The 72,089-nt window shown below is 36.3% G+C and overlaps 2 protein-coding genes and 2 long non-coding RNA genes across 5 annotated transcripts in view; 3 read left to right on the top strand and 1 right to left on the bottom strand.

The window, feature by feature from the left end:
- The window catches only part of LOC141658866 (uncharacterized), a 2,900-nt gene extending 749 nt beyond the window's left edge, over positions 1-2,151 (top strand). The window contains exons 2-4 of the long non-coding RNA XR_012549486.1: positions 69-641; positions 745-1,476; positions 1,560-2,151. This is a non-coding gene — a long non-coding RNA (uncharacterized LOC141658866). The remainder of the gene's footprint in view (positions 1-68; positions 642-744; positions 1,477-1,559) is intronic.
- A 26,190-nt stretch (positions 2,152-28,341) lies between these two features.
- On the top strand, positions 28,342-32,165 carry LOC141588376 (uncharacterized). The gene is made up of 4 exons (XM_074409822.1): positions 28,342-28,400; positions 28,490-28,655; positions 29,860-30,384; positions 31,509-32,165. Exons 1-4 carry the CDS (start codon positions 28,342-28,344, stop codon positions 31,521-31,523), a joined length of 765 nt encoding a protein of 254 aa, XP_074265923.1. The 3' UTR covers positions 31,524-32,165.
- Positions 32,166-35,741: 3,576 nt separating this feature from the next.
- Positions 35,742-39,978, top strand: LOC141587016 (superoxide dismutase [Fe], chloroplastic-like). Of its 2 annotated transcripts, XR_012519685.1 has the most exons (10): positions 35,749-35,954; positions 36,051-36,103; positions 37,219-37,287; positions 38,066-38,254; positions 38,335-38,506; positions 38,915-39,033; positions 39,146-39,196; positions 39,371-39,487; positions 39,597-39,628; positions 39,749-39,978. XR_012519685.1 is itself a non-coding variant. In XM_074408428.1 (9 exons), the coding sequence occupies exons 1-8, from the start codon at positions 35,894-35,896 to the stop codon at positions 39,467-39,469; spliced, it is 813 nt and encodes a 270-aa protein (XP_074264529.1). In that variant the 5' UTR covers positions 35,742-35,893; the 3' UTR covers positions 39,470-39,487; positions 39,749-39,978. The 2 variants fall into 2 exon arrangements, 1 of the variants encoding a protein (XP_074264529.1); XM_074408428.1 differs by lacking the exon at positions 39,597-39,628 and having other exon boundaries at positions 35,742-35,954.
- Positions 39,979-42,962: 2,984 nt separating this feature from the next.
- LOC141587015 (uncharacterized) lies at positions 42,963-50,820 on the bottom strand. The gene is made up of 3 exons (XR_012519684.1): positions 50,475-50,820; positions 45,306-48,366; positions 42,963-43,199 (listed from the first exon to the last, which is right to left on the bottom strand). It is a non-coding gene; the product is annotated as an uncharacterized LOC141587015 (long non-coding RNA).
- Positions 50,821-72,089: the final 21,269 nt, after the last annotated feature.

Here is a 72,089-nt window from a genome sequence, read left to right as displayed (position 1 = left end):
TGGGACTCGACAACTGTTATCTTTGAAACTTGACTTTGGCTTATAGAGCGGCATTCTCTCTGTTGCAGGAACATGATTCTGGCTATATTTCAGCTCTATCTGAAGAGGAGTGGGAATGGGTGAATTTTGTGACTGGCTATCTCAAGCTTTTCAATGAAGTTTCAGATGGCATCAGAGAGCTTTTCAATGAATACTTGATCGGGTCATCCTCAGTCTCTGTTGACCATGGTGTTGGAAGTAGTGTCAACGGTGGTAGTAGTAATGAATATCGGGATAATTTAAAAGACTTTGACAAATTTCTCCATGAGAGTTCACATGGTCAGACTTCAGTCTCTCAGATTTGGACAAATATCTGGAGGAACCCGTTTTTCCTCGGAATCATGACTTCAACATCTTTGATTGGTGGAAAGTTCATACCCCAAGATATCCTATATTATCCATGATGGTGCAATATGTACTTGGGGTCCCAATGTCAACAGTCAACCCAGAGTTGGGTTATAGGACCGAAGATAGAGTTCTCGACCAGTATCGAAGCTCTCAGTTCAGAAACTGTGCAGGCTTTGATTTGCGCACAAAAATACAAAATTGGTTGCACTCAGAAATGGTAGATGGAAAACCACATGATAACATATCTTTGAAAGGTAGTACTTCGTATCACACTAGTTTAATTTACAGTCATCTTTATTTAAGTTCCTTTTTTTGTAGAACATCGCCAAATTCTAACTGTGACTATTTCCCATGCAGAATCCATCCCCTCGTCAAGTTATTCTCCTATGCCGTTGTCTATTGATGCTAGTTAATGCCCTTACCATGGTTTCCTTTTCAATATAAGCTAATTTATGTTCTAGATTCTATAACCACAAATCTTGGGTAGACGATCCTACGGTAAGACAGTTGATGATTTAATCAGGTCACACTGTAAGACTGGCCTACCCATGTCTCATTGATGAAGTACCCTTGTTTGATCCATGATTCAATTTCCGTTTGCAGGTAACCTGGAATCCCCTGGCCCTCTAAGGACGCGGATTTCTAAGCCTATGCTCTAAAAGTTCAACTCTCGTCATGTCACACTCCAAGACCAACCTATGCAAGACTCGTGGTCATTATTTGGAGTATTGGTGTGCTAAGCAATTTTCATCGTTGGGATCACTCGTATACATCCTATTTGTTCTGTAATACCCTTATGAATAGTTGTTTTCATTAGATGTTGGGGGAATGAGGATAGTTAATCTCTTCCTAATTTGTTTAGGATTGAAATATTTGGGTTTGGCTATGCAAGCTGTATATTAGAGGTTACCTCCCAACCCCCTTTTCTCATTATTTGGTGATTTAAGTTTTGTGACCCTATTTCTTTTTCTTGTATCAGCTGTGTCTTTTTGTGGTAATCGAAAGCAATCCTGATTTCTTAATTCTTACTCACAAGTCAACTGTATGAAGCTTGCTCCGACATCCAACCAGACATTTATTTTAACAGAGGTATGACAACATCTTATTATTGAGTTTAGATTTTAAACTTGTTTATATTCTGAGAAAGGAGTACTGTTCTGGTAACTTTGCAGGAATTGTGGTAGGGAGATAAAACTCCTCGGATGCAATGAATGAAGCTAAATCAGGCGAACGGAATGCAGGACTTTCTCCTGGAATTACTTCAAACATATGGGTAAGTATGTCTTTGCATATAAATTCGTCTTGTCGATTAATTAATCTGTCTTTCTTGTAGAATCGTTCTTCATTTCGTTCGTACTGTACGTAATTTATAAAATGGTTTCATGTTATGTTAGTCAAACTACTGCCGTCGTACAATCATACTCATAACATCCGAAACTACTAATTGCTGAATGTTGAATGCTGATATATTGTATTAGTCAACTTTATATCAAGTCATCATCATTTGTTATAAAAAATATAGAACTAAGTTACCCAGAAAAGTGCAAAGAATTGACCAAATAACAAAGCTAAATAAAACAAGCGGTAGTCTCCCTTAAGACGGAGGTATCCGTCTTAGTTGTTTATTGCTGTTTCGCTGCGGTTTTTATCGCTCTTTAGCTTCTCTTTCTTCTTTTTAAAAGTTTATTTTCGGTTTTTATATAGCTGCGGTTTTTATATAGGTATCCATCTTAGTTGTTTATCGCTGTTTAGTGCAAAGAATATAGGTGCTAGTAGTTGTGATACTTAAAATACAGTAATGTATGTGTCTCGTTAGTTATATAGGATCTTCTATGTTGATATTTTGTTTCCTCGTTAACTTTGTTGTGTTGAACCAGATTCTCTTGTTAATATGCCCAATGGGAGATGAGCAAATCTGAGCCTGCCAAGTAGTCTTGTCTCTTCGGCCTTTTTTTTAAAACAATTAGTCAGTTTACATATCGGTTTATATTTTTGTATAGGTTAGTCGTCTAAGTAAATTTGACACATTATGTAGATGAAATTTTTTTGTAATTGGCTTTGGATAACCGATTGATTGTATACAATATTTTTGTTGATTATGGAATCATTTTGCATTGTCATCATGTGTACGACTAATATGGGCAACAGCGTAATAATTTTTTTTTATAAAAAATAATAATTATAGACATCGGATTTTTGCAAAAAACTGATGTCCATTGATCAAATAGACATCGGTTTTCCTAAAAATCTGATGTCCATTGATCAAATAGACATCGGTTTTCCTAAAAATCCGATGTGCAAATTTTAATGGACATCGGTTTAAAATCCGATGTCCATTAATCCGCAATGGACATGACCAAACTCTACATCGGTTGTGTATCTGATGTCTATATAGCAAAAAGTCCGATGTCCATCACAAGTTTTGTAGTAGTGGAATATGGTTCAAAGGGTTTTCATGCCCCTTGAATTTAGGGATATCCGTCATGTTGAAGCTGGTTGGCAACTTGGAACTCACAGCCTCATACTTGCGATTATTCTCCCTATAAATGTCATCCCCTTTAAGATACATCAATTTCTCCTCTAAGTATTGGAGTCGTTTCTCAGCTGCAGTCATACCCATGGGAGGGTTTTCGTCCCCGAAGCCATTCACGAAGTCATCAACGATTTCACTTTCTCGAGGAGGCAACCTCGTTTCTACGGTATAGATCCGGCCCTCGATGGTGTCAAGGCGATCATACACTTGGTCTTGAGTAACTTGGAGCTGAGCTAACGAGGTTAGAATTCGATCATTACCATCTTGGAGTTGATTGAAGTTCACGTCGCTTGTTTCAGGCATCTTGGAAACTGGATAAGAGATCGACAACGAATCAAAACGCGATCGACCATTCTAACACACTTACTAAGAAAGAAATGTTTTGACTTGTGAAGTGGGTGTGTGCCACTCGTGTCATTGAGCTTTTGAAGAAATGACAAGATTTGAAAAATGTTGGTCCTAGTCAACTTTAGTGTAGTTGTAGGAGTGGACTTGAAGTGAGGTTTTGAAATGGGCTTGGGCCCGAATTTTGACTCGACAAATGGACAGAGTTTTGACTCGGTTTTGCACTAATCATTGGCCTTTTCGAAATTTACACTTTAAAAGGATTTTGATTTTACAAAAATTGTCATGGTTTCGTTTAGAAATGGTGATCACGTAAGGTACAAACATTTATACAAGCATTATAACGGGATGCTGAGTGCATTTAAAAGGGTTTTGGTTTAAAGGGTGGGTTGCCATACCGAACGATCAAACCCGAAGTCTGTAGAGAGGCTCGTACCAAACAAGAGTAAGGCCGATTCCTAGTCCATTTCCTCAAGTAGTGAAGGTCCTTGATACAAACAAGAGTAAGTACCATGGTATGAATGACGTCAATCGCTATCCATCCTTAGGCCCAAATAAGAATTAGGACCGTTTAGACGAGACGATTGGTCGAATGAGTTGGGTTGGGCCTAGGAAGGCCGAATAAACGATCTAGGAAGATCGAGTTATGAAAACCGGCAATTATCTTGTACAAACTATTCCCTAACCTTGTTCAAGTTTCACCCTTGGCTACACGTAAGTGTATTAATCCCCAGCGGAGTCGTCAAACTGTGGACGCGGGCCCACGAGGGCGCTTGGGAGAGAGAACAAGCGTTTGCATTTGTGGAGTCGCCACCAATTTATTGTGGAAAATTGGAAACCGTTCGAATACCTCGTGCCATGTCAAGACACAAAGTAATGACATGAATACTAAGCACTCGTTACCCTTAGCATTCTATGTCTAGAATGACTCTCGTGGATGCCAATGAACACGGATGTTCACAGAGATCTGGAGTAAGGGGTGAGGGTACGTATTAGGAAGCTCTTTTGATCGAACACCTAATCCCACCCGCCTCGATAGCGGCCTCTACTAATGATTAGGGAAATTGTCTATACTCGATATATTGTCGATTATATGCATGCAATGCAACATCCAATAAATTAATCCTAGCATGTGAGAATTAGACTAAGTCGGTGAACACGTAATTTAATCATACAATTCGGTCGAAGTAGGAGTTTAAGTTCAATTACATGTGAAGGCATACAAATGGTACAATAAAAGAAATACAATAATGCAATAAAGAAAATAATACAATAACGAAAATTACAATAATTACATCAGATTCATTGATTTATGTCGAGAATACATCTAAAACAGATGATTTGAGAAAGAATAAACAAACGAATAGGAATAAGAATCAGGCGATAATACGAATAATAGTTAATTACATACGTAAACTAATTAAACTAGGTCAAGGCAGAACGGAAGTTCAGAAACAGAAGTCAACCTGGAACAGGCGCAGCAGATCGCGCCCTCTCGGAAGAGGCGCAGATTCTTTGCGTCTGTTCCAAGGCTGAGTTCTGGCTGTGAAGCCGGAACTGCAAATCGTTAATATTCGTGGGTGAATTTAATGATTGATTATGATATTCGACTCGGATGAAAGTAATTTAATACATTAATTACATGAATGAAAGATTGATTAGTGACATGGGTGAACTAATTAGGTTAAACATGACGAACCAATGAAGAACTAATGACAAATATGACAATAGACAGATGGAAATATACCAAAGATCGAATTCCAGAGATTCAATATGAATGAATCGAATCTCTACAACCCGGATTGATTTTAATGACAAAAACCCGCAAATATTGGTTATAAGGGATTTAAGTCGGGATTTAACGATGAATTAAATAATAATGAATTGCATACATGTTAAAACTATTATAATTAAAATTATTGTGTTAAGGAAACAACGAACAATTAATAACGAAACAAAACAATCGAATTATCAAAAGACGAAAGAAGAAGAAAGGAAGCATGAACTGCGGCAGCCTCACGAAGAGGCGCAGTAGGTGCTGCGTCCCTTCGAAGAGGCGCAGCAGTTGCTGCGTCCTTCCTCGACGGTCATCTTCTGGTAATTCGCAAAAAAGGATTTTAAACATGGTTTTACAAATCGGTTTTAAGCATATTTTCGACATAAATCTTACATGATGATTGCAAAAAGTAAATAACAATAAATAAAGAAGGATTTACACCCTCAGACTTACATGTTTGACGAAACGAGATGAACTAAGTTTATGATTTAGTGATGCTCGACTCGAATGTAACGAAAGTGCCCTCGTAAGAGGAAAACGATTAAGATTGATTAAGTTGATTGTGTGGAGTTGGTCAAATTGGTCGGTCATGCAAACGAGGCTGGTACTCAGAAAGATCCGAGCTTACGTGGTCAAAAGTTCAAGCACGTAGACGCCAAAAAGTAAGAACGTGGTCTAGAATGCAAAGGGAGAAGAGAAGGGCGGACACTCGCGTGAGAAATATGAGGAGCGAAGGCTCCTATTTATACTAATCACGTGAAGGAATTAGGGTTTTCGGAGAAACTTTGGAAGTGAATCTCGAAAAGATGTGAAAAGATACGAAAAATATGCAGAAAAGGACCTGGGAAGAGGCGCGGCGATCCATCGCGCGTCCCTTGGAAGAGGCGCAAGACTGCTTTGCGTCTTTCCCAGTGGTTTTTCCTCTGCGGAAGAAAGATTTCCGTGTTTAATTTATGGAATAACGGATTAATCTTATTTTCCTTAATATTTTGTATGAATATTATGGGAAATTCTTTACCAAATATTAAAAGATTGTGAAATATGGCATAGAAATATCCGGAACATTCCAGAACATTCTGACTCGGGATTTAGCGGTTATCAGAAAATGAAGACGGTTTTAGGCCCGGACTCCAAATGTACTCTAATTACTGTCAAAACGACCGTATTGGCGCGTAGATGACAACTAAGAGGTAAACATCAGTGTTCGAGCAATCACATGACGATAAACTTACGAACTGTCACAAATCGTTCCGCGTACCAAACATGCGGCCCAATCATCACCGGGTGGTTTGCGAGAGGTGCAGAAATGAGGTATCTACAAAGTGGCTATTCTTTTGTAGATGCATCCATTACTTGCTTTTGTCTGCTTAATGCTTGGATGTATCGCCATTTTGGCAAGCCCCACCTTGCCTTGCAAGAAGGCATCCTACCTCATGGTTGTCTTGTTGTGAGTTGAAGGGACGGAGTGAGACCCGCTAATTGTCTCATATCGGGTATATTAGTAGGTTAGTTTAAATAAAGGTCTTCGTTTTAGCCGCCTCTTTACTCGGGACGAGCAAAGGTTTGGTTTGGGGATGTTTGATGTGACCAATATTTGAGCACATTTAGGCCCCGAATTAACCTCGTTCCTATGCTTTTTAGCACATATTTGGGTCATTTATTATCTTTAGTTTGCCATTTTGCATATACTTTGAGGTTTTGTGTCCTTGGTAGGAAAGGATTGCTAACCTTGCATTTATGAGGCGAAATGGAGCTAAATGGATCGCATGTAATGACCAAGCATCAAAGAGAAGACCGACACTAGAGGCTTAAGTAGATAAATAAAGTGAAATGGGCAATGATGAAAAGATCCTTGCATCCCCAACATGATCCTTGCGGATTGTTAAGGAGCTAAAGAAGAAAACGACTCTGCCCAAGGACCCGAGCGGCCCGAGAACGATCCGAGCATGCCACACTGCAAGGATCCGAGCGGCTTGATCACAAGACGAGCGGGCTGGAGTGTCAGGATCTGAGCGTCCCCTTCCTGATCCGAGCGGATCCCAAGATAGAACAGCCCGTGCCACAGCACGGGACGAGTGGATCATGGCAGGACTAGCAACGAGGATCCGCGCATTTCCCTCGGGAGTAACATTTCCTCAAGTTTTCTTAGGGTCTTAATAGTCATTTAAGCCCTTAGTAACCCTATCCTTGTACCTAATCTTTATATAAATACCCCTTTGTACTACCTAGATTAGCATGAACTCTTAATCAATTCTTAATCCCATCTTATGCTCTCTTAAATTAGTCTTAATTTAGTTGTAATACAATTCTCAATATTAATCACATCTTAATCTTTCCTTAATTTCTCTATTGTTCTTCCTTTTATTTGGGTAATTAGAAGATTATTTGGGTTTATTTGGAGGATTAACAACCTTCCATCAATCATCAAGTACTTCTATTATTCTTTGCTTTATTATTTGGATCATCTTCATAGGTATAATTCCTTCTTTACCCTTGCTTAATTATTGTTAATCACTTTTATTTATTCTTCATATTTTGCTTTGTTAGTATGATTGACAACCTTATTAACATGCTAAACTTGATCATGAGTGAGTAGTTTCTTTACCTAGGGTTAGTGGGGAATTAGGGGAAACAAACATGGGGATTGATCTACGCTTAATCTAATATGTTCTCATAATTAATTTGCTTGCTTGTTGTGATTTCAACTTATGCACATGTTATGTTTGATGAAATGCGAGCCTATGAATCCTTGCATTTTTTTATCCAACTCGAGCATCATTACACCATGCATAGAGTTGAATAGAAAGGATTAAGTCGACTTGTAGGTGTTGTACAGTCTAGACGACTCGGCTCCGGGACCCAAACCTTCTTAGGGATTGTAAGATATACACTAACTCGGTCCCATCACAACAATAAGTGCTTGCATCTAATTAAGAACATGTTTGTATGATCTACTCCCATGAATCCCCGATGAACCCATGACACCCTAGTGCCTTTAATCATTTGTTTACAACCCCTCTATTTACTTTGCTTTGTTTTCATTAATTTACTTTCATCTTGTTGATTAGTTTAGATTATACATCACCTCAACCCAAATTGTGACACCCTAAGACATAGCTATTTACAATTGAGAATCCTACATCAATACCCGTCCCTTGGGATCCGACCTTTACTTACCTCTTTACTAAGAGTAGTTTGTGAAGTTATAAATATTGTTTTGGTTGGTAGCTTTTGACGACGAGTTTCGATACCGCACCAAATATCGTGAAAATAGGCCATACAAAGACAGACACATTCGCCCGACACTACCCTCCATACCCGAAACATACATGGAGACACAAGTTGTGAAATTACACCGAGTAAGCATGTAAAGCGATTACTTAATCTACAGATTCAGCCACACATACGAGGGAAGCGTAAAGAACCAAACATTAAGACGAATAAGGGTATAAAACCGAGTTAAGGGACGAAATTTCGACACTTTTTCGAGTAACCTATCACCGTTACCTCAAAAGCTCTTTAATCTTCAAATAAACGGTCCACAAAGCACGAGTCTTCCTCCAGACCTTCAAATCCTTCGCCTAGGAGCAAGAAAACGAGTTGTCTAAGCTAAAAATCGAAGCTTTAGTAAGTTGGCCGAAAAATGAACTTCCACAAGGGTGGGACTTTCTTACCTAGAAAGTTGAAGGACGGAAAGGGGAAGCTAATGGCACAAAAATCAAAGGACATGGATGAGAAATGAGGGAGAAATCTGGGATTGGAGATGGATGATTAATGGTGTTTTATTGTTTGTGTGAGTTGAAGGTGTCGTACAAAAAGCAAGGGTGAAGAAGAATGAAAAACAGGCGGGTGAAAAGGCAACAACAAAAATAGATTATATGAGTGTGTGAGAGGGAGTGTGAAATAAAATAATGAGAGTAGGTGGGTGTGTTGTCGACATGAGATTGGTCCGGAATAATCTAGTCTCACAAGAGAAATGTGACGGTCTTTTGCTATAAGGAAATTACGTCTCAAGTCCACTATAACTTAAGACGGAAATTATTATTATTATTATTATTATTATTATTATTATTACTATCTGACTAAAAATATTTGTTTTTATATAAGCTAAGCTTTAAAAATATAATATTTATAAAAATCATGCTTAAAAATGAAATTAATTAGACGGAAAATTCACGTGGTACCCTCGAACTTTGTCATTTTGTACGTGGTACCCAATTTTTTAAGTTTGTTTACATGATACCCTCCATGTTTGATTTTCATGCATAACATGCCCTTTTGTCGCTATAAAAAAACTCAATTGCGTATAACTCCTAGACCGAAATTCAGAATCCATCAATTTTTTTTTTCTTAAAATGATTATCTCTTTTTTTTTGGGAAATGTAAGTGATATATTAATGCCCAACAAACAATTACAACCAGAGATAACCTCTCTAGCGCATTACATGTCTCGTTCCAACTTTGTTATCCACGATTGGACTCTCCTATTACTGGATCCTACACAGCTATTTTTTAGTTGCAGAATGAAAAGTCCCTTCACCTGCTTTATAACAACAGCAGGTAAAGGTAGTACATGATCAATTCGACATCTATTTCTAGCATACCAGATGTTATACATGACATGAGCCATAGAAGCCGTGATTATGTGCTTCCTTAAAAGGGACCGGTTTCTGTACCCTATCCACCAAGAGATCACAGACTGGTTATGGATAGGAAAATCTAACCATTCTGCCATCTGATGATTGCAATGTTGACTGAAAGGGCATAAAAAAAACAGATGATCAAGGGATTCCTCAGCTCCACCACATAGAAAACAGCAATTTCCCTGAGTGATATTCATTTTCATCACTATATCTTGGGTTAGCAATCTATTCTGAGCAACCAACCATATAAAAAATGCATGCTTGGGGAGCATTATCCTATTTTGAATCCAAGGGTACCAGTGGACATCGAGAACTTCCTCTCGCAAAACAAGAAAACCCACCTGAACAGAATACTCCTGATCAGGCCCCCTCCAGTTCTCATTAAAAATTACTTGCTTGAATCTATTTTTAACCTCACATATACGTTTCCAGTCCCAAATAGAGCACATAGAAGGCTCATAGTCCTTCCAAATGATTATCTCTTTGTATTCTACAATTTGAGGAAAAAAATTGTCGGCTGACATTTGATAGAGTTTTTTTCAACGAAAAACTCAAATCAACCATATTATCGATCTTAAATTTTAGAATGACCATTTTGTTTTATCAATTTATAGATATCGAAGAGGTAATCAATTTGAAAAAAAAAATTATTCAATTCCGATTTCTGGTCTATGATTTATGCTCAATTGAAAATTTTAAAAACAATAAAAATGGCACATTGTGCTTGAAAATCAAATCTTAAGGATATCATGTGCAGAAACTTTAAAAGTTGGGTACCACGTGCAAAATGGCAATGTTCGAGGGTACCACGTGAATTTTCCGTTAACTAAATTAAATAACTTAAAATATAAATAAAACAATAGAATGGTTAATTAAATTATAAATGCTAAAAATGGGAAATTCGCGGGTGTTACAACAACCTATATTAATTCCAACCCAATCGGTGAAAGTATTAATATGCTACACTAATTATCAATTCAGGCCTAAATCATATAACTAGAATAAGAATAATAATCAAACGATAATTCATACAATATTAATAACAATTTAATCATTAACCCCCTTCTAATCAACGTAGATCCCCGTTTACCCTAGATAATGGATTTAGCTATTCATAGTAATAAGATTAACAACAACAATGATAATTGAAGACATAATTAAAGACATGCACTAAGAATAAGAGAAATTGAAAATTAACTAATTTGAATAACAATTAATGAAGAAAGATTAAGTACCGTGAACAAAGGATGAAGAACAAATTAACGATCCAAAGTATGCTAGCCGACTAATTGCTAAGAATTTTTAGGAGTTCTGAAGGTAATAAAAAGCGTAACCTAATAATTACTACGAGTTTAGAATATATATAATACAAATAACTTGTGTTTTAGGAAATATCGGAAATGACTCTAACAATAAGGATCCTCGATCGAGCCTGCACATACTCGATCGAGTACACACCACTCGATCGAGTACAAGCTAACTCGATCGAGTACACAACACTTCTCAGCTTTTCTTCGTGTAATCTTCATCTCTTATCTTCAATCCTTCTAGTTTCCCGTGCCATGCTTCATGTATTCTGCTATGCCAATTCCGCAGTGCTCAACTTCACTTGTTTTACCTCATAAATGCGTTAGTTCTGCATTTTAACACAAAGTAGCGGCAATATCGACATTCTAATGTAAAAGACATATAAATGACATATTTAGCACGGAAACCGTATCAAAACCAACTGAAAAGGAGTTATAAATTAAAAGTATATATAAAAGTGATACATCAATGAACTTTGTAAAATGATGCAAATTCGAAAATCAAATCTAGCAACTTTACCAACTTTGTAAAATGCCCTTCCTTATTATGCAACTTTACTCAAACTTAACTCAAATGTGAATTACTATATTAAAACTCTAACATAACGATGATTTGTCTCAATTTCTTGAAAACTTTAATGCGGAATAAGTCGATATACGATGGCACATGTCACTATAAACCAAGTTCAAAGTATTAAGGATCAATTAGGATAAGAACCTAACTTTGTGAAAATCAAAATCCGGCTAGGTATACTATCCATTTCCGAAAAATTTAAGACGGATAATTTCTCTTGAACAACTTCACAAGACATTATTATCAAAAATTAGGACAATAAGGAGTAAAAGAAGTACGTCACGAGCGTACAATCAAAACTTATGTACACTTGTCACAACATTTTCGGGACATTTGTCAACTTTTAAGACGGGAAAATTTTGATTCACACCATTTTATACCAATTCCCAAATAACACTATAGTCTTGCAATACTATTAAAAAGTGTTTAAGATAAAATCAAAAATTGTTTTATATTTCTCACTTGGTTCGAAAATGTTAGGCAAAAGCGATGATGAAATCTTTATTTTTATGACAACGTAAAACACTACTACTGAAGATAGTAATCTTATAAAACAACTAAACCAAGTTTCGCTTATGAAAAATCAAAATCTTGGGCATGAACACCCTAAAATCAAAAAATTAAGGTAAACTTTTAAGATGAGATTTTCACATACAAGATAAGATCCAACATTAACAACAAAGGTTAAGCCCTTGTTGTTCAATTAAACCCAACAACAAGCACTAAAAATCAATTTGTACACCATAAGAACGCCTTTTTCTTGTTCTTCCATTTATGAGACAAAATTGACTTAAAATTGGATTTCTAGCAACATCAATGATATAGAAAAATATTTACTACTATGAATTAAATAAAAACATGAAATTAATTGACAAACCTTGAGCACATTAGTGTAGATCTAACTAATTAAGATAGAGAAAACAAGAGGAAAGATGGTCTACATACATTATTAATTAGAAGAGATTTGAGACAAAAAATTCGAGTAGAGAGCTTAATCCAAGTAACACATTACAACCATGGAGTTTTGGAATGATTTTTGTAGGATTTTTGTAGGAAGTGTTTTTAGGAATTTTGGTGTCCAAGTAATACATTACAACCCGTGTAAATCCCAGCCCAGCTCCACTTAGACGAGTGGCGAGTTCACTCGGTCGAGTGAAATTTTCACTCGGTCGAGTGGTCTAGTTCACTCGGTCGAGTGCCCTATTTTCCATAATGTTTCCAGCTTCTGGAAAATGGTCCGCTCGGTCAAGTGTCAGGGTCCACTCGGTCGAGTGCACTGTACTCGGCTGAGTGTGGAGTCGTACTCGGTACAATGGTTGCTTATGGTTGAGATTTTCGAGTCGAATTAGAATGATGTAGTCCCTGTAACACAAAGAGAGAAGGTCCGGGAGTCCACTGGCTATCGGTAACTCACCCAAGTTAGTTCATACGTCATCCTACTTACCATCTTTAGTACACTACCGTAGGACTAGTAACTACTCTACCAACATATTTCACCAATCATACACTATAGATACACTAACACGTACTTAATTAGCACACGGGTCAAAACTTAAAGAGTAATATCATCATTCGTATACCAATACATACTAACCATTTCCAAGCATACTACTCATATCAATATAGTATCCAACTTCCACACACATTCGTACATCATGGAAAATAACTACATCGCACAAGAACTTAATGTAAATCACATTGTCATGCAACTATAAACCTTTCTATATAGCGTTTACCAATACTTTTAACCACCCACGTAGTGACCAACCGAGACAATAGGCACTAGTTTTGAGATGAGGGCGCCTACTCATCCAAAACCGATCTACCATTGTACTCATGCTGGTTTCATTTTATTAGACACACCTAGGTTCATTTTGTTTCATTGGTTTGGGTTCCAAAATCGTAACTCTGATACCACTTTGTAACACCCCTTCTTACCCTGTCAAGGTAATTTGGAGATGTTACCATCTCGGTTTCCCAAGGCGGTAAATCGGAGATACAATCAAGTAACATTTAATATAAATAAAGTATTAATGGATTACATAACCATAAATGAATAAATGAAAGAATAAAACTCATGACTACTATCTAGGTTATCTACCAACTATATCCAAGTACTCGACTCCAAGTCCAAAGTGCGTCATGTTGATGCGTGTCATTTATATGATGTTTTACACCTCATTTTACACGCATTTCAAAGCTCATTTATGTACTTTATGCTACTATTCTCCCTATTTCCGTCTACTTTCGTGTTTTTGTACATTATTGCAGAAATGTGAAGAATCCAGCGGAAAATCAAGCTAAATCCGTCCCCGAGTACCCTGCATTGCATTTGACGTGAAGTATTTACTCAAGGAACGAGCTTGGTGCGCATTTCGAGGCTTGAAAGATAATTCTATGAAGAATTAGAAGCGGACTATCAGCTAAAGCAGTCGATCGACTGGCCTGTGTGGTCAATCGACCAACGCACGACAAACAGAAGCTACTGTTCAGCATAGTTCAGTCGATCGACCGGTCACAGTGGTCGATCGACCATACCGCTAATAAGCGTGAATTAAAAGATCGAGAAATTAGAAGCCCATAGTACATTAGGTTTTGGAATAAGAACTACGTTGTATTCCTATATAACGTAGCTTTAGTTTTCAGAATAATCATCGAGTTTTTATCCAGTTTTCATTCAGTTTTAGTTTATCATTTATAATTAGGGTTCTAAATATTGTTTCGTATTCAATACAACTTACTTTGCATTCGGTTTTTGGATCTTTCTTCTGCAATTCCTCTATTAAGTATTCTTCTGCTCTTATTTCAGTTTTATTACTTTATTTGTTCGTAGTATAGAATTGCTAGGTTAGATCTCCCGAACCCAATTTATCGTTTTATGTTATTTGTTTGTTTAATTATTTCAAGCATGAATTCAGTAGTTTTATTCCTTAATTTTATTGTTGTTTCCGTCATAGTCATGAGTAGCTAAATACCCTGTGCTAGGACGTAGAGAATCTTTAGAAGTAGGCGGCATTAGAATAGGAAGACCTAATCGCGCCACGGTCGATCGACTGCACACCCTGGTCGATCGACTGGCCACGTGAGTTCAGCTTCGTTTTAATTAATTTAATTTCCATATTCGACGAATCGAGTGCACGCGACTAGTTGAATGCCTAGGAATTGACCGACCCAATAAAGATCGAAAGATAGGGAAGGGAGATAGCCTACCTAATTAAGACGACTAGATTAATGAGATCGAAAGATGACTTAATTTAGACTTATAAATCACTTTTCAGGACGAAAGTTAGTATTAGTGATATTATGGACATGTAGCAAGATCGAAAGATGTTACCTGTTAAGAATGGACCGAGAGGACTTCTTATTTTCCCGTCTCACGTGTTTGTTTTAGACCTACCTAGTATACTGCCGCCGAAACTATAGTGAACCGACCATCTTAGCACCCCTTTTTTTTTTGCAAAAGATTTATCATTTCAATCAAAAGAGAGAAATTACAATACATTTTGCAAGACTATCCACTAGCAATTAAGCTACTAACAGACACAAACCAGCAAAAGAAGACCCCGAGTCAAAACACCAGAAGCTAAGAACAAATGCTAGCTACTATATGTGTATAGTCAGGGTGAGAGTGCCATAAAGACATCCTGACAGAAACCAGGTACTTAATTTTCAGAACAATCCCCCTGCACTGCTGTATAGCTCCTTGAAAAATGCGCCTATTTCTTTCAGCCCAAAGTTGATGAACTGCAGCCACCAGAGAGACCATAAACCACACATGTCTCCAATGCTTTAATCCATAAGAGCTCCTATAGAGCAGCTCCTCCATAAGACTTTTACCAGGTCGCAAAATGCCCATCTAGTGCAGCAAATCTTGCCAAACAGCACGAGAGAAAGGACAATAGAAAAACAAATGGTCACAAGTCTCTAAATTGTGTTCACAAAGCACACATCTGTTAACATGGCAAATGCCTCGTCTGTGCAGATTATCAATAGTAGCAAGCTGATTCTGCACAGCCAAGGAGCAAATGATCTTATGACTAGGAGAAATGCTGGAATGGGTGAGAGGACAGGTCCAAGGCCCTGCAGCAGGAGCATTCTTCAGAAAAAGATAGACATGATGTAATGACAGCTTGCCTGCAGCAGTCCAGCTATGCATCAGAGTTTGAACATTAAAAATGCTACCAGCTTTGCTAAGTAATACATCTCTAGCAGCGAGGATAGCTTTAAAGCTATAAGGGAAGTGAGGTTTGGAAGGAATATGCCAAATATCAGAATTCTTGAGAACATAATGCTGCACCCAGTGAGCCCAAAGCCCTGAATGAGTCTGAGCAAGCAAATAGACCCATCTGCTCAGGAGGGAGACATTCCAAATTTCCAGATCCTTAATATTGAATCCCCCAGCAGAAATAGGAGAGGAAATGTCCTTCCAACTTTTAAAAACATGCCTTCTTTCACCACAAGGAATACCCCAGAAGAAGTCCTTACAGAGTTTGGAAATCTTCTTAGTGATATGCCTTGGAAGGAGAACACTAGAGCACCAGAAAGTATTCAATCCAAGGACAACAGAGTTAAGAAGCTGAACTTTCCCAGCATAAGAGAGAAGATGGGCAGACCAGTGGGTGATAGCTTTTTGAACAGCTATAAGAAGAGGGTCAAACATAGTAGTAGTGAGCCTAGCAGTATTGAGGGGCAAACCAAGATACCTGAAAGGGAAAGAACCCTTAGTAAACCCAGTAGTATTAAGAATCTGAGCCTGTAGAGAAGGAGGAACCCCACCAAAATAGACATTAGTTTTATCAGGGTTGGCAAAAAGTCCAGAGACTTGAGCAAACTCATGCAAAGCAGTAGAAGCAGCTGCAACAGAAGGCATATCTCCACGGGTAAAAATCATGAGATCATCAGCAAAAATTAGGTGAGTGAGATTCAGAGCATGACATTTAGGATGGTGAGACACATGAGGTTGCTGACAAAGCTTTCTAAGGTATTTAGAGAGAACTTCCATACCCAAAACAAAAAGATAGGGGGACAAAGGATCCCCTTGTCTCAAACCATTCTGGCCAAAGAAGTACCCAGTAACATCACCATTAATTTTAAGAGAATAGCCAGGGCTACTAATGCAAGCCATCACCCAATCAGTAAACAGTTGAGGGAAGCCCATCAATTGCATAGAACAAGCCAGGAAATTCCAATTTAAGGAGTCAAAAGCTTTCCTAATGTCAACTTTAACCAGACATCTAGGAGAAACATTTTTCCTGTCATAACCTTGAACCAAAGCCTGAGACAACATTGTATTTTCAAAGATATTTCTACTAGACACAAAAGCAGCCTGTTCTGGCCCAATGATAAGGGGCAAAGACTTGCTTCAACCTATTAGCAAGGATTTTACTGATAATTTTGTAAAAAACAGTACAACAAGAGATGGGTCTAAAGTCCATCACAGAAGAAGGGACCTGTTTCTTAGGGATAAGAGTAATGAGGGTAGACTTAGCTTGCTTAGCCATATTATGCTTCTTGAAGAAAGAGAACACAGCCTTACTAAGATCCATACCAATAATAGCCCAAGTAGATTTAAAAAAACCAGCTGAAAAACCATCAATACCAGGACTACTATTACTGTCCAAACTAAACACAACATCTTTAATTTCCTTAAGAGTTAAAGGAGAGGTAAGAGGTATACCATCAGAAGAAGAAAGAGTGGGGCTATGAAGGAACAGGTTAGGGTCAAGAGCCTTAACCTGGCTGCCAGTGCCCAACAATTCCTGATAATAACTCTGAAATGCAAGATTGATATCCTGTCTACCAGTACAACTGTCACCATTAAGATTTTTAATAACACCAATCTGCTGCTGGTTCCTTCTCTCAGAAAGTTTAGCAAAAAAATACTTGGAGCCACAATCCATGTACTTAATATGCTTAATTTTAGCCCTTTGATGCAAGCTTTTTAATTCAGCAGTCTTGAGGGTAGTATATTTCTGAAGCAAGGTTTTTTCCTCCATAATAAGAGAAGCAGAGAAAGGATTTTTGACAAGCTGGGCTTGACAATGAAGTAACTCCTCTTTAGTAGTCTTAGCATGGTGAGAGAGATTAGTAAAGTGCTGCTTGTGAAAATAAATGAGGGCTCTCTTAACAGACTTAAGCTTTTGGAAGAAACAATACATAGGACTGCCATGGACTTTAGTATTCCAAGCATCAGAAACAGTCCCAATAAAATCAGGATGATCAATCCAGCAGTCAAGGAAACTAAATCTTTTAGGAACCTTGTAAGTATCAAGGACATGGACCAAAGTAGGAGAATGGTCAGAAATGCCAGGCTCAGGAAAATGAGCAAAAGAATTAGGGAAAGCAGCAAGCCAAGCAGGGTTGACCAAGGCTCTATCCAACTTAGACCAGACCCGAGTATTTGTCTCTTGCTTATTAGTCCAGGTGAGGTCACACCCCATACTGACCAGGTCATCTAAATGACAAGTGGATAGGCAGTTGTTGAAAGCCAACATCTCCTGGAGGGGAGGAGGAGTAGAGCTAAGCTTCTCAGCTGGATCTCGAACAATGTTGAAATCCCCCAAAACAAGCCAGGGATCAGTAGTAAAAGATCTAGAAAGACCCTCCCACAGAGATTCCCTTTCAGAGGCATTATTACTCCCATAGACCAAGCTTAAATGGAAATCCAAGTTGGAAACAAAATGATGTAAATGCAAATGAATAAACTGAGCATCTTTACTAGTGTGAGTAATAGACACAGCACTAGGATTAAGGAAAACCCATATTCTACCATTATAGTGGTGACTGTAATTAGTGATGACCACCCAATTACCAAAGTGTTGATTAACAATACTAGCAACATTATGTTCCTTGACTCTAGTTTCCAAGAGAGCAAGAACATCAATACTATTATCCTTCAAGAAATCCTTGACCTCACTATGTTTGAGAGGACAGTTGAAACCACGAACATTCCAAGAAGAAATCTTCATTAAACAGGAGGATGAAGAGTAACCTTGCTACTAGGGCCTGGTTGGCCAGTGTCAGAGCATGCTGAGTGTAAAGTAGGACCAATATCAGGAGGTTTAGATGACTTAGATAGAGATCTCTGGCCTAGTTCAAAACATCCTGAGCCTACATTCTCTATTAGCACATCTGTACCACCCTGAATTGGACCCAAAACACCTAGCTCATTAGAGGCCACAATATCAGTTTTAGGAGAAATTACCCCTGGTGCAAGAGACTGAAATGAATTTGAAATCACAAGATCCTTAGCAACAGGGTCTTCAAAGATCAGTTCAGGAGAAGGATTAGGAGCAGTAACCAAGCTTATAGAGGGAGGGGGAGGAGAAGCAACAGAAGGAGGAGGATCAGAAAGAGATCTCTGACCTAGCTGAGAGCATCCTGAGTCTACATTCTCTTTCTGATGATCTCCAATCTGCTGCATCTCACCCACAGAACCCAGCTCAGAAGAAGAAGTATCCACAGTATGTGGTTCATTAGTTGGTTTAACCCACTTGCAAGTGTCAATCTTATGCCCTAGCTTGCCACACCCAGAACAGTAGAAAGGCACCCATTCATAAACTACTTTCTGGGAAGTAGGACCAAGGAAAGGAGACACAATATCCACATGATCAAGAAAAGGCTGAGTAACATCTATTTCCACCATAACCCTAGCAAAAGAAAGCTTGTCCTTATGAGTAGTAGCCAAATCAGCAAACAAAGGCTTGCCCAATTTACTAGCAATCTTGCTAAGAACAGACTCAGACCAGAGATAAGGATCTAACCCAGGGAAAAGAATCCAAACTGGGACTTTTGCTACTTTCTTCATTTCCACAGAAAAAGAAGGAGTCCAATGCTTGAGAATCAGGGAATTTGGACCAATTTTCCAAGGACCTTGCCTAAGAACATTAGTCATAGCCTCATGTGAATCAAATCTAAATGCAAACCAGCCTTTCTTATAATATTGAACCACTGGCAAAGCAATGGAACCCCAATACTTAGTAACAAAATCCTGAACAATTTTCAAAGAAGGCTTAGCCCCAATGATATGCCCCATGAGAGTGAATTCCCAAATTTTAAGCTCTTTTTCAAAGTCAGTAGCAGTAATTTCTACCGCATCAGCAGCAGCACTATCATGACAGTAAAATAAACTCATACCAGCCTTAACAGGTTTTTTAACAACATTAGACCAAGTTTTCCCCAAATTAGCAGAAGAAACTTGTGATGTATGATTATCAATGGTATTATGGACAATAGTATCATTATTAACAGCCAAATTATGCACAGGATTCACAGTAACAGGAATTGAGGGAACCGAATTAGGAATAGGTGCCTTAGCACTAGAAATTGGTGATGATACTAAAGAATTAGGGTTTACAGACACAGCCATAGTAGAAGATGGAGAAGAGAAATTAGCAACCTTCGAAGAAACTCGAGCCGAAGCAATGGCGGATGCAATGCGATCATTAACAGTCTCCACAACTCGCGTCGGGGTCAACACAAGGTCAGCCAAATCTTCACCATTTCCGTCCAAAAGAGTATCATTAGGAAGCGTAGCTTGAGAAGTCGACAATGTCGTCCGCAATCGAGCAATACGCCCCCTTGTTCGCGCCATTGATCAAGAATTGATCAAGAGAAAAAGGAACCGGGAAAAACCATGAAGAAAAAAAGGGGAAAAAGTTTGTTGAAAAGTTTGTTAGAAAAAGGTTGTTAGAAAAGTTGAGAGAAAAAATTTTTAGAGAGAGAGGGCGTATTTAGTTACATTTCATTTATTGCTTTTAGTTATAGACCAAATCAAATCAAAACCCCCACACACTGTTACCTCAAGACTAAAATTAGACAACTAATAATTGCACACGCCTCTCTGTGGTTCGACCCTGACTGCCACTAGCTATAGTAGTAGGTTGGAACTATAAATTTATTTTTGGTGCACACAACGACAGGCATCAAATTTTGGCGCCGTTGCCGGGGAGGCAGCGCTAGTTTTAGTTGTTTTTAATTTTAGTCTTTCTTTCTTTAGTCTCAGGGAACTTCGGTTCCTTGAGACCGTTCTCATGTCGTTCCTTCTGAGTTTTCCGCATGAAGAGAATGAAATCTTTGGTGCTTATTTAGCCAGACTTTGGGAGTTTATTGAGCCCAGACGAGATGCCTTTTCTGATCTCCAAATATGCTGCACCATTTTCCGGCATATGAATGACCCTACGCGAGCATACCTCGAGTCTATAGGTAAGTGGGATTTCGAAAGAATCCCCGTAATTGAGGTGTTAGAATTCTTTAATTGGTTTGCTACTGAATCTCTTAAACCTACTTTTTCTCTTCATGTTGACTCAGATGAGGGGGTGGGTGAGACCTTAGAAACCGATCTAGGAAATGCTGACGTAGACATAGAGGAGATCATTAGCGTGGTTGACAATCCTTTTTATGAGGATAGTTTAGAACCCCTTTATGATTCTTGCACTGATAGTGAGGTCGATTTGGAGGATCTCTTTGAGAATCTCCAACTTGACGAGTCCAGAAATAAGGAGAGTGAGGAGGAAAATTTTGACAGTCTTGAGGTTAATTGGGATGTGTATGACGATATTATAGATGAACCTATTATAGAGGACCCGATTGACCCATTTGACTTTACCGCCCCATGCATTTGGGACGATTATCCACCTTCTCCCTTAGTTGACCAGACTCCTCCACCTCACAGTTCATACCCGTCTGAGCATCTTAATTCTACTCGCGTTATTTTTGAGTTTATTGCTCCTGAGCTCTCTAATTTTCCACCTGCGGATAATTTGAGCTTTTATATTCCTCCCTTAGCTGGAGAGCAGAATTATTTTGTGGATGATTTTAGGAGCTGCCATAGGAAATTTGTTAAGCTTAAATGTTTTTACATTTTGATTTCCTATGTTATTTCTATCTTATGGTGCTACTTACAGTTTTGTGTAGCACATGCGCAGATGTATGATAGGTTGCTGAGAGCCTTGAGTTGTTTTGATTGGGCTCCATTAGAGTAAGATGCTGAAGAAAAAGAGGTCGAGCGGGACCTGTCTGAAACCAGCGCTGGCCGGGAGGCAACCCGGATGTGATTTGTTTAGTTTTGCGAATAAAATTCGTAGTTGTTTAAAAAAAAAAAAACTCTTAGTGTGTGCTTAGTTTAATTTCCGTCTTTAGACTGTTACAATTGGGTTTAGCGCAATTTTGGGTGCGTTTTTATGTGCATTTACAGGTTATTAGACCAAGTTAACTCAATTCATTGAGTTAATTCGAAGAAAAAGTCAAGCGTCGGGTAGGTCGATCGATCGACGGACTAGCCGGTCGATCGATCGATCAGCCCCCTCGGCATTACAGTACCCTCTGATCATCGTGAACTGGTCGATCGACCAGGACCATCGATCGATCGACCAATGTAGCTGCTGTACTTCTTTCTTGAATTTAATTCTTTGCACGTAATTTACCGCTTCATTTTTGTTTTCTCGGATAATGCGCGGTATATTCTGTCTTTTCAGGTACCTATGGTAGCACTGCTGGCTACTGAAACCTCCTAGCTCACGCTGGTTTGGGGAGGTTTCCTTTCGCTGCGCTTAAAGTCTTGTGAGTTTCCAAGTCCTTACTTCATGTCTTATTTTAATTAATTTAACGCAAATTCCCGTTTCCCGTTTATCTCATTATATGATTTTGCACAATGGGGACATTGTGTGATTTGGTTTGGGGAAGGGTTTTGCGTTGCATTTCATTTGCTTGCATTCACGTTTACATTTTTGTCTTGCATTGTTGTTTATTTTCTCTTATATGTACAGAAAATCCAAAAAAAAATCGAAAAATTTCAAAAATTTTAAAAAATGCATGTTTATTTTAGCATATAAGTCGAGTCGGAACGGTAGTATTTCAATGATGACATTGCATTTTCAACGATTTTTGCCTAAGCCTTGCTAATTGACATGTTATTAGTAGAATCATATATGCATAGTCTACGAGTTTTCGTTACATTTCTTGCTGAACTTGAGACTTGACTTTGATTTTTGGCAAACTACATTATTTTCTAAGGATTAGAGCCTATAACTGGTGTCATCTGTGACCAGTTTATCTAGGATGTGAGTAGTTACTCCTTATGAGACATGTTACATAAATGTGCATAAATATGAACTTGATCTGCTTAATACCTGTATGCATTCGGTTTGTGGTTCGTTGACACATGTGGAAGAGGTTTCCTTTATTCATATTGCCCATAAGCTCCACACTGCCAAAAATAGCCTTTTTTGTCCCGTTAACTACATTCTACACTTAGCCTGCCCTTGTCAAGCTAGTAGTTTAAGTTCTTGGGATTGTTACTACGTTTTTGGTGGCATATGCTCATTTTGAGATGACGTTGGGAAGAAAAAAATGAAGGAGGGAAAGAAAGAAAGAAAAAAAATTGATTCGAAAAAAAAGAAAACAAAAAAGAGAAAAAAAATGTGTGTTGTACTGTAGAGGACGGTCGTTCGACTGTTCATCTTGGTCAATCGACTGTAGCCCGAGAAAGAGAAAAAAAAAATCAATTCGCATATTCAAAGACCTTATTTAAATGGCGATTTTTGCTCCCATGTTGCATTTGTATCTTATGGGGAGTTGATTGATTAATTATTATGGAAAATGCGAGATTTGTGCTTGATAATTAGCACCGTTCGATTGAATCCTTGAGCAAGAAGTTGGATGTTGTCATATGGTTTTGTTTAGGTACTAGCTTGATCACCTATACCTCCACATTCCCAAAAATGTTTAGCCTCGTCTTACCCATACCTCACATATCCATACTTACCTCGGCATGTGTCATGGTCATTTGATTGGTTGGAATGCATATGTACGGTTGTAAAGATCATTTTCATATTAGATTGCAGGCATGTTCTTATAGGTCGTAGTTAGGTGAGAGTCACTACAAAATGAATTCTTTCTATCTTTTACATATATTCGCCTATATTTATTGAGAGATATGAGTGACCCGTGAGAGTCCGATTTGATAAGTCTCTACAGTTGACAGTTCAGCAGTTTTTAACGACTTCATAACTCGTTTGCATGATTCATATTGCTAATTGATTGTTAGTTGTTGCATTAAATTGGTTTAGGCTATTCAGTTTGCATTTCGCTCTGAGATTGAACTCGTTCCAATTAGGTTTTTAGGATCGAGTCTAGTTCTTGCTTGGGGACAAGCAAGGTTTTGGTTTGGGGAAGTTTGATGCGTGTCATTTATATGATGTTTTACACCTCATTTTACACGCATTTCAGAGCTCATTTATGTAGTTTATGCTACTATTCTCCCTATTTCCGTCTACTTTCGTGTTTTTGTACATTATTGCAGAAATGTGAATAATCCAGCGGAAAATCAAGCTAAATCCGTCCCCGAGTACCCTGCATTGTATTTGACGTGAAGTATTTACTCAAGGAACGAGCTTGGTGCGCATTTCGAGGCTTGAAAGATAATTCTATGAAGAATTAGAAGCGGACTATCAGCTAAAGCAGTCGATCGACTGGCCTGTGTGGTCGATCGACCAACGCACGCAAACAGAAGCTACTGTTCAGCATAGTTCAGTCGATCGACCGGTCACAGTGGTCGATCGACCATACCGCTAATCAGCGTGAATTAAAAGATCGAGAAATTAGAAGCCCATAGTACATTAGGTTTTGGAATAAGAACTACGTTGTATTCCTATATAACGTAGCTTTAGTTTTCAGAATAATCATCGAGTTTTTATCCAGTTTTCATTCAGTTTTAGTTTATCATTTATAATTAGGGTTCTAAATATTGTTTCGTATTCAATACAACTTACTTTGCATTCGGTTTTTGGATCTTTCTTCTGCAATTCCTCTATTCGGTATTCTTCTGCTCTTATTTCAGTTTTATTACTTTATTTGTTCGTAGTATAGAATTACTAGGTTAGATCTCCCGAACCCAATTTATCGTTTTATGTTATTTGTTTGTTTAATTATTTCAAGCATGAATTCAGTAGTTTTATTCCTTAATTTTATTGTTGTTTCCGTCATAGTCATGAGTAGCTAAATACCCTGTGCTAGGATGTAGAGAATCTTTAGAAGTAGGCGGCATTAGAATAGGAAGACCTAATCGCGCCACGGTCGATCGACTGCACACCCTGGTCGATCGACTGGCCACGTGAGTTCAGCTTCGTTTTAATTAATTTAATTTCCATATTCGACGAATCGAGTGCACGCGACTAGTTGAATGCCTAGGAATTGACCGACCCAATAAAGATCGAAAGATAGGGAAGGGAGATAGCCTACCTAATTAAGACGACTAGATTAATGAGATCGAAAGATGACTTAATTTAGACTTATAAATCACTTTTCAGGACGAAAGTTAGTATTAGTGATATTAGGGACCTGTAGCGAGATCGAAAGATGTTACCTGTTAAGAATGGACCGAGATGACTTCTTATTTTCCCGTCTCACGTGTTTGTTTTAGACCTACCTAGTATACTGCTGCCGAAACTATAGTGAACCGACCATCTTAGCACCCCTTTTAATATTTGATCTCATCTGTTTATTTAGTTACATTTCATTTATTGCTTTTAGTTATAGACCAAATCAAATCAAAACCCCCACACACTGTTACCTCAAGACTAAAATTAGACAACTAATAATTGCACACGCCTCTCTGTGGTTCGACCCTGACTGCCACTAGCTATAGTAGTAGTTTGGAACTATAAATTTATTTTTGGTGCACACAACGATAGGCATCACATGTCTTCCGCTTGACACCAAACAACCTGTACTCAACCTGCTCCCAATATGATCGGAAATATCTTATAAATCGACACAAGCCACCCCGAAAATAGGTGACAATTACACAGACACACAACATGTCAGTTTCAATAATTAAACATACAACACAACATGATAGGTAAATATGCAATATGCCAATAACATGAATGAGATACTATCAAACAACCACCACGGTACCGGGACATGCCTAGACATACCGTCAACCATACTGGTACCGAGACATGCCCAGACATACCAACAACCACAAATAGGTACCGGGATACGCCCATACGTACCGGGTCCGGAAGCCAACTGGATCTCCTGCCATACTTCGTGTCTCAACCACACGAGTCCTTCCGTAACTCAAGCCACTAATGTGCACATCCCTCTTGGAATGGGAAGCTCCAAGAAGTGACTCAAGCGTAAGACTGTCTCCCAACCGTCTTACACCTCCTCAATAACCAAGTAACACCACCAATGATCTCCAACACAACACAACAATAACCATACATGGAAAATGCAACACAACACCAATTATATGACTCATCATGAACTCAATCCCAACATATCATGAATAAAACTTTCTCAAATACCAACATGTTATTCCAATAGACTCGTACATAAAAATGACTATGCAAGACACGCAAATATGCACAAAAAATATTGAACCCGTGTAGGATAAACCTATCTTTTCGCATTCTTCATGAGTTACCCGAATCCCATACGATTCCGTCTCACAAGACCGTCTTAGTCCTATACAAATCATGTATTACCATCACAAATACATCCTATTCTATTATATAATACGAACCCCTTATTATTACCTACTAATTACCCATATTACATATACTAATTACTAACTAATTAACCCAAGTTAAAACCCCCAAAAATTAGGGTGAAGTCTTAAACAAGGATGAGTGAAAATCGACTTACAAGTGTGGATGGTGAAGAACCATGTGAGAGATTTCTTAAAGCAAGCTTGGATCCATGGTGGAAGAGGTTTATGAGGGTTTTAGAGAGAAGGGAGAGGATTTGGAGTGAGAAGGAAAAAGATAGAATGAATGAGGATAAGGGAATAAGATTTCCTTATCCTGTGTTTTGATTCAGCGTCACTCGATCGAGTGACGAGTCCACTCGGTCGAGTGCAACGCAGTTCTCAGCAATGACCAGTTTTCGTAAAACAGTCATATCTCACTCGTTGTTTGGTCATTTTGGACGTGTGACCTACCGTTGGAATCGTAAGAGGATAAGCTATCACTTCCAATTGGAATCAAATCAATACCATGTCTAGATCTCAAGTTATGACAGTTTTAAAACGATCCTTCTATAGGCGGACATTATAACAACTCCACTAAGTCTAGTATAGGTTATACTCGGCCCACTTTATAGTCATACTTCACTCCCGAGTGATCTCTAGTCTAGTCTAAGGTCAGGTCACGCATCCCAAGGTTCTTTTTCGGGTCCTAAAATATTCGGGTATTACATAATCGACAAAAGTATTTTTTCTTCGTCACATATTAACAATATACAACAATTACCTAATCACACCTTGAAGTCTTTAACTATTAACTACAAAGATCATACCAAAAACCTTTTTTTAATGGTAAACGTTACATTCCGAAACTTTTGACTCGTATACTCCACACATTATCTTTCAAGACGACTTACAATCCTCGATACGCAATACCACATTACATCACTTCCTATCTCATTTTAATGTCGTTACTCAACCAATAACACGTTATAATATCGTTTAATGAGCCATAATCGCGTTTTAACGTCTTTAGTAGTAAAATTGTCGCATCACCATTTAAAACGTTACACTCAAGTTGCCACGTTATCAAATGTACGCCACCACCTTGACCCGCATGCAATCGCCTCGATCCCCGCGCCAAGAATAGTGTACTTAACATTTCTCAACTTTTTATTTAAAGATTATATTTTGTCTTGCAAAAGAAAATGACTCATATTTTTATCAAATTTATTAACAAAAAATTACGTGCAATTTTAGACTATTTTTTTTTTAAAATTTCTACGTATGGATCGAGTTAATACGGTTCAAGGTTGAGTTACGGGTCAGTTCAGTTCCATTCGGGTCAGGTGCGGTTTGTCGTGAATCGGGTTTCGCAGCGGTTCGGATCGAGTCACAAAACGGTTCAGGTCATATCATTTTGGATTCTCTCGGTTTATCGGTTAGCCTTCGGCTCGATTCAGGTTAGTTTTGGCTTAGCATATTTTAAGGTTCTACCAGCTCGGTTTTAGGATAAGTCGGGTCGATTTTTCAGTTGGGGTCAACTGTTGCAAGCTCCAACTTCCCGCCCATATATACCTGCCTTTCTCTTAGATCATTCATTCTCTCTCTCTCTCTTGTTTTTGAATTTATAATTTAATACATTCGTTGTTCATAATTACAATTGAATTACACCGTTCTTTTTTTTTTTTTGGTACGAGAATTACACCGTTCTTAATATCCATAATACATTCTCTCCTGGCGGTCATCTTCATTGCTTAAAGAAACACCCTTTCATCAATCATCTCCATCGCTTGCCGAAAATTATTGGTAATCTCTCCTTTGATTTTCCCTATCTTTTGTATATAATCATGAATATAATATTTGACGGGTTGTTTATTTTTGTTCATAAGGTTAGTTGAGTTCTTGAATGTGATACCTTTGCCATTCGTAATGTTTCTTGCAATGTTAAATTTGTTGATTTACAGCCGTACACATTCGGGTAAGAACAGAAATTAATCAACCCATTTTATTAAAGAAAGTATTACAAGATTTATCACAAACGGCTGATACAGTCATACAAACATACCTATTTACTAGATTTTCGATTTGACGTTTTGAGTTGCTAACATGTTTTTCGATAATTTTATTAAATTTAGTTCTAGGAATTGTTAATCATATAGGATGACATATTTTTGGTCAATTTATCGCAATCCTTCATTTCTTTTTAAACTAATTTATCACAATTTGTAGGGTTGTTCTAACACGGGCAAACACACAAAAATGGTGCTTTTTCAAGCTCTAACGCTTGCATTAATGGTGGGAAATGGCGGTTTTAGAGATGTCTGAAGAAATTAAAGTGAAAACAATTAAGGGTAAAAAAGTGTGTATGAGAGGTTGGGAATGTCCACAATGGTCTAAATATTGCTGTAATGGAACAATATCTGATTATTTTCAAGTGTATCGATTTGAAGATTTGTTTATAGGAATTGGCCACAAGCTCATGCTGTTGGGTTTTGGGATTATCAAGCTTTTATTGTTGCTTCTAATGGGTATCAGCATCTTGGGTTTCGTACTACTGGTGGTAATCTTATGAGTATGTTGGAGCTATTTTTGGTCATGTTGGTGCTAAAACTTCTTGTAAGCCTTCTTGAATTTTGATTTTAAGTTCAAATGATAATTTGGGTAGGTTTTTGTTTTTGATTTTAGATTGAAATTTGTGTTCTTTTTTGGTGATTTTGGTTAATTATTGTTTTATTTACTATATTTCTGTATTTGTTTACTTTGGATTTTTTTTAAATATGTATGTAATTAAATCTATATATATTATCGAGCTCTATTGGAAGCCTTGGACGGTTTCAAATGATGATTCATATCGGCCGACCCCAAATAATTTTGGGACTAAGGATATTTCTGTATTTGTTTACTTTGAATTACATCATTCATAGTAGGGTTGTATTTATTTTGACATCTCTGATTTGGATAATTGATTTAGTTTGGGGTTGTTGTAATGCAAATATGTATGTTTGGAAATGGAACCCTTCAGTAGTTTGTTGCGGAATTTGTGAGGTTTGTTTTCTGAAATACTCAGTACTACTCGTTCTTGCTGTGTCATATTAATGTGCGATCGTCAACACAAATTATAGAATAAGACGGCCATTTGAAGGTTAAACATTCACTTGTTATAATCAATAAATGAGGTATTTTAACATACAAAACAACCGTTCTACAGTATTATAGAACAATTATCGGGGATGGAAATAGTGATTAAACTCTGGTAGGGGGTAGGATGATAACGGTGTTTGTGTTAATCTTTCATACCTGGCATCAGTTCGTCAATTTGTTGTGAATGTCATTTGGCTGCATAAATGGAAAAATGGATGCAACACAACAATCTTACTGTATTCCCTGGGTATGACTGGTTAATTGGAATGCATCAGAAAGTTAGATGGGCTCTTGAATGTTAGTTTAGTTGTCAGTGTAAACAACTGGTACAGGAATGGTTGAGGATACCCTGGCATGGTGACATGATTCAATGATTGCTAGGGTGGAGATGTAATTCGCTGCTGAATAAACAATGGCTGCTATTTCTGGATTGGTCAAATCTTATTTGGGAATGCAGGATTAAATGTAGGATTGAGCATGCTGTAATGCACCCTACTGTAATTCTGAAGAGGATGAAAGAGTCATTAGGAGCTTGTTTAAGGAGAATGGCAGTGTCTAAGATCTTATCCAAAGATATAAGTTGGGGTCAATAGAGTTTGCCTTAGGTGGATAAGTGTGGTATCTGGTTGCATTATTATTTTTAATTTTGTTTCTGATTTTCTTTATTGCAAAATTGCAGAGATTCAACATGGTGATACACACTACCCTTGATGAGTTGGACATTTTGAGTTGTGACATATGCCGCAATGTCACCCGACGTCCGATTTACAGTTGCTTCTATCAACACAAAATATGTGCTGAATGCCATAACAGAGTAGGAGGTTTGTGCCCTTATTGTCGCGGAGGTGAGTTAAGAGAAAGCAGGGCTATCAATGGTATATTGTCCCAGGCAATGGTTTCATGCCTTTTCAAGGATAGGGGGTGCTTGCAGATTCTTCCAATTGACGAATATCCCCGACACATAAACCAATGCCCCTTTGCAAAATTGGTTTGTCCAATCTGCTCGATTGGGATTACAGATGACATGATGCTGAAATCACACTTTCAGCGTCACCCCTGTATCAATATGTATTATTTGCAGGAGTTTGAATTAAATCTTACCCAAGGAACTCACCTACTCATTGAAGGAACGCATCAGAGGTACTACCTGATGGTGTACAGTGACAGTTACATAAGAATCCATCACTTGGAGGGCATGCAGCCAGTAAGATATGAACTCTACCTTCTATTCACTATTTTCTTCCCTCTTATTCACTATTTTCTTCCTTATTTTCTTAAACGGATTATTCAGGTTTTCTTCCCCTTTCTTATTTTGGAAACTTTTACTCTTATTTTATTCATTCCTCTCTCTTATCATCAAACCTCACTCAACTCTTTTACCCATATTTTATTACTTTCCTTAATGTTTTAGCCCCACAATTATTTATTTAACTACTAATTATTCATACCCCTCTCCTATCACCAAACCCCACCCAATTCTTTTACTCTTATTTTATTCTTCGCCTTAATACTCGTGCCCACAAATAAAGGGAAGAAAATAGAGACTAGGAGGGAGTACACATTTAATAACAAATGTTATCTCAGAAAACATAAAGACACATTAAATTTTACTTCTACTTATGAGGTTCAGGTTTATTATAGAAAAAAAAATTAAAACGTTTTTTTCTCTTAAAAAAAAAAAATTCGAAGACAATTTCTAAAACATAAAAATTTAAAATTTAAAACATTATTTTACAAGGATACATTAATACAATATTTAAGAGAGTAAAGAAAATCAAAGAAAGAAGATAAGAAAAAGTGAGCGGATATATGTCAATACTAATACTATTTGTAGAGAAAAAAAAAATAGGAACTATAGTGTAATTATTTTTTTGAAAAATAATAATTACATATTAAATTTTGGTAAAAATAAAAAATAGGTTAAAACTAATTAGTTGGGTAAATGTGTATATAATAAATAATCAAAGCGTCTCATTATAGACGACGCATATCCGTCTATAGCTATAGACGGGCCAAATATCCACCCACTTTAAGTAAAACGGGCCAAATGTCACCACCTTAATGCCAAATGTCACTAATGTCATTTCCTAAGCTACAACAGGTAGTTTATCATATGAAAATGGTACTGGTGACATTTGGCATTAAGGTGGTGACATTTGGCCCGTTTTACTTAAAGTGGGTGGATATTTGGCCCGTCTATAACTATAGACGGATATGTGCCGTCTATAATGAGAATTTGTGATAAATAATACATTGCACATCTACTTTTTGAGAATTATAAAATTGAAAAAGTAACAAAAGAGATGATATGGACAATGTTTCGCGCAGTGTTTCAATCCTTGAGTAACCGCGCCGTGTTGCAATCCTCATCCCAAATTTGCCTCCACCTGGCACTTTTTTGTACGGCATAGACAAACGCGGAGAGTGAAAAGCGTTGTTGGAGATGCTCTTATAGGAATAAAAAACGCATCCAACCGATTCAACAACAACAAACAGGTGGCCTGGTCGAGATTTGATAAGCATCAATATAAGCTAATCAATGTCAATAATCATTTTCAAATCATAGGTACTTAAAGAAATTATTGTAAATAACATACTTTCTCCGTTTCATTGAATTGTTTACGTTTTCTTTTTTGGCACTATTCATGGGTGAGAAGAATCTTTAATACAACTTCTAATGTAACATAAAAGATAGTCATGTGAGATCTTGTTTAAATTGTCTACCCGAGTGCATTATGAATATCAAATTTTTATAATTTTTAGTGATATGTAACTAAAGATATGAACAAAAGAAAATAAGCATTGACATACGTGCATAAAGCAAACATAAACTATTATATGGAACAGTGGTCTCTCAATAACGGTATTGAAAAACCGTTTCTCCGAAGTTATGGTATTGTTAACCGGAGACGTAAGTAGAAGGATATAAGATTTTAGCAATTGAATTGATAGAATGTGTTGTTGATAGTAATCGAATCTCGGAAGTTGTTTGTACAATCAAGTTACAATTTTACATAGCTATAAAATTTTAATAATATTAATGTTCAAGTCTATGATTTCATGAAGGAATTGTGGCTGAATGAAGTATGAATTAAGAGGGGAAGTGTCAACAGAAGTGCCAAGGAGACTTTTATAGTAATCAACAAACCCAGCTGCAACATTATTATTATTATTATTATTATTATTATTATTATTACATCAATATTATTACTATTACTGTTATTATATTACAATTATTATAATTAACTTTTAATATTAATTATTATTATTATTGTTATTGTTATTATTTCAGTTTAGTTCAGCTCAAATCAGCTTAGTTCAGTTCAGCTCTATTTAGTTCAGTTCAGCTCTATTAAGTTCAGTTCAGCTCTAAAGAGACAGAAAGAACATGGGCTTATGCTTTGTTTGTCACGACACTTCGTGTAGCTTATTTGACCAAAGTAGCTTATATGACCAAAATTTCAGAAAATTAATTTTTTTTGCAAGTATAAGCTAGCTGAAATAAAATAGTACCTAGAATAACATTTGAGATTTTAGGTATCTAAAATAAGTAATCTTCCAATTTTTACCCTTATCAATCTATAATAATAAACTAGTTTAAAACCCAAGAAATTCACAGGCTGTTATAGCGAGATGATTGTTACAAAGTACTTTTTGAATAGTCCAACTTCTAAACAATCTTATAGAAATAAGATACAACAAATAATTCAAATTAGTTAGCTATATAACACTTAGGCAATTAGCCATGTTCTTTTGAACTTAAAGTCATTTCCTTTTAAGTTCGATTCAGTTAGGTCATGTTCTTTTGAGCTAAAAGACATTTCCTTTTTGATAGGCTATCACACACCTATGCAAAGATAATATTTATACCATAGGTAACAAATTAATGTAGTACTTAGGGGTCGAACCCAAAGAAGACGGGAGTTTATAATTTAGTTGTTATGGATTGAATTTTATCAAGGTCGATTACGTTTGCTTTGGTTGATTGGTTTGAGTTAAAGTAAAAACAACAATAAAAAGAAAATGTCTAGGGAGGTCGGGTCACACATGCTAATTATGTAAATTCTCATGTCAAGTTAGCAAGTTGATTATACGATAAATGTTTCGGCTTAAAGACACCCATCTTACGATATTAGTGTCAACCTGTAGATACCTCATTTCTGCACCTCCCGCAAACCACCCGGTGATGATTGGGCCGCATGTTTGGTACGCGGAACGATTTGTGACAGTTCGTAAGTTTATCGTCAAGTGGTCGCTCAAACATTTGTGTCTACCTCTTAATTGTCATCTATGTGCCGATATGGTCGTTTTGGCAGTAATTAGAGTACATTTGGAGTCTGGGTCAAAAAGTCGTCTTCATTTTCTAAAGCCGAGTCAGAATGTTCTGGAATATTCCGGATATTTCTACTCCATATTTTGCAATCTTTTAATCTTTGGTAAAATATTTCCCGTAATATTCACACAAAATATTAAGGAAAACAAGATTAATCCGTTATTCCTTAATCAAAACACGGAAATCTTTCTTCCGCAGGAGGAAACCACTTGGGAAAGGACGCAGCAAGTGTTGCGCCTCTTCCAAGAGACGCAGTGCATGCTGCGCCTCTTCCCAAGTCCTTTTCTGCGTATTTTTCGTATCTTTTCATATCTTTTCGAGATTCACTTCCAAAGTTTCTCCAAAAACCCTATTTCCTCCGTGTGATTAGTATAAATAGAGACCTTCGGTCTCACATATTTCTCACGCGAGTGTCCGCCCTTCTCTTCTCCCTTTGCATTCTAGACCACGTTCTTACTTTTTTGGCGTCTACGTGCTTGAACATTCGACCACGTAAGCTCGGATCTTTCTGAGTACCAGCCTCGTTTTGCATGACCTACCAATTTGACCAATTCCACATCAATCAACATTAATCAATCTTATTCGTTTTCCTCCTAGAGGGCACTTTCGTCTACATTCGAGTCGAGCATCACTAAACGTTAACTTAGTTCATCTCGTTTCGTCAAACATGTAAGTTTGAGGATGTAAATCGTTCTTTTAATTATTGTTATTTATTTTTTGTAATCATTAATGTAAGATTTATGTCGAAAATATGTTCAAAACCGATTTGTAAAACCTTGTTTAATAACCCTTTTTAGAAGACAGACGTCGAGAAAGGACGCAGCAACTGCTGCGCCTCTTCCTGAGGGTGCCGCAGTTCCTGCTTCCTTTCTTCTTCCTTCGTCTTCTGTTCGTCTTATTGTTTTTGTTTCGTTTTCAATTGTTCATATTTCTTCTAACATAATAACTCAAGTATGATAATTTTGACCTGTAATTTATTCATAATTCTTCATAATTAATCCCGACTTAAATCCCTTATAATTCATATTTGCGGGTTTTCGTCATTAAAATCAATTCGGGTTTTAGAGATTCGATTTACCCATATTGAGTCTCTGGAATTCATCTTTGATATACTTGTATCTGTTATTTACCGTCACCATCATTAATTCATCATTAATAACCTGTTTAACCTAATTAATTTGTTTGGTTTGTTTAATTCTTTAATTAGTCTTATAAATCTTGTAATAATTCGTTCTAATTAGTTTCATTCATGTTTTATCGTTTTTATGACCTCAATCACATATAAATAATATGTTAACAAAAATCAAGGTTATGAAATATTCTCCCCCATTTCACTCATTTGTTTACCAAATCATTGGGACAGAGCCATGAAGGAAGTAATATAAAATTTTAATTAAAAGTTTTTCAAATAAAAAAAAATAAAAAAGCACATAAAATATAAACTAGTTTTCCAAATCATTGCCACTAGACTCGCATCACTTGGTTATCGGTCCACCGGGGACTTTAAAAATGCCGGTCCTTCGTACACCAAAAAAAAAAAAAAAAAAGCACATAAAATATAAGTGACTTATTTTTTAACCCAACCCACCATTAATTTTTATATTTAAACCAATTTATATTAATCACATTCAAACCAAACTCCGATGGCTTGTTTACTTATATCAATTAGAGGCGAGGGTAACAAAATCGAGTTGACAGTATAGTCAAAAATCGTATCAAAACCTTGTTAAAACCAGGAAAATTTCATTTTCTCTAAATCGGTTACTCAATTTATTATTTTTTTTTTTAACAAAAAAAAACTCGCATCTAGTTCAAGAAAAATTGAAAGTGTAACAAAATCGAGTCGATAGGATGTCAAGTACAACATTAACTCGACTTAAATTAATTCGTATTAAACCCGATGAGAAAAAAATCAAAGAATTTACGATCGTATTTTTATATTTACGTTTAAACTTCGATTTGTACGATGACCATCACTTTTCTTACCCATTTGTCGCATAAGGTTTTTTTTTTTTCCAATTTGGTAGCAAGTGCCAACTTTTTTTACCAATTTGGCGAATCGGTGAGTTTTTTTACCAATCTGGCAAGAACCCTTCACTTTATTTACCAATTTGGCTATTTGGCCGTTGGCAAAATATTGAGTGTGCAGTACACACGTACTGCAAGAGCACACTTTGTTGTACTGTCACAAAACAGCAACATCGATCGACATCGTGGCGTGTGGCGTCATTACTACCCATATCTGGTTCTCGATTCTTCACAAGCATTTTTTGTGAATTGATTTTGTCGAAAAATTTGCAACCAAAATAAATAAAATCAAACATTGAAACCCCATAATTATCTCTCTAACTATCCTTATTCTCTAGAACAGCTCAGAAAAATGTCTGCTGTTGCTGCGACTTGTACCATATCCTTGTCTTCAACCTTCGTTTCTCATCCAGGTTTTACCCTTTTCATCTCTTCCATGAAAAATTTACATTTCAACTTACAAATTTACTTCAAGTTTCTTACTTTTCAATTATCTTCATTGTTTTCAGGCTCTATTTGGGGACCTAAATCTATCCCAGTTACACCTTTGAGATTTAAGAAGGTGGTTTTTTATTTTTATATTTTTTTGTTGTTGCTGGTAATTTTCAACTTTTAGCTGTATTAAGTAGATAAACCTCCCTGTGGCGGCAGAACTAAGGGGTACTAGCAGGGGTGAGCGTCGGGCTTGACAATGAAAATTTTGGTGGATGTGAACTTTACTGGTCTTATTACTTTCTCTATCCCAATCATTTTGTTTACCTTTTATACTCTTTGTGAGAGGTGTTTTAATCAAAGGTAAACAAATAATTGAGGCGGAGTCAATATATTAGTACAAGATGGGAGGGAAGGGAAGGGGAGGGGCCAGGTGGTATAGGGAGTGGATGTTTGGATACAAGTATCTTTTCGCCCCCCTGACTGTTTAATCCAGGTTACGCAACTGCTCCCTCCTTGAAACATAATTGAAACAAATAGTCACTTTTAAGTTTTCTTGTGATGTATATTAAATCCGACTATTTTGTTCGCATTTTGAGGTGTGCGTTCACCTATACACGGTTCTAAAGGATAATTCATGTCAGCCGACCCCAAATCATTTTGGGATTAAGGCTCTGTTGTTGTTGTTGTTGTTGTTGTATATTAAATCCGAGAGAGCGTCCACTTCGATTCAGAAATCACTACTCACTACTCTATTCTCCTTGTGAAAATAAAATGTGCAATATTTCTTTTAAAACCTCGAGGAACAAGTAGTCACAACTGATGCCGCGTTGTTTCCAAAACATTCAAGAAAAATGTGAATTCGTTTGACTGTTAGATTACTTTTACTTTATCTATGAAACTTCTGTCCAATTTGCATTTGAAATTTTGAATCGTGTGGTTACTCAGTTTTCAGGCTTTGCTTTATCGGTTCTCAAGCTGATACATATTTTTATCCTCAATTTAAGGATGGAATCCCTGTTGTCCATAGATACATATTAGATGCATTCTGCTGCATGTTTATTTTGATCCTCAATTTTCTGACAGTTCAATCCATTTACACTCTGCTAACCTGGCTGTAAAACTAGAATACGTATGACTAATCTGCATAATCTCTTTAATGTGTAAAAGTCTGTATAGCCCTTAAAATCCTGTTTATTCTGTAACATCAAATTTATTTCTTCCTCCTATTGTGCAATACTGCAGACACATGTAAGAAGAGCTGGAGCTGCTGTAGTAGCCAAGTTCGACTTGAAGCCTCCGCCATATCCATTTGTAAGATTCCAGTTATATTACTTACAGCTTGTTTTTGGTAATATACTTCTTCTATACTCCTGTGGATTAGATCATTGAAAGGATGCATTCCTGTAAACAAACGGAATCGTTTTTTTCCCTTTTATGATCATTTGGATAGGATTTGTATGGCTCAAGTTACCGGATATGGTATGTCTTTTTTTTGGTGTTTTGACCTATGTTTAAAGTGTCCCAGATTTATAGTTAATAAAAGGAACACCAAGTTATTCTATAGGCAAGCATGACATCTCATTTTTTAGGAATATGTATCATTGAAGAAAGAAGAAAAGGGTGTAGAGGTGCAGTGGAGTTCTTGATTAGCTTTTATCGCATTTTCGATATGGGTTTACTTAGGCATGTAGTCAATTTTAGTCATAGTATTCTCATATTTTGGTTGAAATCCAGCTGTTTTGCTGGATTTTCTCGGTCAGGCTCTTCATACACATATTTAATAGAATGAAGTTTGATGGAAAGCAATCTTATCGATCAATATGATCCCGTAGACAAATATCTTCTCCCGTAACAATCTTCATTCTATTTGGCAATATGATCCCGCAGACAAATATCTCTGGGTCTGCCAATTAACATGAACTGCTATTCCAATGGGCTTCATATCATAGATTATGAATGAAGCACAACTGAAGTACAGTTGTTGACTTGTGTTTTGCCAAATGGTAAATTGGTCAAAGCTATCGCAGATTGTTTACCTTAACCAAGTAAGGTGCTTTCATATTGAAATATTTTTCTTTTTATTTTATAGGATGCCTTGGAGCCTCACATGAGTAAACAGACTTTTGAGTTTCATTGGGGAAAGCATCATAGAGCATATGTGGATAACCTGAACAAACAAATTGTTGGAACAGAGTTAGATGGGATGTCACTTGAAGATGTAGTGAGCGTAACATATAACAAAGGTGACATGCTTCCATCTTTCAATAATGCAGCACAGGTATACACAACAATATTCTCTTATTGACACGCTTTCACTGTAAAATTGTCACTTTTAATATGTTTGCATTTTCTATTTAGGCCTGGAACCACGAGTTCTTTTGGGAGTCGATGAAACCTGGTGGCGGGGGAAAGCCATCTGGAGAACTTTTTGCTCAAATTGAGAAAGATTTTGGTTCTTTTGATGCATTTGTTACAGAATTCAAGTCTGCTGCTGCCACACAATTTGGTTCTGGTTGGGCATGGCTTGCTTGTGAGTTATTTATATCCAAAGCTTACTGGCCGTGAATTAACTTATTAAATCTGCATGGCACTGCCTGTTTTTTTCCTTAAATACTATATGACATGACATTTTTATTTTTTTGAGTCGTTGGTTTTAGTTTCATTTTTCAAAACATTATTTTGAGGAAAATTCTAAAGCAAAACTGTCGTTAGAATCGTTGCGAGTTGGAATCTTTACGAATTGCTTTCAACATTATACATTTCAATTTCATGATATTAGCATATCTTATGGGATGTATTGAAGGTTTATGAGGTGTCTCAAAATATAAGAACGGCAAATATAAAATGCAAAGAAAAGAGGAATAACAGAGGGAGTACCTACCTTTCTCACAATGTGATTTTTTACTTTTTACAAAGTTTTGTGTATTCTTGACTGCAGACAAAACAAATAAGTTGGATGTGGGTAATGCGGTAAACCCTAAACCATCTGAAGATGACAAAAAGCTTGTGATTGTTAAGACGCCCAATGCTGTAAACCCTCTTGTTTGGGGTTATAATGTGAGTATCATGTATCATTTAAAGGCGTGTTTTATACAGACTTTTCGGTTTTCTCATCCATTATATATACTTTCCTCTTTGATCTATGGTTAATGGTTTGTATATCATGCAGCCTCTTCTGACCATTGATGTTTGGGAGCATGCATATTACTTGGACTACCAGGTAAGGCTGGTTTCTGAAAATCATTACTCTCTCTTGAGAAATCTCGACATTCCTCCAAAAAAAATTACGTGAAACAAAAGGGATGAAACAAAGGAAGAACACAAGTTATAAGCTTACCTCAATAGTCAATAACTTAGTAATTTATTTTCTGCCCTGTTGCTTTTCTTTTGGCAGAATCGAAGGCCTGATTACATCTCAATTTTCATGGAGAGTCTTGTTTCCTGGGATGCAGTTAGTGCGAGATATGAGACTGCCAAGGCACTTGCTGCTTAGGAAAGTTTGAGCAAAACAGTGAGTACTAAATACCAATACGTCATAAATGCAGAATCGATTAAAGGTTTATTTTGATACTGATCACCTGATAATTAAAGAAATAACTTGATACATCATTAATTGACAGGTGTAAATGGTGACCTTCAAAACCTATATTAAGTGGGTGCTATGTGTTATGATCTGGACACGACGATTTCAAATCCATATATTTTTTTCTTGTTTTATTTTTTCATAGTGGTTGTGTCTGAGTTATTTTCTGTTATACTCTGTATTTGACAGGCGTAAATGGTGAAAAGCTTTTGTTTGAGGGTTTTATCAGCAGCTTCAAGTTACTGATGAGCCGTAAGTTTCTGTTTGCTGGTTGTGGGTGTAAAAGCTGTACTGTCGCTTGTAACATAGCTTTCAATTTAATAATGTCTACCAGTTCAAATAAGACTTCTTACTTTTATGTTAAGAAGAATAGCTAAAAGTTGAGAATATTGACGGCTATTGGTTTGCGTAACTTGCTATATCTTGTGCATCTGATCTGAAACCTTGAAAAAGATGGATGGTTGATAACTCCATTGGCTAGAGGTTGATCTATATGGTTTAGTTAGAGGTTTTGGGTTCGATTTCCTCAGAATACAGCCATGTTAAAGCTCAGCCATGTTAAGGAAATTTGTGTCGCCTAATGTATTAACTACCATGAGTTTGAAAATCTAGTTGAGATTAGCTTGTAAGTCGATGGATATCATTTAGGCGACTTGTTATTGCTTCCGACGAAGTCCAAAATCAAGAGAAGAAACTGAATCAACAAATGTTAGGTCCCAGCATAGAGACTTACGTTCGGGTGGTGTGTAAAGAAGTTGTGGAAGCAGTCCCCCTGAAGCCAAACAAAGTTTGTTCCCTTTCATCAAGTAGTTTTTAAACCCAGTAGAGGATGTTAGGTAGTTCTTGACCCGCTTTTTTTTTTTTTTTTTTTTTTTTCGTATATCAAGATCTGTCGCTGTTTACACCCCTGTGGATTGAGGATCTGATACTTGTAATAAGTGAGATCAACTAGTTAAACACAGAGAACTCAAAATTACTTGCCTTGCGCATATAAACGTGTGGACTGAGAAGCTGATGCATGTTAGTGAAATCTCCAACTAATTTAAAACTCAACTTGTTGGGGTTTTTGGTACAAATAATATAAAATGCAAAGATACAATATTTTGTTATGCGATTAACCACAACCAAACTTGTATTATTATTCAAACAATAACAATAATACAATCAATCATCCAACTCTTACCTACTAAATTTTATGCCTGTGCGTTGCACGGTAACTAAATAGTGTTCTGTTTTTAAATAAGCTTGTGAAAAATGTTTGTTTTTACATGTGAAATATACATGCTTGTCATCGTTAAGCCATTTTTTTTTTTGAGGTCAAAGAGGATGTGGGGCATTTTATTGCATATCAAATTCCGCCAAGTCTAAAATGATTTGCGGAAAAATATCAGTACACATGAAACTCTCCCCGACACAACTACACAAATAGGATTATACATCCAGTTGTATATAGAGCATTGTACAACCAAGGTATAAGAATCCGAACTTATATGTATTTTTTTCTGAGCTAATTCAAAGTTCATATTTTTAATGTGTAAATGGATGAGTTCAGATACTTTCTAATAAAGCTCATATTCTTTAACATAAATCTCAGATACTTTATTACAAAACTCGGATTTTATACCGTACAACAGGTACAACAGGTTGTATAATCCATGAATTGACACTACTACACATTCGAGCAACATGATGGGCAACAACATTATCATCCCGCTTAACATGACACCAACTAAATTCCGTAAATGAACTTATTACTTTGTGAGAAATTTAATGTCAATTAGTCTTTAAGTTTAGTTAGTCTTTTGTAAGTCTATGTTATAGCCCATGTTTGACAATTAGTAGAATTAGATTTTAAATATTAGATAACAATAACAACGATTATTATATTTGAATAAATAACTTGCTTCGAATGATCTTATTGTCAGTTATTTGTTAGAGTCCTACCCAAATTCAAACAACGTAAATTCCATCTTATTTGTTTCGAATTATTCCATCTTTTGCCTAGTGATTGATTTTACCTAAAACAAAACAACTTATTGGGAAAGGGAATGATTGATTGATTATAGTGTGGTAAATGTATAAAGCAAGTGTTTGTGTTTATATACTTTAATACTCAATGAATCCGAATAATAGTAAACGTTATATCGTATGTGTGTCAAATTAACATTGAACTATTTTTAAAAACAAATTAGCATTGAACTCTAACTTTACAAATAAATAAAATTAAAGTTATCTAAACCTTTGTTTGATAATTATCTCTACTTTCTAATATTATCTGGTTGCTGTTCAGGATAGGTATCTTTCGTGGGAGCTCCTGCGCCTTTTAGCATCTGAGGCGTCGGGCCCTTGGATGTGTGTTGGTGATTATAATGAAGTTCTATTTTCTAACGAGATGAAGGGTGGGGAGCGTGCGCAATGGCAAATGAATAATTTTAGGGAGGTTGTTGATGCGTGTGGACTGCGTGATATTTCGTATGAGGGCTATGAGTTCACTTTTGATAATGGGCAAAGTGGAGAGAATAATAGGCAGAGCAGGATTGATAGGGCTATGGCTACGGATGATTGGTTTGAGTTGTTTCCTTATGGGCGGTTGTTCCACCTTAATAGAGAGTGGTCTGACCACGCGCCCTTAAAGGTTGTCTTTGATAGGAGGATAAGGGAGGATGGGGGTCCAAGGAGGAAGTTTCGCTTTAAACATGTTTGGGTAGGGGAGGAAGGGTGTGAGGCTACAATTAAGAGAGCTTGGGAGCAGGATGATAGTGACGTTCTCGAAACAATTGAGAGGTGTGCCAGGGACCTTCATAAGTGGAAGGGGGTCAGCATTGGGAAGGTTGTTAAGGAGTTGCGGTCGAAGAGGTTAAGGCTTCAGAAGCTTAATGAGGGGGGTCGGTCGGTACGGGAGGTTAAGGAGAGGCGTCGAGTTACTAGGGATATATCTAAATTATTGAGGCAGGAGGAGCTTTTTTGGAGGCAGCGGTCTCGGGCAATTTGGCTGAAGGAAGGGGACAAGAACACAAATTTTTTTCATAGAAGGGCTAGTCAAAGGAAGCAACGCAATCACATCCATAGGCTCGTTACTGATGAGGGTACGGTGGTGGAGAAGACAGAGGAGGTTGCGGGTGTGGCGGTGAGGTATTTTAAGCAGCTGTTTACGACGACGGGACCGTCTGAGTTTGGGGATATTATGCGAGGTGTGGAAGGGCGTGTTACCAGGGAGATGAATGACGGTTTGCGAGCTGAGTACACGGGGGAGGAGATAGTTCAAGCCCTTAATCAGATGAATCCACTCAAGGCCCCGGGACCAGATGGTATGAATGGCTTGTTTTTTCAGACTTACTGGCATATCGTGGGTGTGACACCCCGCGATAAAGCGGAAAATATAACTAATAAATTAAAGCGGAAATTTGTGAGATTTTAAAAACTTTTAAATTACTAGTTAAAGATTAGCACGCGGGTGCCACTAACGAAAAGAAACAAATACAACAAAAGGCCAACTTAGGTTATTACAACCAAAGTCTAGAAAAGGGGGAAAAGATATCCCACGAATAAACATATAAGGGGTTTCTAAACTAGAAACTAAGGTCCAAGGGTTTAGTTCTCGCTAGCCCACACGTCTTCCCCACGCAAGCATCTTCACAACCTGTCATTCATGTAAACATGAACGCCACAGTCAGTGGGGAGTAACTCAAGGTTCTCCCAGCCACAATATGTCGAAATGCAAGTAAACAAACACTTAATTAAACATATTGATCATGCAACGTATGTGAACAGTAAAGAACAAGGAGATTTATGCAACATGTATGATCAAATGGAGAACAAGGAGATATAATAAAAAAATCATGATGAGATAGACATGATACTTTCTTAATAGAATAGGCATGATATGATAAAAATAAACATGCAATCAAGGGCATGGAGCAACCAAGTCAACCAACTCATATTGACCGACTCAACAAGTGTAAGACCGACACAAAGTGTAGACGGAGTATTCGACTCAGAGGCTACCTTTAAAGCATGTCCGAGATACCACACACAAGACTACATCCTAGACTCCAACCTCCTGGTAGGACGACGATCATAATACGGTCCTAGTCTAAACCTGGATCCAGACTCTCGGGATGGACGTCACCCGATTCGACATACGATATACCAATCGTATCCAAGACTCGAAACATGGCACACACTCGTAACCAAAGGTCGAGTAATCTCTAATCGGAAACATGACACACACTTGTAACCAAAGGTCCGAAGAAAGGCGGAAGGATATCCTAATCCGGAAACATGGCACACACTCGTAACCAAAGGTCCGAAAGAGGAAGGATAACCCAATCCGGAAACATGGCACACACTCGTAACCAAAGGTCCGAAAGGGGTAAAAGGAAAGTCAAGTCGTCACACAATGTAAAACGTCACACTTGAGTCACAATAAGAGTAAGAATGATCATGCAAACATCATATGACACGGGACCATTAATGTCACATTCATACTCATGGCTTGCATCTCACCATAAGTACAGATGGGAACATCAATGCCGACGGTCATATCGCAACTAGAGGGCCTATGGCTCGCCCCTAGTATCCGATAGGACCAAGACTCTCACAACAGACCGTACAAGCCATTATCAAGAACACGACTCACCACAAGTAACCATTTATAAATAAATATTTCATAAATGTATTATAGTGAATCCAACCAAATAAGACATGACATGTCCAATACATAGAACATATGAGACCCAACAAATAAACCATGTGAAGCCCAACAAAAGTGACATAACAAGCCCAAACCAATGAATATCTTAAGCCCGTCATAAGAAGCATGTGAAAACCAAATAGTCCAACACAACAAGTCCAACAAAAGAATCAAGGTGAGCCCAACAAACAAAACCAAATGAGCCCAATTGAATAAATATGTAAAAGAAAGATAGTTAATGAATTTACGTTATGAAAATTACGAGACGGATATTTAATTATTTCAAATAACCCGAAATGGACCCAACAAGCAAAGCCAAATGACAAGGTGAAGTCAAAGGAGTCCAAGAAACACCACCTAATGAATCCAACAATTTAAGCCAAATGAGCCCAAAATTAAAAAGATGGTGAGCCCAAAATAAAGAGGATGGTGAGCCCAAAATTAAAAAGCAAAAGAATGAAATACCAAGCATGTAACAACAAGATGGAATTTACATGTAAGCAAAGTTAACAACCAATACTCAGCAGCAACAAGTCGTGGTTGAGGCCAAGCCTACCACCACCCACGGCCAAGGCCTCCACCACTCACGACCAGCCACCATGACACGATAAAACAGGCCCTAAAACAGCCCGGAAAACTGTATAAAAACAATAGTCCCAAAAACGGTACCATAACAGCTCACACAACACACATAGGAAACCGTCCGACAAATAACCCATATTCACCATGGAAATCGTCCCAAAACAGCTCGCAAAACCTCCGTGAAAACCGTTCCAAACAGCCCATTAACACACATAAAAACAGTCTCGAAACAAGATAATTTAAGGCAACCTTTAAGACATGAACAAGATGAAATTTACACAACTAAACTACCATTTTCATACACTACATTCACCATGAAGCTAAAGGTGTAAACTTTCTTCAAAATTAACAAGTAAATCTCATAAAGAATGAAACTTTATCACAAGTAAGCATCCAACACACATTTTTAAGCTAAAAACCGACATGAAGAGTGTAATTTCGACATCTTGTCGAGTAACCTATCACCGTTACCTTCTTGCTCTCGTAAACGTCCAAGAAATCGCCCTAGGATGATCTCAAACCCAAAAATGGCACAGAAATGCTCAAAAACCGCATCCCTTGAAAGACGGACGAAAAGAAACAGACGGAAGTTTGGGTCTTTTTTACATAGAAAGAAGGAGAATGAGGAGGGGAAGCTAATGGTATAAAAATGGTGAAGTTTGGTTGAGAAATGGGGTTGGGATCTTGGTTTGAAAGGTCGAAAAATGGAGTTTGTACGATGCACTGTGTTTTATTGTTGCTGTTGGTATATTCGAAAAGAGGAAGGTTGCAGGGGATTTCAAGACAAAAGAAAGAAGGGAAGGTGTTGGGGGTGGGGACGGGTAGTGTATAATAATAATAATAATAATAATAATAATAATAATAATAGTAATAATAATAAGGAATGTTTGAGTAAGAGGATAAGAGAATAGGTGAGTGTTGTCGATCTATAATTGGTCGAGATTAAAATAGCCTCACATATGAAAATGTGACGGTCTTACTAGACGGAAATTCGTGTTAAACCTACTATAATTTAAGACGGAAGTTTACTATCATTAATATTATTATTATTAATACTATCCGACTAAAATACGTATTTTTATATAAATTGAGTTTTAAAATATTACCTTTATAAAAATCGTATTTGAAATAAAATTAATTAAATTGAATAATTCAAAAATATAAAATAAAGTAATCAAACGGTTTAATAAATTTTAAATGTCAAAATGGGAAATTCGCGGGTGTTACAATCACCCCACCTTTTAAAAAGTTTCGTCCTCGAAACTTGAAAGTATAAATGAAAGGTTATTTAAAATAAAACTGGAACTGGAATCGATAACCAAAACATTTAAAAGGTTACTTATCGTAAGAATTTAAAATTTCTTTCAAAAGTTTCAAATAAAATTTTCCGACAGAACCCGATCGAAAATTAAATTATTTGCGTAAATCAAAATCAAAATACTTTCAAAAATATTAATGAAGGGTTTTCAAAGGTACAAGCCTCATTCATGGAACGAAATTGCTCTTGTCGTGCACACAAGAACGCTAACTTTCCAAGTCAAAGACAAATTTAAAACAAAAATCACTCGCCGACAAGCGTAGAACAAGTTATTAAACGTCTCCAATAACGAGTTCTAACATCCGGTCAACGTTAAAAATTAAAAGGAAAGATAATCTAGTCAAATTTGCTTTTGCAAAAGCCAAAATGGAGGTAAGAGTTTCACTTTTAAACTAAAAAGGGAGTCAAATTCTTGAAAATATAACATTAAACTTTCACCAAGAAATCATAGACAGATCAAAGTTAACCGAAATTGGGTAAAATTTAAAGAAATTTCTGGTTTAGAAATTAAAATCATGATAATTAAATTTATATCCCAAGAACAAATAAGGAATTGAATCAAATTTTCATTTTCAAATCTTTAGAATCGGTAAGGTTTTTCAAAAGTAACATCAACTTAAGGGAGGAGCAAGATGAAGCGAGGAAGAGAGGTATGAACGGTAGCGCTTATGGTCAAAGAAGAAGATGAATTAGACAACAAGGAAAAGCTTTCTAACAACCTCAAACACAACATCACCCTAAACGGTCCCGAAAACTCTCTAACAACCAAAACTCATAACTACAACGCTCCCAAGAATTTCCTCAAATTACTTATGTTACTTCTCCTAATTTATTCCCTGAAACAAGATATTCCACTATAAGTGTGATTTCATCACTCCAAATCCTCAAACATCCACAAATAACTTCCACAAGATCTAGGTCCAGGTTTCCAACAAGGCTATACTCATATCCAACTAGGGTCAACCATGGGTTCCTCCGAAAAGTAAACCCTCCATCAAGAATCCCAATACCAAGCCCTAAACTCCAAGAAAAGGTTCCTCAAATATTCTACAAGGTTCTCATTTCAATACAAGGTGGTAACATATACATTATCAAACCCTCACATCTAAAGCGACTACGAAAGCCAATCACAAACTCAACTTACTTAGTCAATCCTACATCCTCAGATCATCCAATCAATTTCGTCCACCTTAGGTCAAGTACTAAACACTAGTATCCCAAACATAACCAACCAAGCCAGGTTCCATAACCTTAGTAACCAATGCAACTCAAACTTGACACACAAAATCCATCAATCAAATATACTCACTTTATCAAGGGTCTAGGTATAAGAACCATCAAGTATGTCTCATCACACTACTTAAGTCTTTCCAACATCAAATCCTCTCAAAACCAGGATTAAGGGTCAAACACAAACAACCTCCTCAAAAGATAAAATTTCCAACCAAGGTCAACATTCCTCAAAAGAAAGAGTACTATAAAAAAGGCATTAAGGGAGGGTAAGCAAGGAATAAAGGACAAGTTAGGAAATACAAGAGTGACTTACCAAGAAAAAGAAAAGAGGATTTAGAAGAAGGAATAAGCATTAAGAAGTGAAAAACAGGGCAATGTACACAAAGAATGAGAAACATCTTCGAGGAAGTAGGAGCATTCTTCAGGGTTGAACAAATCTTCAATACTCGGCAATAGGCATCAGATCTTGATCACCACATTGGTAAGTTTACAGTCTTTGATCCAAGGGCACAACAAATATAAAATGGCAATCAACAAACATGTTAGAACCTAACAAAGAGCAAACACACTACAGACTACCACCTTAGGTCCTTAAATCTACCCATCTCTCATTCATTATTCAAGGTCAAGTTCACATTTAAATTTGGGGTACACGTGTGTGCGTCGGGAGCAACAAAGGCTCTGATACCAACTGTGACACCCCGCGATAAAGCGGAAAATATAACTAATAAATTAAAGCGGAAATTTGTGAGATTTTAAAAACTTTTAAATTACTAGTTAAAGATTAGCACGCGGGTGCCACTAACGAAAAGAAACAAATACAACAAAAGGCCAACTTAGGTTATTACAACCAAAGTCTAGAAAAGGGGGAAAAGATATCCCACGAATAAACATATAAGGGGTTTCTAAACTAGAAACTAAGGTCCAAGGGTTTAGTTCTCGCTAGCCCACACGTCTTCCCCACGCAAGCATCTTCACAACCTGTCATTCATGTAAACATGAACGCCACAGTCAGTGGGGAGTAACTCAAGGTTCTCCCAGCCACAATATGTCGAAATGCAAGTAAACAAACACTTAATTAAACATATTGATCATGCAACGTATGTGAACAGTAAAGAACAAGGAGATTTATGCAACATGTATGATCAAATGGAGAACAAGGAGATATAATAAAAAAATCATGATGAGATAGACATGATACTTTCTTAATAGAATAGGCATGATATGATAAAAATAAACATGCAATCAAGGGCATGGAGCAACCAAGTCAACCAACTCATATTGACCGACTCAACAAGTGTAAGACCGACACAAAGTGTAGACGGAGTATTCGACTCAGAGGCTACCTTTAAAGCATGTCCGAGATACCACACACAAGACTACATCCTAGACTCCAACCTCCCGGTAGGACGACGATCATAATACGGTCCTAGTCTAAACCCGGATCCGCACTCTCGGGATGGACGTCACCCGATTCGACATACGATATACCAATCGTATCCAAGACTCGAAACATGGCACACACTCGTAACCAAAGGTCGAGTAATCTCTAATCTAAACATGACACACACTTGTAACCAAAGGTCCGAAGAAAGGCGGAAGGATATCCTAATCCTGAACATGGCACACACTCGTAACCAAAGGTCCGAAAGAGGAAGGATAACCCAATCCGGAAACATGGCACACACTCGGAACCAAAGGTCCGAAAGGGGTAAAAGGAAAGTCAAGTCGGCACACAATGTAAAACGTCACACTTGAGTCACAATAAGAGTAAGAATGATCATGCAAACATCATATGACACGGACCATTAATGTCACATTCATACTCATGGCTTGCAGATCTCACCATAAGTCTGAGATGGGAACAACATCAACGCCGACGGTCATATCGCAACTAGAGGGCCTATGGCTCGCCCCTAGTATCCGATAGACCAAGACTCTCACAAATGACCGTATGCCATTATCAAGAACACGACTCACCACAAGTAACCATTTATAAATAAATATTTCATAAATGTATTATAGTGAATCCAACCAAATAAGACATAACATGTCCAATACATTGAACATATGAGACCCAACAAATAAACCATGTGAAGCCCAACAAAAGTGACATAACAAGCCCAAACCAATGAATATCTTAAGCCCGTCGTATAAGAAGCATGTGAAAACCAAATAGTCCAACACAACAAGTCCAACAAAAGAATCAAGGTGAGCCCAACAAACAAAACCAAATGAGCCCAATTGAATAAATATGTAAAAGAAAGATAGTTAATGAATTTACGTTATGAAAATTACGAGACGGATATTTAATTATTTCAAATAACCCGAAATGGACCCAACAAGCAAAGCCAAATGACAAGGTGAAGTCAAAGGAGTCCAAGAAACACCACCTAATGAATCCAACAATTTAAGCCAAATGAGCCCAAAATTAAAAAGATGGTGAGCCCAAAATAAAGAGGATGGTGAGCCCAAAATTAAAAAGCAAAAGAATGAAATACCAAGCATGTAACAACAAGATGGAATTTACATGTAAGCAAAGTTAACAACCAATACTCAGCAGCAACAAGTCGTGGTTGAGGCCAAGCCTACCACCACCCACGGCCAAGGCCTCCACCACTCACGACCAGCCACCATGACACGATAAAACAGGCCCTAAAACAGCCCGGAAAACTGTATAAAAACAATAGTCCCAAAAACGGTACCATAACAGCTCACACAACACACATAGGAAACCGTCCGACAAATAACCCATATTCACCATGGAAATCGTCCCAAAACAGCTCGCAAAACCTCCGTGAAAACCGTTCCAAACAGCCCATTAACACACATAAAAACAGTCTCGAAACAAGATAATTTAAGGCAACCTTTAAGACATGAACAAGATGAAATTTACACAACTAAACTACCATTTTCATACACTACATTCACCATGAAGCTAAAGGTGTAAACTTTCTTCAAAATTAACAAGTAAATCTCATAAAGAATGAAACTTTATCACAAGTAAGCATCCAACACACATTTTTAAGCTAAAAACCGACATGAAGAGTGTAATTTCGACATCTTGTCGAGTAACCTATCACCGTTACCTTCTTGCTCTCGTAAACGTCCAAGAAATCGCCCTAGGATGATCTCAAACCCAAAAATGGCACAGAAATGCTCAAAAACCGCATCCCTTGAAAGACGGACGAAAAGAAACAGACGGAAGTTTGGGTCTTTTTTACATAGAAAGAAGGAGAATGAGGAGGGGAAGCTAATGGTATAAAAATGGTGAAGTTTGGTTGAGAAATGGGGTTGGGATCTTGGTTTGAAAGGTCGAAAAATGGAGTTTGTACGATGCACTGTGTTTTATTGTTGCTGTTGGTATATTCGAAAAGAGGAAGGTTGCAGGGGATTTCAAGACAAAAGAAAGAAGGGAAGGTGTTGGGGGTGGGGACGGGTAGTGTATAATAATAATAATAATAATAATAATAGTAATAATAATAAGGAATGTTTGAGTAAGAGGATAAGAGAATAGGTGAGTGTTGTCGATCTATAATTGGTCGAGATTAAAATAGCCTCACATATGAAAATGTGACGGTCTTACTAGACGGAAATTCGTGTTAAACCTACTATAATTTAAGACGGAAGTTTACTATCATTAATATTATTATTATTAATACTATCCGACTAAAATACGTATTTTTATATAAATTGAGTTTTAAAATATTACCTTTATAAAAATCGTATTTGAAATAAAATTAATTAAATTGAATAATTCAAAAATATAAAATAAAGTAATCAAACGGTTTAATAAATTTTAAATGTCAAAATGGGAAATTCGCGGGTGTTACAGTGGGACCGTCTGTGGTCCGTCAGGTGTTGAATATTCTTAATGGTGCGCCGATGACAGGTAATCTGAATCTTACTCATATTGTTTTAATACCTAAGAAGAAAGCGTCGGACAAGATAGTGGATTTTAGGCCTATTAGCTTATGTAATGTTTTATATAAGATCGTCTCGAAGGTTTTAGCTAAAAGGTTGAAGGTGTTTTTAGGGAGTATCGTTTCTGAAAATCAGAGTGCATTCACACCTGGCCGTGTTATTACGGATAATATTCTTTTGGCTTTCGAGATGTTTCATTATATGAAAAATTCGAGAGGTGGGAGAGGGCATATGGCCCTCAAACTGGATATGTCTAAGGCATATGATAGGGTTGAATGGTCTTTTCTGGAGGAGCTCTTGAGGCGTATGGGGTTTGATCAGTTATGGGTAGGTCGGGTTATGGAGTGTGTGACAACGGTTAAGTATGAAGTTCTAGTTAATGGTGCAAATTCTGAGATGTTTAGCCCGAGTAGAGGGCTGCGTCAGGGTGATCCGCTGTCACCTTATTTGTTTATATTGTGTGCTGAGGTGTTGTCTAGTCTTCTGAGGAGAGCTGTTGAGGATGGTTCGCTTCATGGTATTCGTTTGTCTGTGTCGGCGCCGGTTGTGTCTCATTTGCTCTTTGCAGACGATAGTATCTTTTTTGTGAAGGCTCATGAGAGGGAAGCTAGGGTGGTGATGGATATTCTTAGGGCTTATGAGGAGGCTTCGGGGCAGGTGGTTAATGTGGATAAGACGACGGTTTCATTCAGCAAGGGAACGACTGTAGCAAGGCGTCAACGAGTGGCCGCAGTATTGGGGGTGAGGGTCGTGGAGGTTCAGGAACGGTATTTGGGGTTGCCAACTGTTGTGGGTCACTCGAAACAGGTGGTAACAAGAATTATTAGGGACAAGCTTAGTAAGAAGTTGCAAGGTTGGAGGGGTATGTTACTCAGTAAAGCGGGTCGGGAAGTGTTGATAAAGGCAATCGCCCAATCAATTCCGACATATGCGATGAGTGTTTTTAAATTACCAGCTAATTTTTGTGACGAATTACGGGCTATTGTTTCTAAATTCTGGTGGGGTTCAGAGGGTGGGAAGCGGAAGATGGCGTGGTTGGCCTGGGATAAGCTGTGTCGGCCGAAGGAAAGAGGTGGGTTGGGTTTTCGAGATTTCAATAAGTTCAATCGGGCTTTATTGGGTAAGCAAGGGTGGCGGCTCATGACGGATAAGTGCTCGCTCCTTTCTCGAGTGTTAAAAGGAAAATATTTCCCTACTACCGACTTTATGGAGGCCGAGCTGGGTGTTAACCCGAGTTATACATGGCGGAGTATATGGGAGGCGCGAGATGTGGTCAGTTTAGCTGCAAGGAAGCAGATTGGGGACGGGGTGGGTGTTAGAAATTTATATCTCATTATTCTCAACATATTCATATATGTTACATTTTAATTTAGTCATAAAATTAAAACTAGATCTTATGCATGCAAACATAAATTACAAGAGATAAGAAAACATTTTCATTACTATGGGATTTCGGTTTTATGGGCACCAACAAGATATCCTTCTTGTTAGTTCTTGAGCTTTCCATGAATATAAGGATGATCCTCCAAAAATCCCAAAATAGAGATTCTCCTCTTGATTGCACCCAAGATTATCCCTTATCCCCACTAAATAATATTAGCTAGATATTAGTTTAGTAGTTTACCTTAAAATTGATTACTAACACTCATATATTACACTAATAATTTTAGTAATCTTTTATGAACAATTTGAATCAAAATCTCATGTTTTGATAAAGATTAAAGAGAGAGAAGAGAGCATAATTCATGAACCTTTTGCATGTGTTATGTTAGAATGAATAATAAGAGAAAATAAATCCTCTTCATTGTGGAGGGTTCACGGTTGGAGTGGAGTATAGGGCATCTACTTTCCACGTTTTGTCTTCACAAAAAAATAGATGTGTAAGAGTAGGTGTAAGGCTATTAGGTGTAGGCATCATTGTTTTATTTTTATCACATAAAATAAAATAACCACAACCCACTAACTCCTCCTCCATTTCGGTTTACTCATAATATGGACCACCATTTTATTTTGTCAATTGTCACACAATATGTCACATGTAGTATGATACATGTTATTAATTAATTTAATGCATATTTATCACATAAATATCATTTCATGAATTAATTAAATTACATCCAATAAATTGACTAGTGATACTTGATCACATAAATAAAATGGGTCATGTAATTATAATTCACAACATCTTGTAATTATAATTAACCATTCATTCTTATCTCTATTGTTTCTCAAACAATAAACAATTTTAGTAACAAAGCATTTTATTACTAAAATAAATCTTATTTAATCCCATTATAATAAGATAATTATTCTCTCTCACAAATCGAATTGTTCAATTTTAAGGAATTGATCAACTTGCATCGTCATACAATTAATCAACTTTATAGATAAGGGCATCATCCTTTATGTGTGACCTTAAGGGATCAATCGACCACCACCGTCCCACGACGTGATAACGTCAAACTCTAGCAAGCCAATCGTTACCGATTAATGTTGATCAGTTGACTATAAAATGAATCATCCCTTACGTATTCTTAAAATGAGATTTAAACATGTGATCAATATGATCGACAATTGTGATCGCATTATTGTCGGAGGACACATATTCCAACAGTGGGGACACGGGTTTGGCTAGACCCGTGGATTAAGGAGTCGAGGTCCAAGTTTGTTCTATCGCCATTGGGTAATGCGGATGTTAATATGAGGGTGGCGGATTTACTGTTGCCGGATGGGGGAGGGTGGAATCAAGAGGTGTTAGCGGATTTATTTTTGCCTTTCGAGGTTGAAAGAATTTCGAAGATTCGTCTTAGTAGGAGGGACAATCCGGATGAGTGGTGTTGGGACGCGACGAAGGATGGTAATTACTCTGTGCAGTCGGCTTATTGGGCACAAGTGGGGGAAGGGGAGGAGTTGATAGAGCAGTCGGATTTTGCACGAGAAAAGTGGTTGTGGAATAAGATATGGAAGGTGCCGGTCCTTCCTCGGATAAAAGTTTTCTTCTGGCAGCTGTGTAATGAAGCTATAGCTACGAAGAGTAATTTAGCTCATCGGATCAGTGGAGCAGCGGATGGTTGTCCTATTTGCTCGTATGACGTGGAGACTTGTCTACACGTTGTGCAAGGATGCGATTGGGTTGAGGGAGTTTGGGATGGGTTGGGATTAGATACGATGAGGGAAGTTGGGTTTACTATGGTAAGGGAGTGGGGTGAGGTGATTATGGAGAGTGAATCGGTGAAGGAGTGTGTGTTGTTGTTGACGGGGTGCTGGGCGATTTGGGAAGCGAGGAATAGGATGATTTTTGAGGGACGAAGGGTGTGTGTGAGTGAGGTGTTATGTAGGGTCCGAGAGTTGGTGGAGGAGATGGAGGAGACGGGGTTGCCTAAGGAGGGTGGGGACGCTTTGGAGGAATGTAGTCCGGAGGAGAGGTGGGCGAGGCCGGGGCAGGGCTATTGTAAAGTTAATGTGGACGCAGGGATATGTGATCAGGGGGTGGGATTGGGTGCGGTGTGTCGAGATGCAGAGGGAGGAGTGTTGTGGGGTGTGGCGTTACAGCAGAAGGAAGCAAGAGAGCCTCAAGATCTTGAAGCTGAAGCAGTTCTTTTGGGGTTAGCTGAAGCAAGAAGACATGGCGTAAAGAAGGTGGAGCTTGAAAGTGACTGTTTGAACGTGATTCGAGATTTGAAGAGTAGGAGCACTAGCAGGAGTGATATATTTCAAATTTATGACGATATTCATGAGTTATGTTGATATGTTCATACTTTGAGTCGGTTAAGTTTTTATTTGTTAGGCGTAATTTTAATAGTGTGGCTCACGAATTAGCTCATGTGATGCCCTGGCAGCTAGGAAGAAGAATTTGGTATGGGGATCTTCCTCCAAACATTGCTGAGTTTGTATCGTTTGATTTAGTTAATATACGTTAAAACCCTTGTGGTTTTACCTCAAAAAAAAAAAATTTAAATATGTAGTTTAAAAGACTTAGAATCTCTCATATCACTTGAAAAATCACCTCTTTTATTTCTAGACTTTTTGTCATGTTAAGTGAGGACAAATGTGATCCTTCGTGAATCTCTGTTTGCAAATATTCATAAAACTAACCCAGTTTAACAATTTGTTTTTTAATTATTGAGCATTAATTCAACTAAAAAAATCCAAATTTGTCAAATTTGATGTATATGCGTATTATCTTTTAGAAAACTTAGAACTATCCGTATTTTTGGTATTATTGTGGCCGAAATTGAATTTTCAAATATCATCAAATAAGACAATATAATAGGATGGAATCAGCGTAATATCAGTCGTTACATCTTTTTGTTGATTCTCAAATTCAATTTGAAATCACGCATATCATTAATATCATTGTGGGAAATAACTCTTTCTCGCTGGTTGGTGTTTATCTCTTCCTTTAACTTCCATATATTAGAGTTCCTTAAATCTTGAAGGAGTACTTCGATCCATGGCAGTTGATGGTCGGATAACGTATATGTCTTGGTCATTTACTCGTTTTCTTAACACATATTGTTCCAACCGTTAGAAAACTAACGTCTTGATATTGATATAATCTTGCATCATATTTTCTTCGGTTATATGCATACAGTAGTATTATGTACTCTTACAATCTGAGGGATTTGATTATTCAAGTATATGTTACATACACTTGAAATTAGCAATACTAGTTTTAAACCCGTGCAAAATTGCACGGGTATGTATTTGGGCCGATATTAATGTTTTTGGATGAATTTTTTTTATTTGCATTTCTATTGTAATTATATAGTTGGTCTAAATCAGCGATCTACATAACCTCTAATGTAACCCTAACTTCCCCACTATTGTCATTAAGCCACAACTCCACTCCTTGCAAACTGTTGTAACTGTTGCCATCGCTTAATTAACTGCACATGCCATTATGTCGATAATCGATTCTCGATTTCATGCAGTTTATGATTTGAAGTTTGACGGTTCAAGTGTATTTAACATGACGATATTAATGTTGCCTATAAAACGTACTTGTCAAAGTAGAAATTACTCGGTAGCCTATAATTGTCATCTTCCGAGTTTCGAGTGCACGATTGATAGTAAAGTTGCCATAATTTTTGCTCCAAATAAATAAATCCTCGGTGATGAACGACTTTCTGTACAGATCTGAAAGGATTATTTAAAAAAAACACATGTTAGCGTTTTACAATTGTGTCATTATCGTGTTATATTTTAAAAAAATGTTTTTTAGAACAATTGTGAATCATTTGTCTTATAATTTTTTAAAATTGGTAAATTTAAATGTTTCAATAAATTTATAAATTTATTTTGTTTTTTTAACGAAATAAAATATTTAATTTAGCTTTAAATGCTTGTTGGAGTGTAAATTTACTCTGTAGCCTATCATTGTCACCTACCATTTTCGGTGTGCGCGGCTGATAGAAAAGTTGCCGAGTTTTTTACTTTAAGTAAATACTCCGTTAGGATTATTTTATTTTTAAAAATATATCGTACTATCTAGTTTTAAAAATTATGCAAGTTATGTAATTTATTCGCATTATATGTAATTCATTCTCGTACTTAAATGTAATTTCTTCTCTTAATTATGTAATTTTATTATTATGTAATTTTTTTATTAATTATGTAATTCTTTCCGATTATTTGTAATTAGTTTCATTTATTCCGATTTTTAATGCATTACGCTTATATGCAATTAATTTCATTTATTCCAGTTGTATAAAATTATTTCCTAGAGTTTTTTTTAAGACGGAAATTGTCGCATGTTTGTATTGCCGGACGATTAAAAGAACTAATTTCTTTGCACACCAACGGGTCCCACCATAACCTGAATTTCCAACAAAAAAAAAAAGTTGTACAAATGACGTGGCGCATCCTGTATTCAGTATTGTCTTCTGAATTAATAAAGATAAGATTAGAGCATAGAATAAACATATCCAAAATCAATACATAATATTAACATTTGCAAAGATCAGGAAAATATAACAATAAACAAACCAGTAGGTCTCCTGATCGAGAGACTGTCACCCACTAATTTAGTGGGAGACATATCATGGAAAATAAAAATTAAATAACTCCCCCCTCCATCATGTAAGAGGTTTCTCAATAACGATATTAAGAGACCGTCTCTCTAAAGTTTTTGTGTAAACCAAATTGGTATCGGAAACAAACTAAAGCACATCACCTCGTTAACAATACTCCTTAAGAAGTTGCGATTCATGTATACCGACTTCTATTCAAATAAAAATTGCTCTAACCGACTAAACCAACACCTGATTAATGAAAGCTAAATATTGAATTGTCTAAAAAAGAAAAACAAAGGCTCTATAAAAATGGTGTAATAACAAAGAACGAAAACAATATCTTATATGGTGCATATTGCTGAGTCCAAAACTATTACTATGTAGAAAAAGTTTCGGCCAAATTCACCAAGGAAAATATTTGTCAATTATAAAAGTCTATTTATAGTGTAACATAACAACATAGATAGTCTATCCTTTGAATTAAATAAGGTTATTTTCTACTTATTTATTTATTTATTTTATTTGATTTGATAATAATTACTATTTAACTGTTGGACTTTAATATTTAAAAATTAGTTAGGTGTCTTAGAAAACTTGGAGACTACCACGTGTTCTGAAAAAAGCCTCTTTTATATATATATACTAGTTGGAAAGCCCGTGCGATGCACGGGGCTCCCATTAGAATTATCTGTACAAATTTATTCTTAAGTTGATAAAAAAAAGTCCAACAATGTTGAATCATTAATGTAAAAAAAAAATTGTTGTTGGTGTACGTAGTTGTATAGTTGATCACCGATAAATTATTAGTGCTTTTAACATAATTGTTTTGCCGTTTAGTAGTATAACATCAAGATATACTTATATTATGTAGTTAACTTTTTCATTGTCACAAACACATCCGGTTTTTAGTTAAATACAAGACGCTATATCTATAACACATGCTGCAGAACACAATAATGAACCTTTAATAACGAAGACATGCCTTTATAAGTTTTGCAAATTATTTTCACCAACAACAACTACGTAATACTGTATGATGTTACGTAAAATAACATGTATCATAATTATATATATTTAGTGTATTCAAAGAAAATGCTAAATCTCTTACAACATAATTTTACCTTGACTATCTACATACAACTAAGAGCATTTGAACCTTATAAACTTCTCGCAAAATCAAATCCAAACTGAATTCTAATATAATTAGTGGTGTAAACAACAATCAATCAAAAATATATGTGATTATTTTACATAAAATTCAAAGGACACCTAGTAGTATCATATGTGACAATAACATTATCTAGTAGTTTATGACATCATCAAAATCGTTGGGTTACCAAATTAGTATTTTAGGGCATCGCTGAAAATGTTAGTTTACGTTACCATGGTCTGGTAATATAAAACTATTATATTTAATAAAAATTCAAACCCTGCTGAAAATGGGGGCAAACAAAATTTGGGGGGTTGCTTTAGATGAGGTTTGATTAATTATCAGTTTTATAGCAAAAACACAACGAAAGCGTTGTGGCATTTGTTATTATCTATATCAGTTGTATAACATTCAGAAATATAGTTGGACTATAGAGTTATCGTTATTATTGTCTCACTCACCTTCGGTTTTTAACCAAAATAGTCTTTGACTATTTACAGTTAAGAATACTTGTCCTTAAACTTTCATGCAAAATATATAATACGACACGTAATTTGGTAAATTTGTGAAAACTTATTTGTAAACAATGTCCTTTGTGTGGCGTTGATACATTTGGTCTTTATTATCGATGAGAACCTTAATTAATCCCTCGGATAACATTGATCTTGACGCTTTTACGTAAAGCTGGCCATTACTAAAAAGTAGTTTTGGCAGATAAATTTAGACATTATTAAGTGACCGTCTCTGCTTAAGAATGAAAGGAACCTTTAACTTCTACTATGATTTTCCCAAAGCGATTGATACTATGACAGGTCCCATTTCATAATCCTCTTACGCAGTTAATGTTCCTCAACAACATAACTGATATGCCACACTTGGTATTGTGGTAGAGCTTATCATTATGATTATATTAAAAAAAATGTATCATGTATATTCCCTTCCCTTCTTAAACATATTTCACTTTGCTTCTTAGCGGGCCAAATTTGTATAACTTTGACCATTAATATGTCGAAAATCATGGTCAAACTAACGCATTGACGATTGTTTAAAAGCAATACAAAAGATCATTGCGAAGAGGGTGAAGTAAATTAATGTGAAAATCCGAAAAGATAATGATTTTTGCTCCTTAAGTCTAACCCTACTAAAGTACTCTACCAAGTCTCGCATAACGAAGACAAAAAACGACTGCTAAAAGCAAGGATGTCATACAGGGGGAGGGGACGTGACGGTTGTAGGTCTTCTCACCTGTTGCGGGTAAACAATTTCAAAACTATAACTCACTCAACTTGTGGAGATCTTAAAATAGTTATATTTGTTTATTTTATAGCTTTCTCAAATAATTCTCATAATATTTTTACCAATGTCTAACACTCATAGTTGGCATGATTTAAAATTCAGTTTTAACCTAAAACTTTATTTATATTCGCTGTATCCAAGACAAATGCGACATAATTGGACACTTGTGATAGAATTTCCCTTTTTTATCAAATTTGCTTCTTCTTATTGCAGAGCTAACAATTTTTATTCTTATGTGAAAAGCTCACATTTATTTTGAACCAATCGCTTATTATTCTGTTCCTCATGACTATTATAGAGTATATTTGTAATTTGTGCTATAATGTCTAATTGCTAATATTTATTCTAAACCAATAATAGTTATTTATTCTAACAATCAAGTTTATAAAATTAAAAGGAACTTGAGATTAACTCCTAACAATAGGCTCAAAAGCAAGTAAACATGGGCATATAAATAAGAAGTTTAAGCTTATTTGACCAAAATTTCATTTATATATCTTAATTTCTTATAAGTATTTGGTAGATAAATTATTTACCAAAATAAGAGTAGCGTGTGAGAAATAAGTTACCTGATTGTTATCTTTAATCCTTCAATTTACAAATAAAAGGGTACGGAAGATTGGTCTCTCAATAACTTATTGAAAGACCGTCTCTCCCAAGTTTTAGTGTCAATTTAAAATATTAAATATGGGGTACTTATTATGTCTTTTTATGTCATTTTACTAAAAAACAGCTACCTTTCGGTTAGTTTTTCCAACATTTTCTTTTTAATCAGTTAATTTATCAACTCGTAACTTTCAGTTACCTTTTAAGCTACTTTTTTTAGGTTTCAGTTAACTTTTTAATTTAAGTATGACTAATGGAATCTGTGATATAGTATAACATTTCAGTTTCAGTTAAACTATACGTATATATGAATACGTACTTTTGTATGTTATTAATATACCATATAATTAGTTACATTGTGTATTTAGAGTAGCACCTACTATTATTTCTTTTAATCTTTCCAATTTTTCATGAGTCCAACACTCAAACTCTAAATGGTTAAAAAGGTTTTGATTTTCTGCATTGTAATTAGTTTTTTCGTTCTTCTTGTTTAAGTTAAGAAGAATTGTGCATTAAGTATAATTTTATCCTTTGGAAAATGAATCTAAGAAGAAATCAATATTATGTAATGGTTATATTACAATTGATCATCAGTTCATCATATATGAATAATACTATTAGTTACTCCAAGCTTTAAGTTATTCAAACCACCAAATTTTACTTCAGTTATATATTCTCGGTTTCGTTCCTCTACGATCTAATGATCTACACATTCTTATATAGAGTAAATTAACGAAACAAAATAGTACTTCCTCCAACCCGATCAATAATTTACACTTTCTTATTTAATGTGAATCAATCAATAGTTTACACTTTTCTTTTCTAATAAATAAACAAACTCATATGAGTGGGGACCATTTTATTCCCTCCTTATTTCGAGTTGCTTTTGATTTTTTTAATAATTTTAAACTCATTCCTCCATCATTACCTTAATAATCGTGTATAAAGCAATTGTAAACTGTAATTGACTGGGACGGAGGGAGTAACATACATAGATCGGTGATTATTTTATATGTATTGATCACTTGAATGTGTATCGAGGCATGTAAGATTTATATAGTCACTCCAATGATTATTTCGTGATTATATTTTAATGGAATAACCGTAGTGTATACTTCGTGTAACTATGTAGTACATCATCTTAACATCACACTTTAAACAAATAAATTCATTATTTAGCCGTCAACTTCTTGAATTTTGATACGATAATACAAACTACAAATGTATGAGACCATAAGTAGGAGAAAAATAAAAATGATAACCTGACCTATTATAAATATTTGTTATCTGTTTGATAATTATAATCTACCTATATTAGGATAATTTTATTAAAATATATTTGATCTATTTATATTAGGATAATTATTTTAAATTTTGTTTTAAATATTAAGAAGATCTACTTTTATTAGGATAAATTTAGTAAATTTATTTCAAAATCTACTCTTGTTAGGATTTCTAAAAAAGTTGGACTCTCTAATATTGCTCGAAAAGTTTCTGCTTTATATATATGTATTGATTGACTAGCTAAGATTACCAACTATGCTTAACTCGGGATATTAAGCATACACTCTTACTTTCCAAAGTCCTAACTTACCTAGTAACATTAAGAGTCTTTAACATCATATAAAATCTAACTCCTAATATTTACATACTACTAATTACAAAACATCTAAAACATAAATGATAGTAACTTAAAACATAAGACTCTTACATAAAGACTATATGTTACTAGCTCATCAATAATGTTGGGGTTACTTTCCCAACAAACCTCCCCTTAAGCCCAACATTACTTTGGACTTGTCAATCATCGAGCGGAGCGACCCAACCTTAACCTGGGAGAACTTCCCCTTGAACTAACCCATCTTCACCACATCTTCCATCAAATGTGAATAAGTTAGTTTTTTCTCTTCTACCTTTGAGAACCACCTTACCATTTTTAGTGACCTCCAAAACACAATTCTTAACATGAATGATACAACCCAATCCATCTAATCTACCCAATGAGATTAAATTTCTACTAATGTTTGGTATGTATCTAACACCACCAAACCTTCTAACTTGACCATCATGAAGTCTTACCTTCACCTCACCAATCCCTTCAATCTTTGTCTTATCACCATTTAGCAAACTAACGATCTTTCCTTTACATTCTTCATAAGAAGAGAACCGCTCTCTTCTTCCACATATGTAATAGGAAGTTCCCGAATCTAACACCCATCTCTCACTAGGTTCCTTTTCCCCATGAACCATTAAGAGCTCACCATCATCAACGACTTCTGTCATAGCTGCAACCCCACTAGCACGAGTCTTTTTCAACTCTTTCAAATCTTCTTTTGCCTTATGACATACAGTTTGTATATGACCTAACTCACCGCACTAGAAGCACTTGATGTTGGGATTGTGCTTTTTCCAACTGCCTTTCTTCTTGCCGCGATATTCACCCACAAAAGCTCCTTCATCACTTGAAGAGCCAGCACTTCCTTGCTTCATCAACTTTTCGGACTCAAGCAAAACCACAACGGTCTCATCTAGGGCCAATGTTGTCTTCCCCACAAGTAAACTAGTAATAACCGTGTTATACTTTTTGGGAAGAGAAGCCAACAACATTATTGCCTTATCTTCTTCTTTAAATGTCTCATCCAAACTCGCCAATTAGGTGATCAAGCCATTGAACTTGCTTGTTTAGATGATCCCTCAAATCGCCATCATCTACCATCTCGAGCTCAAAAAGATCTTTCTTCAAGAATAGTTTGTTAGCCAAGGACTTCGCATTATAAATGCTACATAACTTGGTCCACAACTCCTTAGGATTTGTCTCCTCTAACACACTATACTTGATTTCGGGTACAAGGGCTAAACGGATTGTACTAACCGCACGTAATTTCATGTCCTCCCATTTGAGAACTTGAACATCATTGGGCCTTTTATCTTCAAGAGTCGCATACAACCCCTGTTGTATGAGAACGTCCTTTATCATGCTTTGCCATAGAAATTGTTCTTGCCATTGAACAACTCCATCTCAAACTTTGTACCAAAACTTTTCTCCATCGAGTCGTAGCTCTGATACCACTTGTTGGGGTTTTTGGTACAAATAATATAAAATGCAAAGACATAATATTTTGTTATGGGATTAACCCACAACCCAACTTGTATTATTATTTAAACAATAACAATAATACAATCAATCCTCCAACACTTAGCTATTAGCTAAGATTTCCAACTATGCTTAACTCGGGATATTAAGCATACACTCTTACTTTCCAACTATGACTAATGGCCTCTATTTATAAGGTCGTAAGTCCTAACTTACCTACTAACATTAAGAGTCTTTAACATCATATAAAATCTAACTCCTAACATTTACATATTACTAATTACAAAACATCTAAAGCATAAATGGTAGTAACTTAAAACATAAGACTCTAACATAAAGACTCTATATGTTATTAGCTCATCAATAATTTTGGGGTTACTTTCCCAACACAACTCAAAACTACTAAACTTTTGGATCAAACTAAAAAACCAAATTCATAGTAGTTATGACAGTTACTCGCGAGTTGGACCAACAGAAGTCAAAGTAGTTAATAACATGGCTACAAAGAGCCGTTGCTCTTCCTCCCAAATAGTCGTTATCTACTATAAATCACATAAGGGATTTTTTGATTATTTCCTTGTAAAAATATTAAATAGCTGTTGATGATATTTCCTTCCGTAAAAAAGCGATATTGTTATGTATATATAGATGAATATACACATTGTATCAAACAGAATAAGAAATACAATCATACACTTTATGCTTCTATAGTATTACGTTTCATATTATGGTATCAGGCTTAAGGATTTTTCATTAAATCTTTCGCTTCTATCTCTCGTAAAAACCTACATCATGCCGAATTTCGATCAATCCATTATTGAAACCAAAACAAATTCATCATTTTCCGTTGTTCTGGTCGAAAATCCGGGAAGTAAAATCACCCAGGTTGTCTTTAATGGCGCCAATTACGACGAATGGTCTCGCGATCTTCGACTAGCTCTCCTTGCCAAAGGAAAGTTAGACTATATTGATGGCACGATTTCCAAACCTATTACAACCGATCCCGATTACAAATATTGGCGTTTGATGCGATAAATGATCAGAACGATAAGGCAAAAATCGACATGAAAGATCTAAATACCGAGACAAGTCAATTTGAAGTGATTGGAGCTAGAAGCAAGACGCATAGATTGCCATTACAGAGACGATTAGAGATAAAGGCTAAGGATAAAATAATTGCCCTAGACACTTTAGGAGAAGAGGCATTACTTGGTGGTCAAGGCGAAGAGGGAATAGGAATCCTACGAGTATTAGCATTGTAAAATTTGTACTAGTCCTAATTTATTTAGGAGTATTAAAATTTTCCTAATTCTAGTAGTAATAGGTTTATTATTTCCTAGTTGTAGTGGAATATTTATTTCCTAGTTCAATTAGGAAGTCTAGTTTATTTCCTAATTCTAGTCATATTAAAATAAGGCAATTATACCAACTAGTAGTCGGTTAAGGAGTTGTTTCCTTATTCCGTATAGGAGTCGAAGTACTTAGCTATAAATAGGAGTCATTGTATTCTTATTTTCAGAAGATTGAGTTATTGAATAAAAATCGTGAGTTTTTCGTTTACAGTTGTAAACATCGCTTCGACGAGTTCGTTCCAAAATTGTTATTGTTTGACACGTTTTCAAGCATTAACCCAAGTTATAATCAATAGGTCTTGATTATAGTTCACCATTGTTCGATCTATAGGTCTAGATCGCGCAAATATCCCATTATTTCGATTTCGAGACAGATTTCGAAGCAAATATCCTTACTTCTTTATTGTTCCTTATTCTATTAAACCGCTTCCACGCAAATTTTTGTATCATAAGTGGTATCAGAGCTTCGGCTCTTGATTTCCCTAAATCTAGACGGTCCTAGGCGTGTCAAAGCCAAGTTTTTAGTTGAATTTCTGATTGCGATTAGAGTTCAAGGGTTGAACTCAAGCAGGTAGTTTGAGGGTTAATCGGTTTTGCATTCAGGAGAAGTTTCTAGTAACTTGTTGTTATTCAAGGCATGACGGATACAAAAAAAAGTTACTGTTCACGAGCCGCGGTACTGTTCATCCGCGAAAAAAAAACTGAAAAAAAGGGGCAAAAAGGAAGAAGAGATGTTAGAAGTATTCTCCTTTGAAAACAGCTACGAAGAGAATGTTAAGTTTGATCCAAGATTACCTCCTATTTTCAAAAAAAATAATGATAAGGGTTGCAATCTAATTGAGTCGAATTCAGAAAAAAGAAAATTAAAACCTCAAGAACTTGAACATGATGGAGTCGAGTCAGATTTCAAGATTGGGAAGAAAACAACAATTGAAGACTTATCTCCTTACTCGTTTTCGGAATTGAGGACAATTCCTTTTGAAGAGGGAGAGGATCATGCGATAAATGATCAGAACGATAAGGCTAAAATCGACATGAAAGATCTAAATACCGAGACAAGTCAATTTGGAGTGATTGGAGCTAGAAGGAAGACGCATAGATTGCCATTACAAAGACAATTCGAGATAAAGGCTAAGGATAAAAGAATTGTCCTAAACACTTTAGGAGAAGAGGCATTACTTGGTGGTCAAGGCGAAGAGGGAATAGGAATAATCCTACGAGTATTAGCATTGTACTAGTCCTAATTTATTTAGGAGTATTAAAATTTTCCTAATTCTAGTAGTAATAGGTTTATTATTTCCTAGTCGTAGTAGAATATTTATTTCCTAGTTCAATTAGGAAGTCCAGTTTATTTCCTAATTCTAGTCAGATTAAAATAAGGCAATTATGCCAACTAGTAGTCGGTTAAGGAGTTGTTTCCTTATTCCGTATAGGAGTCGAAGTACTTAGCTATAAATAGGAGTCATTGTATTCTTATTTTCAGAAGATTGAGTTATTGAATAAAAACCGTAAGTTTTTCGTTTACAGTTGTAAATATCGGTTCGACGAGTTCGTTCCAAAATTGTTATTGTTTGACGCGTTTTCAAGCAATAACCCGAGTTATAATAAATAGGTCTTGATTATAGTTCACCATTGTTCGATCTATAGGTGTAGATCGCGCAAATATCCCATTGTTTCAATTTCTAGACAGATTTCGAAGCAAATATCCTTACTTCTATATTGTTCCTTATTATATTAAACCGCTTCCGCGCAAATTTTCGTATCAGCGTTCTACAAATGTGTTGGTGACGGCTTGGATCTTTAATTCTATTGAAAAAGATCTCAAGAATTCCATTTCCCTCTGAGATGAAGCCACGCAACTTTGGGCTGACATCAAACATCGCCTCACTTTGGTAAATGATACCGTCGTAGAGTACCAAAGATAAATTTATATTTCCAAACTACTACTATAGCTAGTGGCAGTCAGGGTCGAACCACAGAGAGGCGAATGGAATTATTAGTTGTCTGATTTTAGTCTTAAAGTAACAAGTGAGTGGGGGTTTGTTTTGAGTTGGTCTATACTAATGGCAATAAATGAAAAGTAAACTAAGCTAGTAGATGAAATCAAATATAAAAAGGGGGTACTAAGATGATCGGTTCACTATAGTTTCGGCGGTAGTACACTAGGTAGGTCTAAAACAGTCACGTGAGACGGGAAAATAAGAAGTCCTCTCGGTCCATTCTTAACAGGTAGCATCTTTCGATCTAGCTACAGGTCCCTAATATCACTAATGCTAACTTTTGTCCTGAAAAGTGATTTAAATGCCTAAATTAACTTATCTCTCGATCTTATTAATTTAGTCGTCTCAATTAGGTAGTCTATTGATAGGCTATCGCACACCTATGCAAAGATAATATTTATACCCTAGGCAACAAATTAATGTAGCACTTAGGGGTCGAACCCAAAGGAGACGGGAGTTATTAATTAATTGTTATGGATTGAATTTTACCTTGGTTGATTACGTTTGAATTGGTTTGGGTTGAAGTGATAAAACAATAATAAATGAAATGTCTAGGGAGGTCGGGTCACACATGCTAATTATGTAAATGCTCATGTCAAGTTAGGAAGTTGATTTTACGATAAATGTTTAGGCTTAAAGACACCCATCTTACGATATTAGTGTCAACCATAGACCGGGTCCTAGAGAAACTCTCGTCCATGACTAGGTCGTCCTACTACACATGTTTTGTCTAATTCAATTCCGTGCCTCTCGACTTTTAGAATGAATGAGCAAACTTAATCAATGAATAAGGCCTTTAAACATAGATTAAACGTGACGATGCAAACATGTGATAGAAACAATTTATCAATTTAACTTAGCCTCATTTTAACATTTACAATTTACTTAGTCATGCATGGTTTCCCTTACTCCTTAGACAAATGCAACTACTCTAACATGGTGGAAATATAAATTAAACTAATGATAAATAAAATGGAAAACATAATGAAAATATGAATAAGAAATTACCTTATTGGAAATGGAAATGGAAATAAAGAACAATACTTGTAATATAAATAACTTGTAAATGTAAATTGTTTTATAACTTATAATGTAAATAGGAAATGTAAATAACATAAAGTAAATCTAAACTAAGAGCTAACCTAAACTAACTACTAAATTTAGAGAGAATTTCTATGTAAAAGTGTGTAGAAAAGATGGTGTGTAGTGTGTGAGATTAGCATCTCTTATATAGGAAATAAGGGAGTAAACTTTGTAGAGGAATCCCAAAATGTCATCCTAAACACACTATTAATTTTCCTTCAATTCTTGAGTAATTGCCAAAAGGAATCCCATGCAAATTCTTAATGCCTCTTTAATCACATGGTTAAATGTGATATTAGCATCCAAAACTTTTCTTAGCATCCAATATTTTCCACCATAATTTGGACTTTGAATTTGGGCTTGACTTGCATATTGACTTTGCTTGCATTTTCATTTTGATCCAACACTTTTTTCATGCAAAATCCATGCATTTCCAACACTTAGTCCAATCTTGCTCTCATACTTAGCCTTGCTTCTAGTGTTAGCACATTTTATAGTACTTTAGCTCATTTAGCTCATTTTCCTACAAAACACACTTGAACACACAATTGCACTAGAAACACAATATTAGCTTAAAAACACTTTGATAAGTGCTAAATGATATATAAAATCAAACTAATATAAGGGGTTAAAATGTATAAAATATGCACTTATCATCTATTTCCCTCCCCTATCTTTCGATCTTATTGGGTCGGTCAATTCCTAAACATTCAACTAGTCGCGTGCACTCGATTCGTCAAACATAGCAATTTAATCAATTAAGTCGAAACTAATTCTCACGGGAGCCGGTCGATCGACCAGATAGGCCAGTCGATCGACCATGGCGCGATTTAGGTCTTCCTATTTTAATGCCGTCTATACTACAGATTCCCTACATCCTAGCACAAGGGGGTTTAGCTACTCATACTGGAAATAATAACAACTATAAAATTGACTAATAAAACAATAGAATTCATGATTAAAACAACTAAATGAACAATTAACATAAAACAATAAATTGGCTTTCGGGAAAACTACTCTAGCAATTTCTAATCTATGAACGAACAAAGTAACGAAACTGAACTAAGAACAGAAGATACCGTATGAAACAGGAAGAAAGATCAAAACCGGATGCGGAGAGTAAACTTTTATTGACGGAAAATATTCTAAGCTAATGAGTGAACCCTAATAAATTTGATGATGAAAGACTTGATGATTATTCTGAAAACTAAGGTTACGTTATATAGGAATATTACGTAACTCTTACTCCTAAACCTAAGAATACATTGGGCTTCCTAATTCTCGATCTATTAATTCACGTCAGAATTAACGGTTTGGTCGATCGACCATGCAAGGCAGTCGATCGATTGGTCTGCGCTGAACAGTAGCTTCTGTAAGTCGTGCTCTGGTCGATCGACCATGGAGGTCAGTCGATCGACTGGAGTAGCTGATGATTTGCTCCAAAAGCTTCGTGAACTTGTCTTTCGGGCCTCGATACGCGCACCAAGTTCGCTTCCCGAGTGAATACTTCATGTCAAATGCAATGCCTAGTACTCGGGGACGGATTTAGCTCAATATCTATTCATTTCCGCATAAATCTGCAATATTATATAAAAATACGAAAGTAGACGAAATGGGGCAAATAGTAGCATAAACTACATAATTGAGCTCTGAAATGCGTGTAAAATGAGGTGTAAAACAACATATTTAGGACACGCATCAGTAAACGATGCTCAAATTTTTCAATTAGAATTTGACATAATTGCTTGCAATCAGGGACTAACGGAGACAATTATGTCCTACTATGGCCGATTTAAAAAGCTGTGGGATGATTGATACCGTCGTAGAGTACCAAAGATAAATTTATAGTTCCAAACTACTACTATAGCTAGCGGCAGTCAGGGTCGAACCACAGAGAGGCGGATGCAGTTATTAGTTGTCTGATTTTAGTCTAAGTAACAAATGTATGGGGGTTTGAGTTGAATTGTTCTATAACTAAATGCAATGAAATTAAAAGTAAACTAAAGAAATATATGAAATCAAATATAAAAAGGGTACTAAGATGGTCGGTTCACTGTAGTTTCGGCGGCAGCAAACTAGGTAAGTCTAAAACAATCACGTGAGATGGGAAAATTAAGAAGTCCTCTCGGTCCATTCTTAACAGGTAGCATCTTTCGATCTCGCTACAGGTCCCTAATATCACTAATGCTAACTTTCGTCCTGAAAAGTGACTTAAAGGTCTAAATTAACTTATCTTTCGATCTCATTAATCTAGTCGTCTTAATTAGGCAGTCTATTTCCCTCCCCTATCTTTCGATCTTATTGGGTCGGTCAAATACTAAGCATTTAACTGGTCGCATGCATTCGATTCGTCAAATATAACAATTTAATTAATTAAAACGAAGGTAATCTCACGAGGCCAGTCGATCGACCATGGAACCCAGTCGATCGACCGGCACGCGATTTCAGCTCTACATATTTCTAATGCCGCCTACACTACAAATTCCCTACATCCTAGCACAGGGTATTTAGCTACTCATACTGGGAATAATAACGACAATAAAATTGACTAATAAAACAGTAGAATTCATGATTTAAAGTTTTAAACAACTAAACAAACGATTAACATAAAACGAGAAATTTGGCTTTTGGGAAACTATTCTAGCAATTCTATACTACGAATGAACTAAAGCAATAAAACTGAAATTCGGAACAGAGAATACCGTATGTAAACAAGAGAGACCGAAGGTACGAACGAAAGAAAAGCAATAATATCGATTGTATTGAATAATTTAACTTAAATGCAAACCCTAATATTTCCCTAAAGTTTTCTTATAAAAGACTTGATCGAAACTGAAAAACATCAGGTTACGTTATATAGGAATATAACGTAACACTTATTCCTAAACCTAATATACAATGGACTTCTAATTCTCGATCTTTTTATTTGCGTCAGATTAGTGTGGACAGCGGGCCGCCCACGGGGGCGCTTGGTGAGGAGCGAGAAACAAGCGTTTGCATTTTGTATGGAGTCGCCACCAATTTTTATGGGAAATTGGAACCGTTCGAATACCTCATGTCATGTCAAGACATAAAGTAGTGACATAAACACTAAGCAATCGTTACCCTTAGCATTCTATGTCTATAATGACTCTCGTGGATGCCAATGAACACGGGTGCTCACGGAGATCTGGAGTAAGGGGTGAGGGTACGTATTAGGAAGCTCTTTTGATCGAACACCTAATCCCGCCCGCCTCGATAGCGGCCTCTACTAATGATTAGGGAGTTTATTCGTACTTGATATATCGTCGGTTATATGCATGCAATGCAACATCCAAGTTTTGATCCTAACATGTGAAAATTAGACTAAGTCGGTGAACAATTAATTAGGCATACAATTATGTCGAAGTAGGAGTTAATGTTGAATTACATATGAAAACATACAAACAATAAGAGAAATACAATAACGATAAATTACAATAATGGGAATTACATTAATTACATCGGAATAGGCGATTTATGTCGAAAATACCTTTAAAACGGATAATTTGATAAAAAGAAATAAAAGAATAAAAGAATAAAATTAATGAAATAGGAATTAGCGATATTACGGATATTAGTAGATTAATATATAAACTAATTAAACTAGGTCAAGGCAGAAAAGGAGTTCAGGGACAGAACTCATCTCGAACAAAGCGCAAAGAAGATCGCGCCCTGAAGAGGCGCGCAGATCTCGCGTCTGTTCCAAGGGTGAGTTCTCCGTTGAAGCTTTTAATCGCAAATCGTTAATGCCAATTGTTAATTTTAAGGATTGATTACGATATGTACTCGGATGAAAGTGATTAATGGATTATTTACATGTGATTAAAGTCATAAAAACAGTAAAACATGAATTAGACGGATGCAAACGGATTAATTTACATGAATGAACGATATGAATAAATGAGTCCTCTGTTGAAACAATTAACTAGACCAAACATGATGATATATACAACGAATTAACAATGAACATGTGAATAAACAGATTAGAATGTATCAATGACGAATTCCAGAGACTCAATATGAACAAATTGAATCTCTAAAATCCGGGTTTGAATTTAATGACGAAAACCCGCAAATATTGGGTTACTTGGGATTTAAGTCGGATTTACGATGAATTAAATATGTGAATGATGATGATTTAATAAGATACAATATACATGTGAG

This window comes from Silene latifolia, chromosome 6 (assembly GCF_048544455.1).
Source record: "Silene latifolia isolate original U9 population chromosome 6, ASM4854445v1, whole genome shotgun sequence".
Classification (NCBI taxonomy): Eukaryota; Viridiplantae; Streptophyta; class Magnoliopsida; order Caryophyllales; family Caryophyllaceae; genus Silene; species Silene latifolia.
The sequence above is the reverse complement of the archived record's forward strand: the minus strand, read 5'-3'. Positions and strand labels throughout refer to the sequence as shown.

What these genes read in the sequence shown, in the direction of transcription:
- LOC141588376 (XM_074409822.1), top strand. Translation starts at nt 28,342, where the DNA reads ATGGCGGTTTTAGAGATGTCTGAAGAAATTAAAGTGAAAACAATTAAG. An exon ending in ACAATTAAGGGTAAAAAAGT is followed by an intron (nt 28,401 to 28,489) that starts GTGTATGAGAGG and finishes ATCGATTTGAAG; the next exon opens with ATTTGTTTATAGGAATTGGC. An exon ending in TGTTGGTGCTAAAACTTCTT is followed by an intron (nt 28,656 to 29,859) that starts GTAAGCCTTCTT and finishes GCAAAATTGCAG; the next exon opens with AGATTCAACATGGTGATACA.
- LOC141587016 (XM_074408428.1), top strand. Translation starts at nt 35,894, where the DNA reads ATGTCTGCTGTTGCTGCGACTTGTACCATATCCTTGTCTTCAACCTTC. An exon ending in AACCTTCGTTTCTCATCCAG is followed by an intron (nt 35,955 to 36,050) that starts GTTTTACCCTTT and finishes CATTGTTTTCAG; the next exon opens with GCTCTATTTGGGGACCTAAA. An exon ending in CTCTTGTTTGGGGTTATAAT is followed by an intron (nt 39,034 to 39,145) that starts GTGAGTATCATG and finishes TATATCATGCAG; the next exon opens with CCTCTTCTGACCATTGATGT.